The 72,089-nt window shown below is 33.5% G+C and overlaps 6 protein-coding genes across 19 annotated transcripts in view; all 6 read left to right on the plus strand.

The window, feature by feature from the left end:
• The first annotated feature begins 3,508 nt into the window (after window positions 1-3,508).
• On the plus strand, window positions 3,509-11,933 carry LOC113111389 (Usher syndrome type-1G protein homolog). Its single transcript, XM_026276049.1, has 4 exons — window positions 3,509-3,848; window positions 6,979-7,429; window positions 8,238-8,813; window positions 9,552-11,933. The coding sequence occupies exons 1-4, from the start codon at window positions 3,685-3,687 to the stop codon at window positions 9,834-9,836; spliced, it is 1,476 nt and encodes a 491-aa protein (XP_026131834.1). The 5' UTR covers window positions 3,509-3,684; the 3' UTR covers window positions 9,837-11,933.
• Window positions 11,934-13,173: 1,240 nt separating this feature from the next.
• LOC113111396 (fatty acid desaturase 6) lies at window positions 13,174-21,878 on the plus strand. The gene is made up of 6 exons (XM_026276059.1): window positions 13,174-13,530; window positions 15,640-15,806; window positions 17,065-17,245; window positions 17,426-17,610; window positions 19,834-20,013; window positions 20,981-21,878. The coding sequence occupies exons 1-6, from the start codon at window positions 13,341-13,343 to the stop codon at window positions 21,128-21,130; spliced, it is 1,053 nt and encodes a 350-aa protein (XP_026131844.1). The 5' UTR covers window positions 13,174-13,340; the 3' UTR covers window positions 21,131-21,878.
• A 2,154-nt stretch (window positions 21,879-24,032) lies between these two features.
• On the plus strand, window positions 24,033-32,213 carry LOC113111387 (tripartite motif-containing protein 16-like protein). Its single transcript, XM_026276046.1, has 6 exons — window positions 24,033-24,666; window positions 27,727-27,822; window positions 28,339-28,572; window positions 29,308-29,479; window positions 29,615-29,710; window positions 31,012-32,213. Exons 1-6 carry the CDS (start codon window positions 24,121-24,123, stop codon window positions 31,581-31,583), a joined length of 1,716 nt encoding a protein of 571 aa, XP_026131831.1. The 5' UTR covers window positions 24,033-24,120; the 3' UTR covers window positions 31,584-32,213.
• Window positions 32,214-33,071: 858 nt separating this feature from the next.
• Window positions 33,072-37,257, plus strand: tvp23b (trans-golgi network vesicle protein 23 homolog B (S. cerevisiae)). Its single transcript, XM_026276070.1, has 7 exons — window positions 33,072-33,184; window positions 33,439-33,512; window positions 34,760-34,904; window positions 35,007-35,096; window positions 36,036-36,173; window positions 36,257-36,385; window positions 36,485-37,257. The coding sequence occupies exons 1-7, from the start codon at window positions 33,176-33,178 to the stop codon at window positions 36,509-36,511; spliced, it is 612 nt and encodes a 203-aa protein (XP_026131855.1). The 5' UTR covers window positions 33,072-33,175; the 3' UTR covers window positions 36,512-37,257.
• A 499-nt stretch (window positions 37,258-37,756) lies between these two features.
• exoc7 (exocyst complex component 7) lies at window positions 37,757-54,347 on the plus strand. 13 transcript variants are annotated; one of them, XM_026276026.1, is made up of 22 exons: window positions 37,757-37,919; window positions 38,186-38,251; window positions 38,722-38,906; window positions 39,767-39,872; window positions 39,947-40,169; window positions 41,574-41,738; window positions 41,950-41,961; window positions 45,165-45,254; window positions 46,732-46,794; window positions 48,095-48,240; window positions 48,323-48,475; window positions 48,561-48,659; window positions 49,474-49,536; window positions 49,609-49,675; window positions 50,876-50,914; window positions 52,075-52,140; window positions 52,272-52,392; window positions 52,573-52,668; window positions 52,756-52,819; window positions 53,653-53,694; window positions 53,807-53,940; window positions 54,017-54,347. In XM_026276026.1, exons 1-22 carry the CDS (start codon window positions 37,860-37,862, stop codon window positions 54,117-54,119), a joined length of 2,163 nt encoding a protein of 720 aa, XP_026131811.1. In that variant the 5' UTR covers window positions 37,757-37,859; the 3' UTR covers window positions 54,120-54,347. The 13 variants fall into 13 exon arrangements, with proteins under 13 accessions (XP_026131811.1, XP_026131813.1, XP_026131816.1 ...); XM_026276028.1 differs by lacking the exon at window positions 50,876-50,914; XM_026276031.1 differs by lacking the exon at window positions 46,732-46,794.
• A 3,822-nt stretch (window positions 54,348-58,169) lies between these two features.
• Window positions 58,170-72,089, plus strand: part of LOC113111381 (vinculin) — a 31,694-nt gene continuing 17,774 nt past the window's right edge. Inside the window, exons 1-4 of one of the 2 annotated variants that reach the window (XM_026276019.1) lie at window positions 58,170-58,463; window positions 68,909-68,979; window positions 71,538-71,688; window positions 71,786-71,894. In XM_026276019.1, the coding sequence (XP_026131804.1) occupies window positions 58,197-58,463; window positions 68,909-68,979; window positions 71,538-71,688; window positions 71,786-71,894 (598 nt within the window). In that variant the 5' untranslated portion in view covers window positions 58,170-58,196. The remainder of the gene's footprint in view (window positions 58,464-68,908; window positions 68,980-71,537; window positions 71,689-71,785; window positions 71,895-72,089) is intronic. The other variant, XM_026276021.1, reaches the window with a different exon arrangement.

Below are 72,089 nucleotides of genomic sequence, written 5' to 3' on the forward strand. Positions count from 1 at the left end.
CTGATGGATTTTTCTCTTTTGGACATTTAAAATGTCTTTTAATATGTTTTTTTAGGTTTTATTCATCATTTAATGTCAAAGCATTCAGATATTTGGAAAAACACTAGAGAGAATCAAAACTTTCTGACAGCTTTGCAGTCATGCTGTTTGTGTTTTGATTACATCCAGTCTGCTTTTACTAGTTTCTTACTGTTTTACAGGGGATGAGAATTTAAGTTTTAATTCTCAATAATCACCATAATTGTGTCGAGGATAAAAATCAAGGAAAAATGTTACGTTGTATTTTATTAGAAAATTAGGCATTTAGGGCCATTGACATGTTTTACAGTTTTCCTAAATTTGTGAATTAGATGACAAGATGCACTTAATGTAATGCAAAGAAGATACAGGGGAAAATGTCAATGGGATTGCAGCCCCTGTATGACTGTCTGCTCACTATTATAGTCAATGTTTAGCAAGGTTAAAATGTACATATGTTTTGAGAGATTGTTTTCACTTACTGATGAATCAGTTCTGATGTTTTTTCAGTGTCTTCTTTCCTGAAAAGTCTGTCTATGGTAGCAGCTGACAAACTACTACACCTGCTGGAGGTTTTCTCAACAGCGTGGTTCCTGTTCTTCTCACTTGTTGACCATCACCAGGTTTTCTTTTTTCCTTGACGTACGTAACCCACTTCAGCATACACACTTGCACCATTCCATCTCAGTATGTTGACTATTATACAGTCCAGTAGCTGTTTGCATCTACGTTAATGCAAGTTTTGAGACGTGCTAAAAAAGCTGGATGGAAATGTATTAAGTGCATAAAATCATCAAATATGCACTAAATATAAAACATATGCATGCAATCGAGGCGGATGATTTCTTTATCCAAAAGAAAATATTTGCATAAACTACAGTGAAAATGCATTTACTGAATAAATTATTTGAGATGCAACAAAAAAACTTGTGACTTTAACATATCATACCTGAACTAAACATCTCTAATATTGTTTTAGTCATTCTTAAATGTTTGTCATCAAAATTATTTGCTATAATTACCCTCCCAGAACTGTCACATGATTGCTTTTCCAAACACAAGACAGCATTACAGTGTTTGTTACAGTATTCCATCTGCACATTTTGAGGAACAGTGTTTTTTTTAGAAAAACAGTCACAGCTTCCCCAGTTTTAGTCATTACGAACGTAGTCGTTTTCCAGGAAGTCGTAATTTTATGCTCTTGAACACATGGGCTGGAAATGGTTTTATTTGGAAATACGCAATATTCTGATTTTTAATTATTTCCAACTTTGCATGCAAACAAATTGTTTGTGGAATTTTAAATGTAACACTCAGTTTGTCGGCTTATTAAAATTCTCTACAAATGTTTTTATTCTGAGATGCTTAACTGATGTATTATTTGAAAGTATCAACTAAATGGATTTTATATTTTCTTGTAGATTTTGTCAGTGTTTAATTGACACACTGTGTTCTCGCCATAAAAATGGCCTTGCTGCTGACGTTAAAAACATATCGCATTAAAAATATATAAAATGTTGGTTTATATTGTAGGCATTGATAAACTAACAGAAACATCACAAGTTTCTGAGGATGGAGCGACACTGTTACTGCAGCAGAGTGACTCGACCCTCAGCCAATCAGATCACAGCTCTGAGACACACGTCATGTGCAGGTACTGAGCAGGTACTGCATCACTGATGACCCTGACATTTAATCTGTCTTACTTTGTTCTGTCCATATCAGTAAAAAAAAAAAAAAAAAAAAAAAAAAAATTTAATTCCGTAGAAGTCTGAAATAGAGGATTGTGATGGAAGTCCGAAACACGTGTCGTCTTCATTGGACTGGGCTCCTACTCCAGACTGAGTCAGTCATAAAACCCTTCAATTTTAAACTAAAGTTTGTGAGGACCTTATAAACATTTCTCTCTATTTCTTTCTTTATTTCTTTTTTTTTTTCAGAAAAAAAGCATCTAATCTTTGCTTGCTCTCTTTCAGGTCCTCTCCTGGAAGAGTAAACTCCCTCTGTAGACTATAATGAGACTCCTGCAGGTTCTGCTGCCTCAGGTGGAGAAAATCTGCATTGACAAGTGAGACACACACATACAACATCATTCACACACTGAAAGAGTTCATCAGGAACACTTTACATAAACATCCCATTTGTTAACATTAGTTTCATTAACTGTGTTAACTAACATAAACAAATAATCTAATAATTATACTTCTGAAGCATTTATTAATCTTAGTTGATGCTAATTTCACCATTTACAAATACAGTAAGTCAATCAGAAAACATTATATCTGGTAAGATTATTTAGTGGACCTTAGCTATCAATTAATAATTGCTTTTATTTACTGATGTTAACAAAGATTAATAAATACTATAACAAATGTATTGCCCACTGTTTCAGTAGTTAATATTCGTTTTCTTTTTCATAAAATATCCAGTTTAATGTTGGATCATTAGAAATCATGCAACATTCTGTCATGTTGGTTTTAACAGATTTCTGTTTAACATGTTTTAATTTCATTTTAATTTTAATCTCGGACTTTGGGTGTGGTTTTGAACCCTGTACTTGTGTTGTTTCTGATACATTATGCTTCATTTTCTTCCAAATCCAAATCCGTGAGGATGGACACATGACCCTCAGGTCTCTGACCTCGTGAGCAGTGAGATGAGTGTGTTGATTTATATATAGTAATAGTGTTCTGTGTGGAGGGTGTATAGAAATGCTACAAAAACTCTTGAATGCCATTTTGTCTACTTTTTTGTATCCAAGATAATGGCAATATATGTCAGAAGCCTGTTAAAATCAACATGAAGTGCTGCATAATCTGAATAGGCAATATTTTATCTCTGAATAAAACAGGATATTTACGTAATTTGTTTAATGTATCATACATTGATTAAATTATAAAAGTGTTTCTAGTTATGCTTGCGCTTAGAACAGAGGAAATTGAGAAATAAGTAAGTAATCCTCAAATTACAAAATTTATAACATTAAATTAATGAAGTTAGAATAGCATGCACTTTCAATAGACCTTTAATAGTCTTAGAAGTGAGAATGACATGTCCAGGCTTCCCATGACTAACAGCCGAGTATTTGATCAGATGTGCTGGGATGAGGTTATGCTGAGGTCACAGAAGGGTTTGGCTATGTTTAGACTGGATTAGTTTAATGTTTGTGTATTCAGTTTCTCAGCTACAGGGAGGAGAAAGTAAGACACCTCAAATGAGAATAATAGAAGTTTAAAGGCTGGATAAAATATAAATAATCTATTTTATATTTATATTGATTTTATTGAAGAAATACAGGAAGTACCTACAGTATCTTCAACACTGCAACATATAACTAGCCATTTACAATGCTTTAATCGTTTTGTTTGTTTTTATCTAAATATAATTGCCATTCAAGTCAAATCATTACATCAAACCCTGCATCAATGTTATGATTATAATAATGTACTTGTAACAGAGTGTGATTTTACCTGAATGTGTCACCGAGTTCTCATCTGTCAGGTATGCGCTGACCGAAAGTGGGCGTGGTCAGTATGGGGCTCCTCCCATAGCAACCGCGTGAGCGTGCTTGCAGTCCCTCGAGTGGAGACGCCAGGAGCGCACGTGAAATCACGCCAAATGAGCGTCCGTGAGCCGGGATAAGAGGGCTTAGCCGCCACCGCCGCCATGAACGACAAATACCACCGGGCGGCTCGAGACGGTCACCTGCACCTGCTGAAAGACGCGACGCGCAAAGATCTGAACGCGCCGGATGAGGATGGGATGACGCCGACGCTCTGGGCCGCGCACCACGGCAACCTGGACGCGCTCAGACTGCTGGTGGCGCGAGGGTGAGTGATGCATTCATTATTCATGAGCTATATATATATATATATATAAAATAATTATTCATGCATTAATTTTCTAAACCAAATGACTCGTGAAAATAATATAATTTATTACATTTTTCATCATAAGGGTCAGGTTTTTAAATTAATACATTATATGAAAGCTGAATATATAAGATTTCCATTGATGTATGGTTTGTTAGGATAGGGCAATATGTGTCTGAGATGCAACTATTTTAAAATCTGGAATCTGAGGGTGCAAAAAAAAAAAAAAAACATTGAGAAAATCGCCTTTAAAGCTGTTCAATTGAAGTTCTTAGCAATGCATATTACTAATAAAACATTAAGTTCTGATATATTTACAGGAAAAAATTTCAAAAGAAATAAAAGAAAGATTGATAGTTTTGACCCATACAGTGCATTGTTGGCTATTGCCACAAACATACCTGTGCTACTTATTATGACTGCTTTTGTGCCCCAGGGACACATACTTGCGAAGTCAAATTCCAGAAGACAGTTGTTATTGAGATTCTAGCGATGTTCATTTCAAAAATATCTAGTGTAGTAACATCTGTAAAGCTTGTGTTGGGTCTGACTGACTCCTCCAAAAACACAGTATTATTTTGCCGACAATGTACCATCTGAAAATCTTAGTATGTGAAAATTTCTTTCATTCTGGATTTTTAATGCATGGGGTCTCTGAGACCTCAGCATTGAAGTATTTTTCAGAGAAGATTTGTGATGCATATACTGCACACTTCATATGTCCATATGTACTTCTTTATTGCATTAGTCTGTAAAACACCTTTTCTATTTTGTTCTACTTGAAGCATGTCAAGAGTTTCTCCATTTTTAAAACAATAAATATAATATATGATGCTCTCAGGTCTTGTTATGTCTTGGCATATGCAGTTTCATTAACAGGATGGCAGTTCTGTGTTCTCCTGTATCAGATCACATCTGCACTGAGATAATTCAGCCCTCCACCCAGCCGCTCTCTCGGATGGATATCTGGACTGTTTTATTTGCATATTTACTGTCCTGGGCTAGTTAAAATAAAGGTCACATGAGAGAACGATGATAGTTTTCTTTTGAGAGTCACTTCTGTTATAACTGCTTAAAAGTACTACGTCTATATTCAATTATAAATTAAGAACTCTGCAAGCAGGAGGGTTGCAGATAAATACTGTAATAATCTGTTATGCCACAGATATCTGAAGCATTCAGCTCAAACTAGCTGGAACAATTTTCTCTTTTTTTTCTTTTTTTTTTTGCACACTCATGTTTTTCCAAAACCATATGCAGTTTTTCTTTCTTTTTTTTTTACATAAAGAACAAGCTGCATCAAGTTCCTTCAAAAACATATCATTCTGTGCTCCATTGAAAATATGATCTTGTAGGTTTGAAACATGATGGAATTAATATTTGCACAGTTTTCTATTCCTTTTTATAACTGGCTTTAGGAGAGAGCAGTGGTGTTTAATTTTGATTAGGTAATTAGATCTAAATAACTTGGCTCTTATCTCATGACCAGGTTAATAACAGAAGCTAATTGTTCTGCTTTGTGAACACCTTCACTGTTCTCTAATTAGTGTTCTACATCAGTCCCTCCAGACCTCCAAATGAACCAGATCTGTTACTGAAAACACGTTCACAAAGAGAGACTACTGCGGTTTGAGTTATAACAACTCAGCATTTCACAAAGTATGTGTCTAGTACAGAGAATCACTTTGATTTTTATTTATATGTCATGGATTGATCCCATGGAATTGACAATGTTTTTGCCTTTCCTTATATTTTCACATCATTCTATAGAACTGATTTTTACTTTGGTAAATCATGTTTAACTTGACACATTTAAAAAAAAAATTATCCATTTTCCGAGTAAAACAAAACATTTAGCAAGAAAAATGAATGGCAGCTGCTTGATTTTATCCATCAGGAGTTGGTTATGGATTATGAAACATGGGCATTAGATTTATTAATGGAGTCAGATGGCTGGAGAGGAGAGGTATGTAGATCCATCCAAGAATGAAAATTGCTGAAACAATGCTTTTTAAAGACACTTCAGGGCCACATGCACATTCATGGAGAGGTATTTTACACATGGCCAGACAGAGAGAAAGATGTTAATGTTGACAGTGAAAGGTCAACATAATGAGTTAGGGCTATTCCTCTTCCGCCTGCGTGTTTCCTTGGCTGTTGGCATTTTGCTAACATTAATGTCAGCACCATTATAAACCTCATGCTTTCACGTTTTGCTTTCTGTAGTATTTTAATTTTGTTACCCTACATTGTCCCATAAAACCTCACATAATTTCTGCTGGTCCTTGCTAATGGGTGGTTGCCATTCATACCTATTAAGCACCGAGGTTATACTGGATTATGGACTTTAGTGAGGGCAGACATCTTATTAAATATGCAGAGTATATATACAGCATGTTTTAAATGCATTTGTCTTAACTAAGGTTCAGTTTGTTGACGGGCCATTGAAAGCATACATCTTTACACCATGATTGCTGGTTAACATGCCTTCCATGTGATACTAACATACAATAAACAGGGTTATGTAATAAATTATCAACATGGTGCCTAATGAATGAAGCGCAAACAATCAATTATATGCAAAGTACGTTTGGTAATGAATACTGCAGGTCTCTTTCAATGCAGATGATGAATGCATTACATGGTGCACAGTTTTTAATGACTTTGAGAGGTGAGTCACGAAGGCAGTGTGCATAGTGTGTGTGTACATGTGTGTTACAGTGGGTAAGTGGAGCTCCAAAGCATCATGTTACGTTTTCAGATCAACACCTTGTCACATAACCGAATGTGAAGACATCCACTCATGCACCGACACGCACACGTGCACATACAAATGTATTCACACCCCCTATATATATTAGTTTATTGGGTTGGCCAATTAATCAGACAATATTTGGCCATCTTGAGATCATCAGATAACCATTGTGCATAAATATTTTGTATTTATCATTAAATTGTATTTTATATTGGCCATCAGTCACCCTGCTCTCTAAATATCATTACTAGTATCAGTCACTCACAAACCCATAAACTATGTAAACTATAGAGTTAAATGTAAACGATCTGCTGTTCCTTTGTTGGTCCACAGAGGAGATCCCGATAAATGTGATATTTGGGGAAACACTCCTCTTCACCTGGCAGCAGCTAATGGCCATCTCAACTGTCTGTCCTTTCTGGTGTCATTTGGTGCCAATGTGTGGTGCTTGGACAATGACTACCACACGCCACTGGACATGGCGGCCTCTAGGAGCCGGATGGACTGTGTGCGATATCTGGACACTATCGCCGCCAAGCAGACTACCATCAATCCCAAACTGGTGAGCAAACTGAAGGACCGCGCCTTCCGTAATGCCGAGAAACGTATTAAGAACTGTAAAAAGCTTCAGCACAAGCATCACAAACGCATGGAGAAGCGTTTCTTGAGAGAGAGTGCTGCAATGGACATGTCGGATACAATGAGTTACAGCAGTTTCAGCAGCACCCTCAGTCGAAGGATCCCTCAGTTCAACACCCTCGACTCCAACATGACATGCTCACAGGTACTGTACCTAAAAATAGAACATAGAACCAGAAAAACTCATCATAAAACCTTTAATTCTTGGACCTAATCATTAGGTCAATATAGATGAGCAAGTTATAAAGCCTTGTTTCAAAACCTTTTCCTGGAGGGCCTCAAGTCTTAATCAAACACTAGAAACCGGCTAATCAAGTTCTAGAAATTCAAGATCACTAGAAACTTCTAGGCTAGTGTGTTTGGGTAGGTTGAAGGACATTGGCCCTCCAGGACTGGACAACCCCGAATAAGAGTGTAGCATGTTTCCGATAAGACTCTGCATTTTCAATGTATCCCAGAGGTGTTCATTGGGGTTAAGGTGGTAGGTTTTCTTTATTGACCTTTTTGCACATGGGCATCATCGTAGTGCAATGGAGAAGTGTCCTATCTTAGTAAAAATGATTGCCTATGGTGATTGCATGACTTAACTTTATGCTCATTAATAAAAGGTGTAGCTAAAATATGCAAACCTGTAATTTAGAAGAAGGTGTCCATATACTTGAACTCTGTTAAACACTTAGCAGTAAATTGTAGCAGTTGCTGATTCAGTCCCCACGTGATTTATCACCATTATTTTCTTGTTTAAAGCCTGGGATATTGCTTTAGAAAGCATTTGTTAAATGAAAACCATACTTCTTAATTAGAGTAGCATAATGCATCTGTGGACATCAGTGCATGCTAGTTCACTAAGAGTAGTCAGTCTTCAATCGCGTGCCTAAATGTGTATGAGGCAAAGTTTGTATACAGTGTGAAATATTACAAAGAATATGACCATTATGAACTTCCTTTTAAAGGCAACGCTTCAGTCCACAACAAGAGGCAGGACCAAGATCCAGCGGCGACTTGAGAAGAAAAAGCAAGGCGACGGAACATTCAAGATTTCCGAAGACGGGCGAAGGAGCATTCGCTCGCTCTCTGGTCTTCAGCTGGGCAATGACGTCGTGTTCTTGAAGCAGGGAACATATGTGGACCGACGCCAGCAGTCCAGCCCTCGGCTTAACATCCGCAACATGTTTTCTGGTAAACAGGACATCAGGTCAGACGATGATGATGATGATGATGAGGTAGACACTGTTTCAAGGGCACTCAGTGATCCGGGTCTGTTTGAGGCTGCATACTCGGAAATAAGTACAGACTCGGGTAGAGACTCTTTGTTCAACCGCCCAGGACTCGGTACTATGGTATTCCGTCGGAATTATGTGACTGATGGGCTGTTCCGAATGGGACAGAATGAGGGCAGTGTAGTAGGGAGTGAACCAGTGGGAAAGGTCCCAAATGTCCGCTTACAGGGAAGATTGCCGATCCAGTCACCAAGTCTTGATGAAGTCAGCATTGGCAGCTCATTGAGTCTTCATGAGAAGAACTTACAGGTACAAACAAGAATCACCAGATACCAAACCAATTCCATTTGTCTCCAGGTGTGTTTAATTCGAGTTGGGGCTACACTCTCCAGGATGGCCCTCAAGGAGAAGGGTTGGCTACCCCTGAACTAGATTCTTGTCTTGAACTTGCAACACATAAAGGATAGGCAACTCTGGTCCCGGAGGATAACTGACCTGCTGAGTTTAGCTTCATCCCCAATTTAACAAAAAAAAAAAGTCTTCAGGATTACTGGAAATTTATAGGCAGTTGTGTTTAATTTGGGATAGAGCTGAACTCTACAGGACAATGGTGGTAATCCAGGCCTGTCGTTGTCCATCCCTGCACTACACTGCTTTTGATTTAAATGGCTGATTAGTATTCACTTGAGCATTTTGCAGTGCACTTTCAGAGTTCCTGACCTTCCCCAGCTCCACCTGTACAGATCTGCTACAGGATATTTTATATGCTATTTGTGTACAGCATCATAGTGATGTATGCATCGGCAGTAGCAATTTCCTGGAGCACCAGTAATCTACAACTACTGTAATATCGAATGCATTAACAATTTCATATCCATTACCATGCTAAAATCTTCGGAGAGTTGTCATGATAGAAATGTGGTAATCTGAATCAGTAAGTGTCAATGTGTTGATCTAATCAGTTTATGAGAAGGCACTGCATCTACATCTGGAAGAGGGGCTTTGTGATAATTATATTGATTGTTCATATGTGGCAATATCCTGTAGGATTTGCCGTGGGAGGAAGGAGAACTGGGCTTGGAGGAGGAGGATGACGAGTTTCAGCCATCTTCGGCTCCTTTAGAAGTGTTCCTGGCATCTCAGGGACTGAGTGACTTCCTCTCCATCTTCCATCGAGAGCAGATGGACCTGGAAGCGTTGCTGTTGTGCTCTGAGCAGGACCTTATTAGCATCCACATTCCACTCGGACCTCGTAAAAAACTACTTGATGCATGCAGCAGACGCAACAGTGTTCTGGACGAAGCTGATGGCATGCAGGACACTGTACTGTAGAGTGTGTATGTCTGTTATTAACTCTGCTCCAAAAATCTAGTGTACTTTCTTGTTGCCTGCAAAAGCAGTTGTTTTTAAAGTAGCATCCTTGAACTAGTTGAACTGTATCTTCTTAAGCAACACAACACGCCACAAAAAACATAAAAATACAAATAAAATATGTATCTGAGATTTGGCATGAACAAGTCTCCCATGCATTTCTCCCCCATGTTAATTCTCTCATATAGAATCAATAACTCAATAACTAGTTGCTTATTAGCGTGCATATTCTTAACATGCTATTTAATAGCACTTATAAAGCACATACTGATGCATGACCATATTCTAAATCCCTTAATCCACCCAACCCAATAGCTAAAGATAACGACTACAACAACAACAACTACTTTACAATCTAGATAGAGACAATGTGTTCGCTAATCTACCATATAGTAACTTGCTTTTCCTGTGGAATGACTTTGCTTTTCTGCTGCAGGCGATTGAATAATATTAATCATAGCCAAATAGCTTCATTAAACACTCATTAATTTTGACTGCACTCTGGAATGCAACACTCATCTGATCAATACCAGATTGACAAAATTAAGTGCCAGCCTGTTTGTTTTGCTAATAAAATATCCTGTTTCGCTTTGAAATGCTTGACAATGTGGTAGAACAGGATTCACAGTGCAGTTCACATTCTTTAAATGCTTCCTATACCTGCATCTGGAGCTGAGCCATTGTGTGTGTCTGTGCATGAGTGAGTGAAATGCCTGCCTCCTTGTGGTTGGGAGGGAAAATACAGCTCTTCTATGGTATACCTCACTCTCTAGAAGTTCTGCTTGGAAAATTAAGTCTACAGTATATGCTGATTGTTGCTGTTATGAATGCACATGCACACACATTTTTAATCTGACCTGCTATTTTCCATATTGAGGTTCATTAAAGATATCGTGGTTCCTGGTACACCCTGTGAATTATTGCCTTGCATATTGATGCAGTCTTTTAGGACTAAAATTTGCAGAGATAATTAGCATTTTCAGCTTTGCAATGATTTTCAACTCTAACAATTCAGACCAATTGAAAAAGCCTTTGTTATTGCATGATGACCCATCTTGATAATTGATATATTTATCAGTGGAGCAAAAATCTATCAGCGTTTCTGTTTCCCAGATTTCTCTAATTCTCTTTTTTATTAATTTTTTGTTTTAAGTAAGTAGAATCGTTTAGATCCAAAAGTCTGTAAGATCATACATTAAGGACAGATGTGTCCAAACTTAGCTCATCGCTTACTGTAAGTGCAAGCATTGTCTAATTTTTGTGTTTAGTTGTACATATGCTTTGGACAGCATCAATATCCAGCCAAAAGACATTTCAGTTGTATAAAAAGTTATGTGGGTGATTAGCAGTTTTCATCTGTGAAATTCTGATGATTGTATGCTGTAATAACGGACTCCAGCTGAGAGGTGGTTGGAGTTTGGGTGTGTGAAATCCCTTTATTGGCCACCTGATGTTTGTACAGTTTTACTGATGTACGATTCTGTTGATCGACTGCGGTCAAAGCTTCTCACTCAGTGGGTGAGATGTTTGTTCTGGAGCCGTGTTCCTCTGCTGTCTGCTCATTTATGGGTGTGCGGCAGGTTTTAGAGGCTGATGCTGAAAGCTGATATAATGCTTGTTATTTAATCTGTCCATCCATCACACTCCATCTCCAGACAATTCAACTACACACGGCTAGCCCTTCTTACATGACAGTATGTGTGTTCAGCACCTGTCTGGATACAAAATTATGCTTCTGTGTGTTTTACTGGCTCTTAGCTCAGATTGGTCCTCATTTGTTCACTAATTTCTATGTAAATATTTTGTAAAGTCATTGTCAAACATGAAACTTACATTTTTCTTTTGTAAATTGTATAATTGTTTTTAAATACAGACATTTCTGTGTAAATCATTCATAAGTTCACTCTTAATTATTCATAAGAAATTTATTCTGCTTATGTCGCTTTTGTTTTGTATCGTTTCATAAAGCACATTGTTTTGTTTTCCATTCTGTGCTCTTCCCTCTTTTCTTTTGTAGTCTTGCATGAAACTCAAAATATTGTCTTTATATTTTACGAATGTCCCTGACTATGTCATGTCATATTTCACCCAAAAAAATGGATATTTAATTTTGATTTGAAGGTAAAATATGACCCAAGACTCATTTTCAGGGTAGCCAAATGCCAATGTTTTCAGTGACAAATTGTGGATAGTTTTTTTTTTTTAATGTTGATTAAATAAACTGGTCATTATTACTGGCCTGTATTTGATGTTTCTTTTTATTTTAAATAGTCTGCATTCTGTGTATTGTATAGTATTGGAATGTACTTCCTGCCTTTTTTTTTTTTTTTTTTTTTTTGCTGCAACCTTTCTTTTGTCTTCTGCCAAGTAGATTAAAAGAGACAGAATGAATACATGGGCGAGACATTAGATTAGAGAGAGTAAATATTTTCTGTGGCTGTAGGAAGTGTGTGTGTGTGTGTGTGAGAGAGAGAGAGAGAGAGAGAGAGAGATTTACTGTGTTGTTCTTGTGATAAAAGACTCCTCATGGGACCTGCCTGTGGATCAAAAGCATCATTGTAGGAAAAAGAAAGATCAAAACGTACAGATTTTTACGTAAAAACTTCTACACAAATTGTTGCATGATTTTGCTTATTTTTTTTGTTTGTTTGTTTCTTCAACAAAATGCATGTGCCAATTGTATCCTAAACCCTTGAATTTTAGATTTTAGATTTTTGTTAAATGATTTTATGAATTTTGCAACTTTTTTTCTGCTGAATTGAACTATCCTTGCATAAATTGTTGATTTTGTGGTTTGACATGTTTTTTATTATTACTTGTCTACAGAAATTGCAGAATTCCTGTGTAAATTTTGCAATTATTATGTCATTTTATTATTCTATTTATATATATATATTTATGGTCTTATACAGAAATGTGTTCGATTTATGTATTTTTGTGTAAAATTGTTCAGTTGGGTGCAAAATTAATTTTTGTGGAATTCATTCACAAAAATGTGTTGTTAATGCAAAACGGTTTTACATTTTAGTGGTTTTGAAATTCACATTGTGTGTGTGTGTGTGTGTGACATTTTTCGGTCCCCTTGAGGAAACAAGCTTATAAATAATACAAAATTAAGTTTTTTCAAAATCTAAAATTCTGAAATTTCTCTTTTGACTAGGTTTAGGTTTTGGACGATAGAATAAACCGTTTGTACAGAATGGAGAGTCCACATAAAACGTGTGTGTAAGTGTGTGTGTGTGTGTGTGTGTGTGTGTTCTTGTGATAGGAGATGACGCAGGACTCTTACAGCATTGAGGACACTCCTGCCAACAGCATCGCCGTGGGAACGAGAAAGAAACAGAGAGATAGAGAGAGAGAGATCCGTTTCTAGCGCAGTCAGCACTAAAGTCTCTCAGTGTCTTGTTTCGCTTGCGGGACGATGGTTTGCGCGTGAGCCATGCGTTTCTGAGCTCCAGCGCAAGCATGCAGAGCAATCCAGAGAAGAGGAGAGACACCGCGTCCCGGGACGAAGCGCAGGCGGACGCGGAGCGCGAGACGCTGATGATGGAGCTCACGCGCCTGGTGCAGAAGAGTGTGAGAGAGAGCAGCTGGTGGGAGAGGAGAGGAATAGACTGCAGCATCCTCACCGCAGCCTTCATCAGTTTACCAGCAGGTACAAACTTTCACAACTTTATATTTTAGACACACAGGCTCTGTGGGAGAATCTCCAAACAAACAAAAGAAATCAAAATAACAACTAATGAACAACCATGAAAATTAGCCACATTTCCACTTTCAATTCTCATTACTGTAAAGCAAAAAAAAAATAAAAAAAAATAAATTATAAAATAAACAAACAAATTATGTATTATTATTATGTATTATTATATATATTATTATATATAATATTATTATTTATTATTAAATATATAGTATAGTAATTATATATATTTACTGATTTAATGAGAATAATTAAAGGAATTACAAAAACATTTAAAAAGTAAAATATAGCTATTAGAATAGTTCGAATTTTCCTGAATGAAAATGTCACAACTATGCATATAATGCATGCATAATTTCCCAAAATATAATTTCCTTTTTTATTGAATATTCACCCATTCATATCTGGAAACAGACTTTACTTTGAAACAGTTTTCACTCATAATTTGTAGAAATGTACAAATAATTACAAAGAAATGTGAGGTACAGTATTTTAAGTATCCACTGTTTGCGTAGCCTAAAAATATTTGAATTTTGATTTAAGTTGCTCAGAGTCTAGGGAGCATTCAGAGTGTGTTTTTAAGCTGTGGTTGTTTTCATTTCAACATGTCATTGTGTTTACAACGGCCTGTAGGAGTTAAGGTGTGTAATGTCATCAGTAGGGAGTATTTAGGATTCTGTGCGTTAAAATCTAATTGTTGACTAGTTTAGACGTGCCGTCCCAGCCGGTTATTGGATTAAAATTTTCTTTAACACTGACACAGAAAACAAAACTTCAGTTTCGTGCCAAACGTTCTTTGACTTTCAATCCGAACAACTTCTTTATATCATAAGCTTTTAAGCTTTGGTGATGGTTTAAGGGATAGTTCAGGTTCAGGTAGTCTTCATTTACTCACTTGTCCCAAACCTGTATGAATTTCTTTCTTCTGCTGAACGCAAAGGAATGAAGACCATCAGTTGCTGGTCCCCATTGACTTCCATAATAAGGAGAAAGGGGGTAGACACTGTTTGCTTACCATCTTTCTTAAAAATCTCTTCCTTTACCGTTCAACAGAAGAAAGAAACATATATTTTAACACTATGCAATCTCTTGTTGTTTTGGCTTGTATAATAATTTAATTAACAGCATCATATTTTTTTTATTTAGTGGCGGTCTTTGGATTTTGCCAAAACAAATATAAAATATGACACCAAAAAGTAAAAAAAAATAAAAATAATAATGCATGATCTACATGATACTTTTTTAAATAATAATGCCTAGAAACATAAAAATAAATATAACGATTGCTTGATTAAATAATTAAAATCAGATATTTCTTCAAACATACCAATCATAATACATAATTTAATTTAAAAAGTTACAAAATGAAATGTGAATTCAAAATTATTTATGAGTATTCACTGCCAGAGATTATATGTTCAGTGTATTCACCTTATTCCTAATAAACCTACTGCATTTAAAATTATGGGAGACACTTCCGGTTTTGGGGAAGTTCTGCTCAAAAAGACTGCAACAAATCATTTCAAATCATGATTGTGCTACCAATAATCCTTATTGTAACTGCTTTTCCTCTTATCAGTGTGAAGTTACTCCCATAGTTTGTGCAAAGCATCATGGGGCTTAAGAAAAAAGTACAGTAGATAAAAAATGCATATTACATGTTTGCATAATGTTTTTTTTTACAAAGTGAGATCGCCATCTACTGGCCTGGCATGCTTAATACAGTGGTTTTAGTTGTGTTTGTTTGTTTACGTTTGTTGTCAACCTTAACCAACTATTAGAGCATGTTTTACAAGAAAAAATACTTCTGCTTCAAAATTCTGTTACTTGCTATTTATTTGTAACTCATTGAGAAATTTACTAGAAACTTTAGATTGAAAATTGTCTCTACTTCAGTGTTTTCTCAGTAACTCATTTTTAAACCTGTTAGAAGTTCCATAATGCAAGCTTTTTGTGCCAAAGCTTTGATTATGTAGATGTCCCTGGGATCTGTTTGTGCTCATATGTTTGTGTTGATTCGCTCTCCACGCCGCTGCAGTGATGTTGTTCTTGTGTCTGCAGGGTTCCTGTTGTTGGGTTCGTCTCAGACGCTGTACTTCCTGTCAGGTGTCCTGATGATGGGCGTGGCTCACGCTGTCATCACTGTTAAAGGCACACACCTGGCCAGTCACGGCGCGCTCAGCGAGTCTCCGGCTTGGACACACTTCTGGGCCGTCTTCTTCATCGAAGTGAGACTTGCTGCCCATGTGAAAATATTAAACATTGTTAATATAGGAAAATCTATCATTACAAAGAAAAAGGCATGCTTTTCCATTTTCACCTTAATTCCATGTGTTTTTGGTCATCAGTGTGTAAGTGAAGTGTGTTGCACATGGAGCTAATTCTCTGCAACACAAAAATGCAAAAGTATGGAAAGAATTTCTCCGATTAATTCTTCATGAATTAACTTCATAGATTAAGAGGATTTAGATTAATTTACAGTTTCCATCCTCTCAAGAATGTAAAAGAGTTATAATGTTGGTCATATTCCATGGAAGCAGTCTGTGCTCATGTATATACAGTGGGGCCGAAAAATTATTTGATTTTATAGTTTTATATGCAGTATGAACAACAATATGAATGTAATCAGATTTCCGAATCAAATGTTCAGTTTTTAATGACACGAGCACTGGAGAATGTTCCAAAAAGTATCTTGAGCTTCATTTGAACCAAGAAAAACTGACCTATATTTAGTTTAAAATGTAAATTATTATTATTTTTTAAATTATTTAATATATTAAATATTTACATAATTTAGATATTTAAATGTTTGCTAATTATTTAATTAAAACAGTAAATTAAAGTATTAAAAATTTAACTATTATTTAAAATATTTTATCATTTTAATGAAATTAAATTATATAATCAGTTAAAATGGCACTTTATAATAAAAGTAAAAATTACGTAATACAAAAAAAAGTAACTTTTGAAGTAATATATAAATTACTGATGTCAAATGATTAATCGGGGTTAATCACATCCAAAATAAAAGTTTTTGTTTGCACAATATATGTGTGTGTTCTGTGTATATTTATTATGTATATAAATACACGTTTTGCAAATATATGTAAAAAATTTTACGATTTAAATTAATGATACATTTACAATTTAAATATGTCCTAATCTAAATTTAATTCCGAAAATTAAATTATTAAATCATCACATTAAATTAAAATCTCGCATGATTTGAGATGTTCCAAAAAGCATCTTGAGCTTCAGTAAAAGCAGGTATATTTGACCATCTGTACAAAGAGTTACTTGATCAGTGACACTTATGTACTTACATCTGGTAGAAATGGTCATCTGGAAATGGTGCATGATTCTTCATTTACATATCTTTTCTGTTTTAAATGCTGCAAATACTCTTAAATGAGAAGAGATTTTGATGAGCTGTGGTCTCTTCTGTAGTCTTCTGCATGCATCATGTGAATCTCTGCGGTCTCTCAGGTGTGCGGCTCGTTCTCAGCGCGGGCCGGCGTTCAGGCTCACGTCAAGATGCATCACGCTCACACTAATGTGATCCCTTTGGGAGACTCCAGCACCTGGAAAATCCCCTTCCTGCCTCGATCCGTCTATCTGTTCATCGCGCCGCTGGCCGTCCCCATCATCACGCCCCTCGTCGCCATCAGTGAGGACTTTCAGCCCTTACAGACACAGCGTTTCAATGCACCCTAACCAGTTAATATGTGATAAAGAGATAAACCATGTGTGATCATTTTGTGCCGTACTTTTCCTTTAGACATCAGAAATGTTCTGAGGATATAAATAACTTTTTGAAACCTCCAGCATATTCTGTCATGTGTTTCAGATCAGATGAAGGGTCAGACTCCGCTCCTGATCCTGCGCACCGTCCTGTGTGTGTGTCTGGGCTTTTTTTCTCAGTATTATCTGCTCAGGTGTGTGTCGGGTCTGTCGTGCAGCTCCGCTCTGCTGGTCATGCTTCTGTGCAGAGCCATGTTCTCCCTGCCGTACATACATGTCAACATATTTCAGGTGAGATCAAATGCAAAAAGACAGCAAGCTAAATTTTTTATATGACTATTATATATTTGGTGGTGCATCAATATTATTGATTTCCATGCTTTCTACAGCTGTTTGAGATACAACCATAGTATCAATTATTTACACCAATTATCTTCAATAGAATATGAAAAATAGTTGTTTTTGCATGCTCAGAAAATCCTAATTAAATTATTTACCCTACTTATCTTCGGAAAAATTGCATGCTGTAGTTGTTTGACATGCTCAGAAAATATATCAAACTATTTATATCACTTCTCTTTAGAAAAAAATTATTGCTATTAAATAATATATAATAAGAGCAAAGAATACAAATATATTAGTTTTTGCATGTTAAGTGAATAATAGTTACATTATTTACACTTCTTCAGAAAATATCAAATATAGCAGTTTGTGCATGCTCAGAAAATATAAATTATAAGCATTTATACCATTTATGTTTTCACGGTTGCTTGGGCTGAACACATGGCTACAAAGATCTTGTAATTTAAAAGGTGTGAATTTCATCAACAACTATCTTTTCTGGGGCCATAGACAACTGTTTAAACCGGATGGCCTCCACCCAAACAAACTTGGTGCTTGAGTGCTCAAGGACAATATCTACTTCTCCCTTCATCATCCTTCAGCAGAGTGTGTCAATCCATTCAACACACACACACCGTGTCCGAGTCATCATGTGGTTGACATATCCCACAAGGACACTGATAACACCATGCAGCCAAAACAAGCACCGCTCAGGGACATCTGAGCATATCACACCAGTCCTCAGGTCCTTACACTGGGTTACAGTTACATTTAGGATTGATTTTAAAGTACTTTTACTCGTCTATAAATCACTAAATGACCAAGGACCGAAATATATTGCAGATATGTTCACTGAATATAAACCTAACAGAGCACTCAGATCACTAGCATTGAGTCAGTTAGAAATACCAAGGGTTCACACAAAACAAGGGGAGTCCTCCTTTAGTTACTATGCTGCTCGCAGTTGGAATCAGCTTCCAGAAGAGATCAGATGTGCTAAAACACTAGTCACGTTTAAATCTAGACTCAAAACGCATCTTTTTAGCTGTGCATTTATTGAATGAGCACTGTGCGATGTCCGAACTGATTGCACAGTATTTTACTGTATTTTACATATTTACTGTATTTTATGTAAAATAATTTTCTATTTTTAATTGTTTAAAAATCATTTTACAGTTTTAATCCATTTTCAGAGTTTTAAAATTGCTTGTTTAATTTTTGTTATTATTTGCCTTCATGATTATTTTACTTTTTTTGTTTAAAGCAGTTTGAATTACCATTGTGTATGAAATGTGCTGTATAAATAAACTTGCCTTGTCTTGCCTAGTATAATTCTGGCCTTGAGCTTTATCCAGACAGCACAAGACCCACTATCATCATAACTCTCTGGTCATACAGTAACACTTCAGCACTACACTATTCTGTCGTCTCTCTCAGGCTCATAAGAGAAATCGTTCTGAGTGTGAACTTTCCATGCTATTCAGCTGAAGTCTGCTTCAATCCATCCCTGTCTTTGTGTGCTTCTCTATCCTTTCCCGCGAGACCCGCTCAATATGGCTTTGTTCTCCTGCTCACGAGGTTCACAGGGTTCAACTACAGAAAAAAAGTCAAACGGCAGAGAACAATTCACGCATGATTTTCCCAGGCACAGCAAAGGGAGATTGTACTTTTGCATTGTGCTGATCCTTTGAGGTATTTTTGCTGTTTTAAAGCTGAGACGCACAACGATGTGTGAGATCTTTGTTTAGGAGTGAACGCTGTGCTGCTGGTTCATATCAGCAGTGTTTTACAGTATGTGTGTGTGTGTGTGTGTGTGTGTGTGTCAGTGTGTGTGTCTCAGTGTGTGGGTGTGTGTATGATAAACAGTGGTGGGGTAAAGCATTACAAGTAACGTGAGTTACGTAATCAGATTACTTTTTTCAAGTAACTAGTAAAGTAACACATTACTTTTTATTTTACAAGAAAATATCAGAGTTACTTTTTTTACTTTTACTTTTTAAGGGAGTGACGCAATATTGTAATGCATTAATTTTAAATGTTACTTTCCCCGACACTGGTGATAAATGCATGTCGGTGCTATTCTCATGTGTTTAAGCCCCACTTAGAGATCAAACACGCTGTTTTTTTGTTTTTGTTTTTTTTGAGCTGGTTTCTGTGTCTCTGCTTTCGCAGCACATCGGCCTGCCAATGTTTTCTGCCACTAACCGGCCCAAACGCATCTACCAGATGACACACGGAGTCCTGAACCTTCCCCGAAACCCGCTGCTGGACTGGACCTTCGGCCATTCCCTCATCAGCTGCCACGTGGAGCATCACCTCTTCCCTTTCCTGTCTGACAACATGTGCCTGAAGGTGTGCGCTCCAACCACACACCCCTCCAAATATATAATAATGTAAAAATTATTTTTATATAACTTTTTACTAATAACTTTTAAATTAAATCATTACATGAATTAATTTTAGTTATTAAATTAATTTATAATTTTTTATAGAATTTTCATATTTTTCTGCATTTTAATTGAATCGTTAAAAAATTATATTAAATTATGATATATTATTAATTGAATTTGAATTTGAATTTAACTTTTTATAATATTTTAATATTTTATAATTATAATATTTTATCATATATATTTATCATAATTTTTAATTATTCATGTTTATTCATTATATTTATATTATTATTTATTCACATAATTTAAAGAAATAAATATTACAAATAAACATTACATTCTTTAGTATAGTAAATTAAATGTAAAAAAAAAATTTAAACTGATTAATATGATAAACAGGATATTTTAAAAAATTACCTTAATATTTAAATCAATTAAAATGCAGCCTTCACAAAAGGGAATAATTTAATTAATAATAAATACTAATTCTATTTAATTAATCTCAGTGAAACAAGATGAAATATAAAATATAAAATATTCATGGGTAAGGATGATATGCCAGCTAAATATATACATTACAAATAAACAATTCAATAGATTAAATTGTAATATATATGTAATATATAAGTAATTTATTCAATTAAAATCAAGCACAAATACATTTACAGTAATTAAGAGAAACAATACAATTCACAAAACGGAATAAAGTAATGAACTAAAATTACCCAAGATCCATTTAAAAAATAAAATAGTAATAGATAAGGATAATACGGCAAATGTTAAACAGTAACAATACTTTCACTGAAATTATTAAACTAATCAAGCAACATTATTCAAACTAGACTAAAACGGATAAATCAAGCAATAAAGACAATATGGCAGATAAATAGACCTAATAGTGAATGTGCATGTGTTGATTGTGTCAGGTGAAGCCGCTCGTGTCTCAGTATCTGAAGGAGAAGAAGCTGCCGTATCAAGAGGACGCTTACATCTCTCGTCTGAGTCTGTTCTTCCACAGATATCAGGAGCTGATGGTGTTCACACCACACATCACTGAACTGGTGGGAATCCAGTGATGACGGGATGAAGAGAGAAGACGGACACGGACATGACCCACGTCCAGATTTTATACACTTTCAACTGGTGCATAAAGGCATTAGAATTAAAGTCCACGTGAAACTTGACTCACAACCTGCTTTACTTGCAGAACGTGATTTAATTATGAAAGAATCAGGGTATTTGACAAGAAAAAACACGCTAGATGAGACTCAAATAATTGCATGAGCTGGAAAAGAAAGTGCTTTTAGAGATTGATGGATTATGGAGATAAATATTTGTTCGTTCAGAATAATTTGCACAGATGAATCGTGAATAGACCAGGATAATGCAATAAGAAAGTACAAAGGATGGTGTTGACTTTGTAAAAAGCAACGCTGTGCAAAGAGAGCCTCTTTTCATTAACGACTGTGCTTCCTGTTCGCTTCGCTAAATGACATTATTGAATGAAAGGATCATTGTTGTATGTGCGGATGTCAGATCAGTGGTAATAAAGCACTGCTGTTTTTATCACACATGACCTCTGACCCCAGATCAGCTCTCAGGCTTAATATGCATCTGTATGAACACTAAAAAGATGCATGAAACTTCACCCGATCTGTGCAGGACACACTTTAGCTTTGGTTCAAGGTTTAGTGAGCTGCCTTTGCTGTCTCTTAAAGGGAAAGTACACCTAAAAATTACAATTCTGTCATTTACTCACCCTCAGGTTGATCCAAACCTGTATGAATGTCTTTCAGCTGTTGAACACAAAAGAAAATATTTTAAAGAATGTTGTTAACCAAACAACTGACGGTAGCCATTGACTTCCATTGCATTTTTTTTTTCTTTTTATGTAAGTCAATGGCTACCGTCAACTGTTTGGTTACCAACATTCTTTAAAATAGTTTATTTTGTGTTCAGCAGAAAAAAAGAAACTCAGTCAGGTCTGGAACACGACAACATTTTTGGGTTACTATCCCTTTAAGAAACTATTTTGATAAACTGCAAATCTGTGTGAAACACACTGGAGACTGCTGATTTCAATACAGTTTGCAATGCATCATGGGATTGTTTTCTCAGCCATGGTTAGGTGTGATGCTGCTTTTAAAATGTTGGCCAAACGAAGGTGTCTTTATGGTAGTGATGTCATCAAATGCTGTCTAGGCTGCTCACTAGAATTTGAAACAGTTTTTGTGTAGATTAAAGCAAATGTAGGAGACAGAAATTAAGACTTTCTTTTTTTTTATTATAGTTGTAGATAACATTTTCTAACAACAATACCACTGTATAATCTCTATCACACAGTAGATATGAGTACTTTTAACTGGAATGAATATGTAGGAAATGCAGTTTTATGACCTAAACACATAATAATCATATTCACAGTTGTATGCACTGATAAATGGGGTGCGTTTTGTTTATAATTCAGTGATTTTAATCAAAATCCTTCACCTTTGACTTGCTTTCACTGAATGCTCGTGAATGTAAGTGTGTGATACTGAGATGTGTGTGTGAGTGAATGTTGCTCTCCTCTTTAATTTGAAAATAAAGTTTATACATTTATATAATAAACTGAAATAGATATTCAACTGTTTTGATGTAGCCCTATATTGATTCTGCAAGATTTTCTGACAATACAAGGCTATTTTTATGACTTCAGAAGACTTGGAATGGGGCACACAGTTCATATAGATGACTTTCATCTTGCTTTTATTGTTTTTTATCATCTTTCCCATTTGAACTTGCATTGTATGTAAATGGCAGCATGTTTTCCTTTGAACCATGGAAAATAGAAAGTCAGAAGGGACTGGAAAAACGTGAGTAAAAACAGTATTATTATAATGAAAACATATTTCAAGTAAATTATCAAATTAAAATAACATATATATATATATATATATATATATATATATATATATATATATATATATATATATATATATATACACACACACACACACACACATAATATTAATATATACTTTTAATATTAAAAAAACTTGCTACGTGTGCTGTGTTAGACTAAACTGCTAAATCTGCTAAATGACTAAATGTAAATGTAAATAAAAATAAATTAATATGTATAGAAATTGTTAAAATAATTATTAAAACAACATTTAATTATGTATATATATATATATATATATATATATATATATATATATATATATATATATATATATATATATATATATATATATTACACACACACGCACATTCCCATTATATTTACATTTTTATTTACTGTTTATTTATTTAAGCTTGACATCACTATAGAAACTGCTAATGTCTAGAAAAACACGTTTCTTATGTTCTTTTTAAGAAAAGAAATGGCTCTGTGGCTCTGGGTCATGTGTCAGTTCTCTTTGTCCAGCAGGTGGCAGCACTGACCTTTATCTCGGAGAAGTTTCCTAAAAACCTTATTCTCCTGTTAGACTGAAGAGCCACAACACCAATCTTTACATGCGACTCATTTGAAGAAACATTACAGGAAGAGTCACCAGGGTACTTAATACCAAAATGAACACCTATTTTGAATATAGGCCTATAGAAGCATGCATGAGTTTAAAAGCTATAGGCCAAGATTTTCATTGTATAAAGCTATTAATTGACTCGTTTTAACACAGCATCTTAAAAACACAAATTCAACCCTGAACAAAATAAATAAATAAAAAGACCGCAAGAACAGTTGGAAGTTTCTAGGTCTGACTCATTTGTACATTGTAAACTGGTTCGCTGATGAGTAATGAACTATAACCACCAAACCACAGAAGATTCTGTCAGTCTGTAACAAAAGTTACATCATAATTACTGTACATGAAGCCATGCCTTTCTGATCTGCATACGAGCCCCGCCCACATTTCAGTGTAGCCCCGCCCTCCTCTTCTAATTGTATCAGTATGAGAAGAATATGAGGAAATAGTTGCGTTTCAGGAGGCGTGGCTTAGATTCAACTAACTTCTCATAAGTTAGGGCTTGGCTTCAACTTTAAACTGAAGTCAAAGCTCAAGACTGAAGGAGAGAAACCATGTGCGACGTGGTGCTGCCAGCAGATCTACCCACGAGCAGCTTGAGTTCAGAAAAACTTCAGAAGAACCCAGAGCAGAACAATCTGAAGTCCACAGAGGAGATTACCAATGGATCTCCAGAGCCAGAAATCCAGACCAATGGAGAGAAAGACTGCAAGACTATTGAAGAAAGCAAGATTCAGGAGGACCTGAAGGAGTCAGAGGACCCTCAGAAGCCTCAGGATGAAGAGGAGGTTCTGGGGCCGAACGATGTCACCTGTGACTCGTGCATCGACCGGCCGTGCCGCGCCACGAAGTCGTGCTTGACCTGCCTGGTGTCGTACTGCGAGGCTCACCTGAGGCCACACCTGGAGAACGTCAAGTTCCAGAGCCACCGGCTGGTGGAGCCGCTGCGGGACATCGAGAGACGCACCTGTGAGACGCACCGCTGCGCGCTGGAGCTGTTCTGCTGCGCCGACGCGTGCTGCGTGTGTCAGGAGTGCGTGACGGAGGACCACCGCGGACACAGCGCCGTGCCCATCACCGAGGCGCGCACGAGGATAGAGGTACGCCTTTCAGTGTCCCCAAATGCTGCGTAATATTTTTAATGAGAATCTACGCTTTAAATATTGTGGTTTTTGTTTCTTATGCTCGCCAGAGCTGCATTTAATCAATCAAAAATACTGTAAAATTGTGAAATATTATTATAATTTATAAGTTATGCTTTCTATTGTAATGTGTTTTAAAATATAATTTATTTCTGAGATGCAAAGCTGAATTTTCCCTAACATTGCTCCTGTCTTCAGTGTCACATGATCCTTCAGAAAGCGTTCCAAGATGCTCATTTACTGTTCGAGAAACATTTTTTATTGTTTTCAGTATTGATATATTTATTTTTAGGATTCTTTGATGATTTGACGTTGAAAAGAGTACCGTTTAGTTTAAATTAGATATCTTTTGTAATATCTTTAATGTCACTTTTGATCAATTTAATGCATCCTTGCTGATTAAAGTATTTAAAAAACAAAATTTAATTGACTACAATCTTTTGAACAGTAGTGCATGACAAATGATCAGTTTTAATTAAAGTGATTAAAATGCCAAAGTTTCTGTGAAATAATCTGTTGCTTTGAAATGAGAATGAAAATGATTTGGGGGAATGTATATATTTGGGGCAAAAGGCTCCATGTTGCACAGCCGTTTTGATCGTCATATATTTGGAAGCAAAAAAAAAAGTGAAATATGCAATTTTTGCATTCGATGCAAAAAAATAAATTAATAAATTCCCAAACACTTCTCTGTCTGCCACTGATCAGTCAAACAGATAGTCCAGCTCCAAAATCATACCACTAGGCCAATGTTGCTGTTTCAAGATGCTCAGACTGGCATGCAGAAGATACTTTATTATAAGGTACTAAAATATAAGGCAGAATTAATAAGAGTAGGATGCTGCGCCGAATTCAGCCACATTTGCACTCAACTTACTTATTTAGACTTTAACAACTTACACTTTACCTTAAAAGGGTGATGATTTTAGCCACAAACATGCAAACTGCTCCTTAAATCTAGTGAATCCTTTCAGTGAAATAAGGAACAGAATGTTGATGCTCTGACTATTGTTAGATCATACAGCACAGTCTCTGTGTTTGATGCAGAGATCTCATTCATCTCATCAGATCAAGTTCATTCATCATGCGATCAGGTCACACATGCTGTAACAGAGACCTGTGCTCATGACCAGAACCAGATCGTTAACACTCTGTCAGTAACATGACATGTTTTCAAGATGATGCAGCACTTCAACGGTGGTTTAATGTGTTTGTAACATGCTAAAATCATTCCTTGATCTTGTCTTTTCTTGATGGTTTTTGGCTGTGGCCGCATGTGAAAACTGGTTTTTTTACGGTCAAATTCTCTGGCAAATTTGCATGCTACACAAATAAAGCTGGTTACATCCGGCTGTGCATGAGCATTCGCGTCACAGGCAACTAGGAAAACAAGATTTACTCCAAAATTAACATATTTGTCATGATTTGCTCACCTTTATGCAATTCCAAACCTTTATGACTTTCTTTCCTCAGAAAAGAAAGTTCATGATTAACTTTTTCAAGTCAAAAATGGTGTAATGCACAAAACATTATTACATTTTAAAATGAATGTAACAATTTATTTCTGATCAAAGCAGTATTTTCAGCATCAGTCTTCAGCGTCACATAATCTTCAGAAATCCTTCTAATATGCTGAATCGCCGCTCAAGAAACATTTCTGGTTATTATCAGTGTTGAGCAGCTTCATATGTTTGTTAAAACTAGCATTTTATTTCATTTATTTGAAATGGAAATGTTTTGTAGCGTTATATAAGGCTCAAAATATGGCAAAGCACCATAAAACAAAAACATTTGGCCATATGATTGTATTTCAAGTCTTCTGAAGGCGTGCAGTTTGGTTTAATAATACATTAACAGTCCATGCAATGTGCATTTTTTTTGGAACTTGACAACTATGCTTTCAAATGGAAAAACAGGGTTAATTTCCTGCAAAATGTCACTGTTTTGTGAACTAGGTTGAATACCTAAACTATTCAGGACATCAGAACTGTTAGGAAAACTGTTTTACTAAAAATGCAATGGTTTAAAACAATCCACCCTGCTTGTTAGGGTGTTCCCTGTCAAGGGAATGAGTCTGATGTATTGTCCTCTAGCACAGAGCAGGGAGTGTCCAGGTCTCTTCGAGGATCTGAGGCATTCCCAGTGATGTTTTGGCATGAGCATTAGATTACACAACATACAGAACACAAATCCTGTGTTGTTAGACGGAGCTAACCGTTCAGTCCAGCTACCTTGAGACAAACTTCCTCTCCGCTGATTAACAGAGAAGCTATGACACATGCATATCTCTTTAACATATCCAGTTTAACCACTACACTGAGCTCGTGACATTATTGACTAGTGTGGATATGCATGAAAAGTCAAGCCTTTAATATGCACTGTCAGTGAAGTTAAATACTTGAGTAGCATTCATAACATCAAATGGCTTTAATGTTAATACACCCCTTTTATTTCAAATGCTGAGCTCGCTAACTCAGGATGAGTAAACAGACTCTCACGTGTGTGTATCTGAGCATGTTTTAACTGGAGACGGGTTCTCATGGACATCAGTGACACACGTCCGCTTCAGGTTTCACTGCACCTATTGTGTGTGGGGTTATCGGGTGGAGAGAAAACATACTCTTTTTGCTTTAATGTGAGAGTCAAAGCACTATTGTTTGAGATGTCCCATTTAGCAAACCTACACACTGAATAACAGTGACTTCTGCTGAACATGAGCTGTGTGCTCGCTGGAGGACGTTTTTGTCTGAACTTGTCTGTGGAATGCAAAGCAAAACTGAACAAATAGACTTATACGCAAAAGCATGCTAGTTTTGGTTACATGAACTTTTATAATGTACAATATTAATCAGAATGTTTTTTTTTTTTTTTACATTTTATTTTAAGTATTTAAGTAAGTTATTGCATATTTTACAAGTATCCTATATATATATATATATATATATATATATATATATATATATTTTTTTTTTTTTTTTTTTTTTTTTTTTTAATACACAGTATTGTATGTGTTAACAGAGAGAGCTCCAGGACAAACAGACAGACATGGTGAAGACGGTCACAGCAGCAGAAAACGCCATTAACAAGTTACAGGCCAACACAGTGAATATAGAGGTAAAACACCACATTCAAAGACCTAAAGACTTGACTAAACACTCTTTAATCCCCATTTTACTTCTGTTACCAGGGTGTGTTGTGTATAGTCAGCCACTTTGGCTATTCAAGATCATAAACCTGAGTGTTTAATAGTTCACATATTAACTAGAAACTGGTAATGAAGGTCATTCCTTCTTTGAATTCAGGTTTAGGTACACTGTAAAAAATGCTGGGTCAAAGATGGAGTAATCCAGCTGTTGGGTTACATTGGGTTAATCCATATTTGACCCAAAGTTGGGTTAAAACAGCCCAGCATTTTTAAAATGTAAGAGCTATCCGTATATTATATGTTTTATTAATGTCAGCATGTATTTGATAGGTCATCACTGACATCCTTAAGAGGAGATATGAAAGAAATGACTAAATGTTTGGAGCTACAGATGAAGATGATGGATGTCATTAAAAGGCATTTCCCTCCAGTTTTGCTCTGGCGGTGACTTTTTCAGTTGTCTCTGTCTGTCTGTTTGGCCGCAGGCGTCTGTGAAGGAGGTGCGTGGAGTGATCGAGGAGCAGTTTAACATACTTCTGGCGGCCGTGGAGCAGGCGGAGAAAGAAGTGAGCGAGATCTTAGAGGTGGAGGAGCGACAGGCGCTGCACCAGGCCGAAGGAATCCGGGTTCATCTGGAGCAACGCTGCACTGAACTCAAGAAAACACAGAGTCAGGTCGAGAAAATCACCAAGAACAAAAATGACATCGACTTCCTGCAGGTAAGGAGGTTACTTCCTGTTTCCTGATGGGTTGATCATGACATTGAAGCATCTCTGAACCTGTCAGTTAAAGTTAAAAAGTTGCAGTGCATTGGCTTACTGTTAACTAAAACTATTAAAAATACTGTTGTAAACTGAAACGGAAAAATAAGCTTAATTAGAAGCACTACAATTACTCACTTAAAAAAAAAATATATAAAATAAAATATCAAATCTGAATAGTAACATAAAACACTAATAAAGTAACAAAACAAAACATAACATGGTTACAAAAAATTCAACTAAAATTAAAATGAAAACTGAAATGATAAAAATAAACACCAAATTTAATAGTGTATAAATCTACAAATAAATTATTTCTCTAACAATATTAGTATTTAAATAAAAAAGGCAACATTTATAATTTTCATTTAGTATAGTTTGATATACTAAAATAACTAAAAGTAAAACTGCAATAACAATTAATGAACACAATATAGACATATTTTAAAACAAAGATCGAAACACACATTTAATAAACCTAAACTAAAATGAAAATAATAAGACATAAACACAAAGTATCTCAATGATACTAAGATTTTATATATAATAATAAATACATTTTATACAAGGATATAAATAATACTGAAATAACAGTGGTTGGCCAAGCATTTGCAAAATGTGTTTGTGAACTTTAAATCTTTAATTGTTTTTCTAATTGTTTCCGGTATTAATTATATGAGTATTGTTTTCCAGGAGTATTCCCAGTGGAAAAAGGAAGCTGTTGATGTGTCTTTACCTGGTGTTTATATCGGCCTCATGGATCGACTGCAGTCATTCAGTCGCATTATCACACAGTCCACGAAAGAGATGTGCGACAACCTGCTGACCTCATACACCAACAAACTCAAAGACACCTGTAAAAACGGTCAGTGTGCACAACAACAAACATCTCCACACACAAGTGACACATCTTGCTACGAATTTGAGCAATTCAAAAAATCGAACATTTGTGTTCTATGACGTTTGCTATGTTACTCAAATATCTTGTTTCATTTCACAGATAATGTAGGCATAAAGACGACGGTTTATGCCGTGATGGCGTCAAAAAAGAACATGTCACTTCCGAACCCAGAGACCAGAGACGACTTTCTTAAATGTGAGTGTTTGTGGTGACATCCCCACACTTCCCTAGTTAATTGATTGCATTTATATTTAAGCACTTAGCAGATGCTTTTATCTAAAGAATCGTACAAATTAGGATAATCAAATCAGCAAAAGAGCAACAATTATGAATTCCCAAAAAAAAAAAAAAAATAATTAATTTGCATACATTTCCAGAAAAAATATACTGTATAAACACTGGTTAAAACCAGGTTCACAAAGAGGATTTTGGAAATCTGTTTTTATCTCTCCATAAATCATGAAATACAGTAAACATCCAGAAACAAACAATAGACTTTCGCCATTTTTCAAGAATTAAACTTTTAATTATAAATCGGGGGAATTATATATGAACAAACCCCAACCTTCAAAATATAGTGAGGAAGAAAACTTTTACATTTGGTGTATGTTAGTGCAGCTGAAGTGGAGAGAAAACTTTTAAAGATTTGTATTGTAATTGAAATATACAGACGCAAATAGATAAAGTGCAAAAAGAAAATCAGGTGGATTGATATACTGTGTTAACAAAACCCTCAGTAAAAAACTTCAGGATCTAGATTGGAATACAACTGTTGAGTTTGGTGTACCGAATTTTCCGGACTTTAAGTCGCACTTTTTTTATAGTTTGGCTGGTCCTGCGACTTATAGTCAGGTGCGACTTATTTATCAAAATTAATTTGACATGAACTGAGAGAAATGAACTAAGAGACATGAACCAAGAGAAAACATTACCGTCTCCAGCCGCCAGAGGGCGCTCTATGCTGCTCAGTTCTCCTGTAGTCTACACTGAACACATAGAGCGCCCTCTCGTGGCTGGAGACGGTAATGTTTTCTTTTGGTTCTTGGTTCTAAATAAATGCGACTTATAGTCCAGTGCGACTGATGCGACTCATACTAAGGTGCGACTTGTAGTCCGAAAAAAATGATGCTGAAGTGGGGAAAAAGTTATTTTGAGGAAACAGTACTTAAAAAATGTATTGTAATTGAAATCTGCAAATGCAAAAACTGTAAGTGTAATAAAATAAACACTTAAATGTTGAAAGTTTTCTTTCCACTAGTGTGAAACAACACATTTTATAGCCCACAATCTCAAATTTATTTCAGTGCCTTAAAATGAAGAATGGAAAATATAAACATTAAAAGTAAAATAGTGCATTATGATATTGAAATGAAAGTGGCGATTATAATACAGAAACAGAGTCTAGCTTCCCAGATGTAACCGTTCTGCTCAACTTTTTTTTTTTTTTTTGTATTACATTACTGTAGACTTGACTTTTCACCCATATTCTCCCACAGATGTCACGCCTCTGAGCTTTGATGCAGATACGGCTCATCAATATCTGCGTCTGACAGAAGAACGGAAGAAGGTGACAAACACCACGCCGTGGCAGCAGAGCTATCCCGAGCTCCCCGAGCGCTTCCAGCACTTCAAGCAGGTGATGACGGTCGAGAGCTTCTACATGGGACGCCACTATTTCGAGGTGGACATGAGAGGAGAAGGCACTCACATCGGCCTGACGTACAAAAGCATCGACCGCAAGGGATCGGAGAGCAACAGCTGCATCACGGGAAACAGCTTCTCCTGGTGTGTGCAGTGGAACGGACGCAGCTTCTCCGCGTGGCACAGCGATGTGGAGACGCCGCTCAGTGTCCCCAAAGCCACGCGGATCGGCGTCTACGTGGATTATTCCGCCGGCGTGCTGGCTTTCTACGACGTGGAGAATGGCATGGCGCTCATCCACAAGTACCAGGCTGAGTTTCTGGAGCCGCTTTACCCGGCCTTCTGGCTTCCCAAGAAGGAGTGCGTCGTGCTTTTGGAGCCAGGAGCTTCCCTGACAACCCCTTCTCCTGTTACCTCTCCTAAATAAAGTGTTTCTGCTTCTCCTATCCACATCCTTTTCCTTCTTATAGGGCCCTGTTTACACCTGGTTTTGTCCACCTTACACAGATACAGATGCAATGGTGTAAACAGATCTTCTGTAACCTCTGACTGATATTACATTTTGTGACTACAACAGTGCATTTATACAAGATGCCAATTAAACATGTTTTGTGCATTGATCACATATCACAAAAAATATCCTAAAGTATAACTTTTCAAACATGCATGAAACTATAAATATTTATATATATATATATATATTATATGGTGAGATAAAATATAAAAATATAATATATACATTACATAGATACATATTTGTGCATACGTATATGTGGGGTTTATTTAATATTGTTTCATTCATCTTAAAATAATGTTGCAATAATAATATTGCACAAGTGACAGAACCCATTTGCCGTAGTTGGATATTGACGTTTCACTAGGTTTGGGTTAACGGGACAGATGTGGCTCTTTAATGACTTTGTAGTCTGTACACTATATGCTGCTTTTTTTCCCTTATATTTCACATTTTATGTTACATTCTGTGCCTAGGATCAAACGTGACAACAATAAAACGTTGTCTGTCTATGCAAATAAAACATTTCTACAGTAAAGTGCTGATATTTGTCCTCGTGTTTAATTGCAGTGAGACCGGTTGCACCATTCTAGGATGTCACAAAGCCTAAGGGAGTACAGGGATCATGTTTGACTGAGGATAATTATTACATAACTGCTTTTTATTTGACCTACTGTAAGTTCTATATTCAGAATTATTGTGGGAAAAAAGCAAGAAAGTCAAATATTAGAAAAAAAGCAAGAAAGTCAAATATTAGAAAAAAAGAAAGAAAGTCAAATATTACTGCATGAAGAAAATGGCACATAGTGGCTAATGTAAGAGACACTTATCCAAGCAATCAATCATATACATTTTAAATTTAATATACTTTAGTGACATAAGTATCATTAAATAGTTTTATATATATATATATATATATATATATATATATATATATATATATATATATATATAATTGTAAAGAATAATCCTGACATCAGAGTTTAAATTAAAAAAATAACCACAATGGACCGGTGTATAAAAACATTAAAATATCGAATCAAATGTATATATGATTTTGGCAAATATAGAAATTATTAATAATCATATGTATTTTATAACTTTTATTTTTTATATAATATTATATATTAAATATTATAATATCATATATATCTACAAACATATGCTATTTACAAAAAGAAGTGGAAAAAAAGAGAGTATACAAGAAATATATATATATATATATATATATATATATATATATATATATATATATATATATATATATATATATACATATATATATAAATTGCGAATGGGATTATGCACCTAATAAATTTTTTTTTTTTTTTTACTAATTAATTAATAAATACAATTCATTAAATAAAAAATATATATATATTTCTCTGTTTCTGTTGCTTTGGGGAAAAAAAGTTTTCTGTTCAGGCGCGCTGTAGTGAGTCCTCACAGACCCGGAAGTGACGTGTCGTGTAACGTCAGTAGCACCAGGAACAACAGCAGTCGAAATGAAGCTGGTAAGTAAAAAATATGCTATTTTATTCCATTATCAATTCTTCTCAAACACTGAAGACATGATTTATGTGTACAGTGTGCTTACGTTCCTCTAAAATGACGTTGAAGATAAGGAATAAAGCGGGTTTAGCTTAGCCAGTCCTCTGACAGTAAACAGCTCACTGCCTCAGATTGAGTTTTCCTACCTTTAGGTTTAATTAAATGTTTAATTAGTCGTTATAATTCGTGTTTCTGAGCCATTTTGTCTCGCTTCCAGGACTCAAACGACGATGAAGATGTGGCTTTATTTGATGCTGAGGAAGATTCAGCCGCGAGAAAGAACAAGATCAAGTGTGTTTGTTGTCGTCGTTAACTTTAACTAGTTTTGTGATATGCTTCTGTTTAAATCATGGTTTAGTACATTTTAGGGAAGTCCTCATGTGAAAAATGAGAAAAAAGACGAATTATTAATTAAAATAATATTATTTATTATTAATATAGGATTTGAGTAAATTAATGCATTATTATAAATAAGTAAATGCATTATTGATATTTTAAAAGTATGTTGGCCTTTTAGTAGGATTTTATTAAATGTATAGTAAAATATTATAATATAATAACTACATTTTGTAATAATGAAATATTTAAATAGATTATTGTTATTTATTAAATTTGTTACAAAAAATGTGATGTGTTTAGGGTTAGTTTATAGTAATTATATAATATTGTGATAATTATTTATACCTTTTTTTAAATAGTACAAATATAAAATATAATATTATTAATAGTAATAACAATTATCATTATTATTTAAATATTTTTGTTATTAATTAAATATATTAAATTATTATTATTATAAATAAGTAAATGCATTATTACAATAAAGTTAAAGTTAAGTTAGTTATTATTGATATTTTAAAAGTATGTAGGGCTTTAAGTACAATTTTATTAAATGTGTTAAAATATCTTAATATTATAATATCACTACATTTTTTAATAATGAAATATTTAAGTGCATTATTGTTATTAATTAAATTGGCCAATTAATATGTTAAGGGTTAGTTTATAGTAATTAAATGTGATAATTATACCTTTTTTTAATTAGTACAAATATAAAATGTATTATTATTAATAATAATAATATTATTATTTACATATTTTTGTTATTAATTAAATGTATTATTATTATAAATAAGTGCATTATTGCATTATTACATTAAAGTTAAAGTTAAGTTAGTTATTGATATTTTAAAAGTATGTAGGCCTTTAAGTACTTTAAATACATTATTGTTGCTTATTAAATTTATGAAAAAAAAATGTAATATGTTAAGGGTTAGTTTTAAAGTAATTATATAATATTGTGATAATTATTTATACCTTTATTTTGTAAGTACAAATATAAAATGTATTATTATTATTATTATTAAAAAAAATTATCTTATTAATTAAATCTATTTGTAATCGATTATTTTTCACTCTAATAATGCTGTGAGTTTAGAGTATGGCTTTGGGTTTGTTTATAGTAATTATTGCACATGAGGTGTGTGGGATGTCCTCATGTGGACGAATGAGCTGAATAAACGAGTGTGTGATTCCAGGCATCCGGTGGCATCATTCTTCCACCTGTTCTTCCGGGTCACTGCTATCCTGGTTTACCTGCTGTGTGGTTCAGTCGGTGGATCCTTCATCGCCTGCATGGTCACCATCATCCTCCTCCTGTCATGTGACTTCTGGACGGTGAAGGTATGTGTTTAGAATAACTGATCAGGTGTTCATAAATCATTACAGTTACTGGAGTTAAATCGAGCATTGCTATAACTCATATTTTTATTTGTCTTGTTGTAGAATATAACCGGCCGACTGATGGTGGGTTTGCGCTGGTGGAATCAAGTGGATGATGATGGAAAAAACCATTGGGTGTTTGAATCCAGAAAGGTACACACACACACACACACACAGTCCTCCATAGAGTGGCATAAAAATATATTGAATATTTTTGTTGTTATTTACAGAATTATTTACTATTATTTACTGACCAAGCCACATTATTTGTTTATTAAATGTATTAAAATATCTTAATATTATTATAATATCACTAAATTTATTTTACATTATTGTTATGAATTAAATTGGTTAATAAAATGTTATATGTTAAGGGTTAGTTTCTAGAAATTATATAATGCTATGATAATTATTTATTTAAAAAATGTATTAGTACAAATATAAAATGTATTATTATTAATAATAATTATTATTATTTAAATACATTTTAGTTAATTAAATATATATATATATATATATATATATATATATAATGAAATAATGAAATATTTAAATAAATTATTGTTATTCAATTTGTTATTGTTGTTATTATTGTTATTCAATAAAATTCTAATATGTTTATGGTTAGTTTATATTAATTATATAATGTAATTTGTGATAATTATCTAATTATAATCATTATTACACATAATTATAATTATTAATTATCTGCATTTATTTAAAAAAATAACAATATTGTAAAATATTATTACAATTCAAAATAAGTGTTTTCTATGTGAATATATTATAAAATGTAATTTATTCCTCTAATATAATGCAGAATATTCATCCTCTCTACTCCAGTGTCACATGATCTTCACAAATCATGTGATGCTCAAGAAACATTTCTGAGTGTTTATTTGAAATGGAAAACTTTTGTGTATTATAAATCTCTTTCCTGTCACATTTAATCAATTGAATGTATCCTTGATGAATAATTCTATTAATTAAACACCCATCTTTAGAATGCGAGTGCATGTATATGACATACAGTGAATGTGAATTTGCATTTCTCCATTTGTTGTGTTACATTGACATCCTGTCTCTATGCAGGCCGGAGGGAATCAGTCTTCAGCGTCGCGTTCCTCAAACGCAGAGTCTCGTATCTTCTGGCTGGGTCTGATCATCTGTCCCGTCGTCTGGGTCATCTTTGCTTTCTTTACGCTCGTCTCCTTTAAGATCAAATGGCTGGTGAGTTGTGAGCAGCTCTTCGTCTGTCGCTCTTTATTTGAAAGACGATGGTGATCTGTGAGTGATGTTGTCTTGTCTCTCAGGCCGTGGTGATTTTGGGAGTGGTGTTACAGGGAGCCAATCTCTACGGATATGTGCGCTGTAAAGTAGGAGCCAGAACAAACCTGAAGAACATGGCCACAAATTATTTCGGACGGCAGTTTCTCAAACAGGTGTGTTATTGTAATTCAAGAACATCGTCTTAATCGTATCCTTATTTCATTATCATCGTGTGATGGTACAGTATCTAACTCCATTTGATTGTCTTCTAGGCTTTCACGAAACAAGAGGAGTCTTAGGAAGGAGCGTCTGCGTCTGTTTTCATTGATGAACTTTTAATGTTATGCTTTTTTAAAGATGGAAATGAAGCAAAGGTTGCTTTAGAAGTTGTTACTAATTTGTTTTTGCTTTTTTGTCAACCACGAGCTGTTTAATAATGTGTTTGACATTTAAAATACGTTTAACTTCTTTATAGTTTTTGTTTAATATCTAAGTATTCAGGGTATGTTTTATTATAATATTGCATGACATCATGCATTATGCTTCTGTTTTGCAGACAGTGATAAAAACAGATGTATATATTTATATACTGCTGTAAATTGCTGTATACTCTCTGTAGTTAATTGAATGAAAGTTTGATTGATTGATTGATTGTATCTCATGTTCAGTGAATTAATGGAAATGGAAATAAATGGAGTTTTGCCCAGTGAAGTCAGCTACAGACACCACATAATTAAACATTGTCAAAATCAAAGTGGCTTCTAATACCATTAGAAATTCCTTTTAACTTTAAATTTTAAATCAGTTTCTTTCTTTTTTTCTTGCCAGACATGTAAATGTCCCCTATAAATATTAATACAATTAAATAATTTAATTTAATGATAAATGAATATCATTATTCTCACATATATTTCAAGATATCTGCACTCATAAAGAGCTTTAAATGCTTTTTTCTTCCCTCTAAATTGTTATTTTGAACTATTTTATATATAATTACGGTGATTTTTAAATCATAAAATCTTATGCATTGCAAAAAAAAAAAAAAGCAATCAAAAATACATTCTGTGGAGGTTCATTTTGATGATTGACCCACTTGGTGAAAATGTTCTGAATGCCGTATTTATTCATTTATATATATTAGTGCTGTCAAACGATTAATCATATCTAAAATAAAAGTTTTTGTTTACATAATATATGTGTGTGCTGTATTTATTTTTTATGTATATATAAATACACAAACTGTATATATTTTGGAAATATTTACACACATATACATTTCTATATATTATATTTTATATTATAAATGTAATACATAAAAAAAGAAATTCTTAAATATGTACACGCATGTGTGTGTATTTATATATGTATTTATATATACATAATAAATCTACACTGCACAATTATATAAACAAAAAGTGTATTTGGGATTTTGACAGCACTAATATATATATGAATAGTTCTTTATTGGTACATGTTTGGATTTTCGAAGAAAAAAAACCAAGGACTTTTATTTTGTACATACAATCGACTTCACTTCCGTTTTTTGCTGTATAGTTTCCGCTGTCTTCACTTTAAACGTTATAATATTATTGTGTATTTTGCACTGATCCTGACGGAGCCATTTCTGTCACATTTCTGCCTCTCAGGATGATCCCAACCGAAGACGCGTCCGCTCGGAAGCGGGAGATCGAGGACAAACTCCAGCAGGTTCGTTAAAAATAGACAAAACAGGAAGAATGAAGAATTACCCGAGAGTCCCGTGATCAGGCGGCGGATGTTATTAATGTTATTACTGTCACTCGCGATCAACTAAAATGAGAATCTGAGTATTGTCATTAAAAATAATGCCACAGAGCATTTTAGAAGCTTTATGATGGACAACAAATAATAAAAAATAACTGCTGTTGATGGGGTGTGTTCACTTGAGAGGTCATAACACGTATAAAGTTACGTCACCTGTATGTTTTCTACAGGAGCAAGAAACTCTGTCTTTTATTCGTGAAAGCCTGGAGAAGAGTGATCAGCTCACTAAAGGAATGGTGAGAAATGAGCAGTAAAAAATATTGGTGGAAGTGTGTGTGTGTGTGTGTGTGTGTGTGTGGTTTATGAGGACACATGTGTATAATGACATGGGCACTACAACATGAACATGGTTTATGAGGTCATTTCCTGTGTCCATGTAAAACAAAATGCTTTAAAAACATACAAAACGGTGATTTATGAAATCTTAATTGCCAGTAGTTTTCAGTACACAGATTGTACAGTATAAAAAACATTATGAAGACCACAAGTGCAAGTGTGTGTGTGTGTGTGTGTGTGTGTGTGTGTGTGTGTGTGTGTGTGTGTGTCTGTGTCTGTGTCTGTGTCTGTGTGATCCTAGTTTTAAGTTCAGACTAAAATAACAGCAGTGTTGTACAATGATATCTGCTGTTCATATGCCATTGTCTGAAGTTACTTTATTATTGTGTAGTTTATTTTCTGAATGAAAGCATGTTTTGTGTCCTGTGAGGTGTCCATCCTGTCCTCGTTCGAGAGCCGTCTGATGCAGCTGGAGAACTCCATCATCCCGGTCCATAAGCAGACGGAGAACCTGCAGCGACTGCAGGAGAACGTGGATAAAACCCTCTCCTGCATGGATCACGTCATCAGTTATTATCACGTGGCCAAAGACACCGACAAGATCATCCGGGAAGGGTGAGAGTGACCTGAGACTGTTCTTCAGTGATCGACCGATATTTTTTACAGATATAATATTTCAGCTATTTTTAGGACATTTCTAATTAATTCATTATATAATTTTATTTAAAAATTAATCATTTTAATAGTTATAATAATTTAATTATTTTATTTTATGATTTAATAATTATTGAATTATTATACTCCCCAAGGCTGAATAATACACTATAATTATAATATAGTATATTGTATATAAAATTGATTTTATAATTCTATAATACTAATGTATAAGAATGTATAACTTAATTGCAGGTAGATAGATAGAGAGAGATGTGTGTGTATATATATTTAATTTTGTATACATATTTTTTATTTTATTAAATAATAATTGTTACATAATATTTAATTATTAAGATTATATAAACAAATAAAATAGTTTAAGTAAATTAAATATAATTATTTTGAAATCTCTTAGACTCATAAAGACTGCATATAATTGATCAAAAATACAGTGAAAACTAATTTTGTGAAATATTATTAGTTTTAAATAACAGATCAAAAATAGACGGATGGATAGATGGATAGATGGATGGATGGATGGACAGATAGATGTATGTTAATAGATTATAAACTAACAATAGCCATGTTTCCATCCCAAAAAAATATTTGCAAGAAAATTTTTTATTTAATTGCATAAATTCCATGAGGCATTCAATATTGCAAAAACTAGTTTGGAGACGGTTTATGTCAAGAAAATGGGTTTTAAAGGGATAGTTCACCCTATAACTACGGTTTTAAATAACAGATCAGATTTAGACAGACAGATAGATAGAGAGGTGTGTGGACAGACTCTGATTGGTCATTCACTGATGTTGCAGGCCTGCAGGTCGTCTGGATGAGTATCTGGCCTGCATCGCAAAGATCCAGAAAGCCGTGGAGTATTTTCAGGACAACAATCCCGACAGTCCCGAGCTCAACACAGTGGTACGTACAGTTTGTCACGCTCTCAAGCTTCTTCAGTCCGTATGAAGCTCCTCAGCGAGGCTGTCCTGTTGCAGAAAGCACGCTTCGAGAAGGGGAAGGAGCTGCTGGAGGCGGAGTTTCGCAGCCTTCTGACCCGCTACAGCAAGCCAGTGCCGCCCGTCCTCATCCTGGACGCCATCGGAGGAGACGAGGACATGGAGGTGCAGGAGGACGTGACCCTGGAGCACCTGCCCGAAGCCGTCCTGCAGGACATCATCTGCATCTCTGCCTGGCTGCTGGAGTACGGACGCAACCAAGGTGCACACAACACACATGTGCCATTATCTGTGCCATTAATGTCAAGTGTCATTAGTGTTGGTTCTCGAAGTATTTTTTCCGTTCATTTTTCCATTCCATTCCCATTCATTTTTCCCAACGGGTTTTAAAAAACTGGACCAAACCAACCAGTTACGAGCAGATGCACAAAGCTACAAACTAAAACTGAAAAACAATGAATCGTGATTAATCACATTCAAAATAAAAGTCTCTGTTTACACATGTGTGTGTACTCTGTATACATTTATTATGTATATATAAATACACACACACACAGATATGTATATATTACTTTTAATATTATTTAAATATTATATATTTATACTTGTATATTTGCATTTATCTGGTGCATTTATATAAACATAATAAATATACACAGTACACACACATATATAAACATACTTTTATTTTGAATGCGATTAATCATTTTTCAGCCCTGCTACAAACATTTATTAAAAATATTTGAAGATCACTACAATCCCATGAGGCATTGCAAATGACATATCGAATTTAAAATGAGCGTGAAATATAACTATTCATGTTTTTTAAAGAAATAAATGCTTCGGTGCCTTGGTGAGCGGAAAAGAGAGAAATTTAATTTAAATGTAATTATTTAATCAATTTAATTATTTAATTGTTGATTTAAAACACCTAATTAAATAACATAAAATAATTTATTAGTTGAATATATATGGGTCAAAGATAAAAAATATTTTGATGTCAAGATGAAATTACATTTTTATAAGTTATTTTATATGCATATAAAGCGGATTAAATGCAAGTGAACTGTCTATTTTAATGTTTTAAATTAATTTTGTGGGAGAAAAAGAAAGTTTTTCATCATCATTCAGCAAAACAGATATATTTGATTAATAAAAATTAATACAATAAAATTTGTGTAAAAAGTAAATGACTCTTATTCTGACCTTTACATAAAATATATGAAAAAAAATGTAAACTTATCGAAAATTTGAAACTTAAAATAGTCTTTTAATGAAATCTATTAATCTATCAAATCTTGCATCTCTGACATGTTTTCTGTAAATTGAGGTAAAAAAAGTTAAATATAGTATATAATCTCAGAAAAAAAAATAATGTAAAAAAGTTAACTTAAAATGTACAAAAAAGTGAAATGTATTATATAAATACATATTATTTGTTGATTGAATCTGTGGATGCAATGTTTATTTAAAGTTTATACACACAATTATTGTTGTATGAAAACTGTTCTGCACAGCATCATGGGTAATGCAGTTTTCCACCACGAGTTCTGCTATTAATTCACTTGATTATATAATAATAATGTGAACAGATGGCTTTACCAAAAGCATGTATCATTGATAAAGGGTGTTTAAAATCTGATGTCGTGTGTTTGTTTTCCTGCAGACTTCATGAACGTGTATTTCCAGGTCCGGTCCAGTCAGCTGGATCGCTCCATTAAGGGTCTAAAGGAGCATTTCCGTAAGAACAGCGCCAGCTCTGCCATCCACTCGCCCGCCGTTCAGACCAAACGCAAGGAGACGCCCACCAAGAAGCCTCCCAAACGACCAGGTCAGTGACCTTTAACCCTTCACCCCACTAGAGCGGGTCTCTTTGGGTTTCTGCTGGTGCTGATGGATCACGATCAGGTGTATCTGACCTCCATGACCTCGCTTCCTGTCGAAGTTCTCCTCTTTTCCCGTTCCTAGTGTGTGTGTGTTCATACTAACCGTCTCCTCTCCCCATTTCTCTTCTCTGTCTCACTGGTTTCTGATGATGTCAGTCTACATCCCAGGTAAAGTCACAGCTGTGTTTGTGACGCGTCCATCGCTTGCTTCTGTTTGCAGAGCCAGAGCCACACACACACACTCACACACACGTATATGTAACAGAACATGCTATGATAGGACTATTTACATGCATTGCAAACATGTTTCACTTGTAAAATTTGCTGGTGAAACGCACAGAAGATTATTCATGCAGAACGTGAGACAAATGTGTACTTTTGAGGAAAAAATTGACCAAAAGAAAACTACCACTCAAAGGTCCAGGGTCATTTAAGAGTTTAATTAATAATGAAAATGAAAAAATAAATGATAATAATATATATATATTTATGTTTTTTAAACATAATGTAAATAATTTTAATTAGTTGATAATTAAATTCATTTGAGCTAAGCATTTTAAATTAACATTTAAAATTGTTTATAAATTACATTTATATTTAAATTGAATTATTATTTTTTTGCTCACCAGGGCAGCATTTATTTGATAAAAAAAAAACAGCAATATTGTGAAATATTATTGTTAAAAACTGTAAAATTGTTAAATATTATTACAATTTTAAATTACTGTGTGAATCTGTGTTAAAGTGAAATGTATTTCTCTGATGCACCGCTGTATTTCCAGCATCATTCCTCCAGTCTTCAGTGTCACATGATCTTCAGAAATCAGAATAATATGATGATTTACTGCTCAAGAAACATTTCTGATTATCATCAATGCTGAAAACTTTAGTGCTGTGCTATATTTTTGTGTAAAGTGATGCATTTAATTTTTCAGGATTCGCAGATGAACAGAAAGTACAGAATTTATTTGAAACAGAAATCATTTCTAACATTATAAATGTTCACTATCACTTTTGATCAATTGAATGCATCCTTGCAGAATAAAAGCATTAATTTCTTCAAAAAGAAATGACCGACCCCAGACATTTGAATGGTAGTGTTTTATGAACCATTTGTTTTTCTTGAATGTGAGAAAGCCTTAATACACACACATATACACCACATCAGATGCATCCATCCAGACACACACACACAACTTATATCTCATCCAGACCAATTAATTGTTATTAATCAGGATAACTAGTATATTGAGCTAGTTTCTTAAGACATTCTCCTGTTACTGTATTTTTTTTATCAGCGTGGAGGGCACATTTTGTTGGCTAACAGCTCTGTATTGTGTACGGAGAGTTTAATATTGAAAAAGATAGTTCTTTGTTTTCTACTAACACTATTAACACTGACTGCATGCTCACTCCTCACCACACGGGGCGCTGTGACTGATCTGCCCTCACTAACACACTGACTCTGTCTTGGTCATGTGATGCTTATATTGCCTAAGAAAACATTTACTGCATATTAACTGCTTAATAAAGGGGTCATGTCACGATAAATAATTTTTTTTATTTTTTATCATTGCACTATTTATTGCTATTTGTACGATTTAGTTAATTGTACTATGAAAAGATTGTAATGTTTGCTACCCAAAAGATGAATGTAAACTATTTTATTTTTATTTTTATTTTAATTAATGAATATACATAAGTCTAGAATAACAACCTGTTCCAGGGCCATTGAGAATTAAAAATACACTAGATAACTAGAAACCTGATCTGATATAAAATGATGATATGATCCCTTTAAGACACGTGCCTTTAGTTTTAGCGGCACAATGACTGTCTGATGTGTTTGTGCTGTGATGTGAAACATGTTTTAGATGAATAGTGTGGCTAATGCATTGGAACAGCACTTCTCTTAATGACTGTATTAACATCACTGTTTGTGACACAGTGCTGTGGTTTAATAGCTGTGATAGATTAACCGGTTGTATTTTCTCCTCAGTGTGTGTGTGTGTGACGTGTTCTTCAGTCTGTTTAGCTGTAGATATTGTGATGTGATGATGTAATGTTTGTGCACCGCATGTGTTTGTGAGTGTGTGTGTGTGTGTGTGTGTGTGTGTGTGTATGTGTATGCAAGGTCCAAAATGAACTTTCTGCCACCGATGAGTCAACTGTGAAAATGTACTGGCAATCAATCATTATATATATAATCATAGACACCAAACTCTGTACATAAATTGTTCTTATCAAGACAGACAACTTTCTAATTCACATTCATTAGCTACGACCAACAGGAAGTCGGATATTTTGATTTGAATATGGATTTTGGGAAAAATATAGCTATGAATTAATGCATACTCCTCAGAGGAGAATTATACTATACACACCAAAACCTGTTTACATGATGCCAAAACATTGAGGAACTTAATTATATATGTATATATATATATATATATATATATATATATATATATATATATATATATATATATATATATATATATATATATACTTTTTTTTTTTTACAGACCAATTACATTTAATTCATTAATATACTTGTATCATAAAGTGTGATATAATTATTTGCCATACTACATTTTTTCTTCCAAAATGAACAAATACTAACTAAATTGAAAGTAGATTATATTAACTATTAATCCCAGAGTAAAGTCACTTCCTAAATTAAAAAAAAACTGTAAATAACAACTTATTTATTTTACAGTAGAAAGAAAACATTTAATTCATCAAAAAGGCTTACTAATTTCATCCATTTATTTAAAACAAATAGAAATGTTTCAGATACACTTTGAATGCAAGTAAATTCAAATCTTTGTTTATATTTTATTTTATTTTTTAAAGTTATTATTTTTAGTTTAAAGATTTTAGGCTTCCAAGATCAATGTTTGATGGTGAATTTTAAAAGATTCAAAATGTTAAAAAATATAATTTTTGGGGTGTTTATGTTTGTAAACTTACTTTTTACTGCATCACAATCTTAACTCACTTAATTCACTAAAATCAGTTCTTTCAGTTTGACCTTATAATGTTGGTAATGTTGCGGTTCCTAATATACTAAGCCAGTTTATTGACTTTTATCAGTGTAACTCAGAGGTTCATGTTGGACCGTGTGTGTGTGTGTGTGTGTGTGTGTGTGAGATAGCTGTGGTGTCGGCTGTAGTCTCGGAGGGATCTGGATTTCTCTCAGTTGTTGCTCTGGTGTCGGTGGACAGGGTTTGAGAAGCCCTTCCTCTTCCTCTTCCTCACGGTGTCTTCCTCTGTTTTCCTCCTGCATCCCTGCGTCTCTCTCTCTCTCTCTCTCTCTCTCTCTCTCTCTGTTCCTCTCTGTTTCTCTGTTTGGGTGTTGATGGGCGCAGGCACGATCCGTAAGGCTCAGAATCTGCTCAAACAGTACTCTCAGCATGGCCTGGATGGAAAAAAGGGTTCTAACCTCACTCCTCTAGAAGGTAAAGCACGCTGTCTTTCTGGTTTCCTTCCTCTTCTCAAGCTCTGTCTCTGGGTTTTATTTCTCACTTTTGCTGTTTTTGAACTGTTGCGTTTCCGAAAGCAGCAGTCGGACAACACAGAAACCTATGGGTCACAGCAGTTTCACCCTCAGCGAGGGGAAAACATCCTCCAATTGTCCTGAGAGAGCCACTGTCTTATCTGTGCAATATATGTTTATAAAAAATAATAAAATACAAATATTTTTAAGTTATACATTAATAATTCAAAATATTTTTGTATTCAGTTAAATAATAAATAATAATTTTGTAATTAATAGTATTAATAATTGTTATTTAATAATAAAAAAACAATGAGGATTTGAAATGTGACATTGTGAAAACACTTAATTTACACATTAAATTACAGTTTAAGTTAGAGGCAATGAACAGCAGCATTTAACTAAATATTTTGCCACATTGCCATAATATTTAGTAGACTATGTAAAAAATTATGCAAAAGCTAAGTTTGCTATGCATGACATCATACTATCAGTATAGCTATTGTTAACTAAAATGTCATAATGTGAAATAAAGCTGAAATGTAATGTAAACATTAGTTCTGTCAAGCAAATGAACGCGATTAATCGCATCTAAAATGCAAAAAAAGTTTTTGTTTACAGAATATATGTGTGTACTGTGTATATTTATTAAGTATATATAAATACATACACATACATGTATATATTTCACAAAATTTTTACATCTATCTACATGTATTTTTATGATTTATATTATATATGAATATTTTTAATACATAAACATAAAGATTTTCTGAAATGTATGCTGGCATATATAATGAATATACACAGTACACATAATAATGTAAACAACAAAATATTTTGGATACAATGAATCGTGATTAATTTAGTTTGACCGCACTAGTAAATATTATTGAAAAACGTAAACATAAAAATTAAAAATCTTACTATGGCAACTCATTGAAATAAAATAAGTGCTAAAATGACTAAAACTAAATTAAAAAATGAATAAAAACGAAAAACAATGCAGTTAAAACAAAAATGTAAAATATAAATATTACTAAAGAATTTAAATGAACACTGAAACGATACAAATCTAAATAAAAAAACATATTAAAATAGTGTATAATAATAACGCTGCATCCACATTTTAAATCCGGCTTCATTCTGTTGACGATTTCAAGTAAAAAGTAGATTTTTTTTTGAGCTGAGTGTGGCAGCAGGAAGATCGTGGTCATTGTTTTCTCTCTCAAACTGAGGACAAACTGTGGTGACGTCAGTGTTTCCCATAAGTCTCTGTGCTTTGCTGGGTCCATCGGTGCACTTAGAAGCCCACTAACACCCAGCAGTCGGTCGAGCCGCGTCAGTGTTTGCTTTGTGGGTGGGTGAGCTTGTTCAGCACTCCCTCTGTAGCCCAGGGTGAGTGACCCGGGTCATGTGACTATATCCTAACCAATCAGGTTTCGATCATGACCTGCGAGGGGTTAAGCACCTGTCTGACGACAAGCATGGCGCGGCTGCAGGTGAGTCTGAGCTCAAAGATTATGAAAAAACACATTCATTCTGACTCATTCCTCAGTTTATAAAGAACAAATGATGCAATGTGTTACATAAGCCTCAAGTGAACACACATTTTGTGTAAATCGTATTGTTGTGTGTTTAAGATAAAGTGAATTTTAATGTTAATACTGTTACAGTGACCCAGCTAAAGATCACCTGTAAACATGTGTTTGGAGTTCAAGCTGTTATCGGTATTTCAAAGATGCTGTTGTTTTAATTTAAGAGAGTTTATCAATACAATTTCAACAGTAATATTCAGTTCAGTTCAGAGAGTGAGTGATTCATCCTTAAAAATTACATTCTACATTTGATTGTGTTAATTTTAATTTAAAACTAAAAATTAAATAAATTGTATTATAATTAATATATATATATATATATATATATATATATATATATATATATATATATATATATATATATATATATATATATATATATATATATATATTTTTTTTTATTATTATAATTAATACTATGTAATTTGTTAGAGCTTTATTTTAAAGTATTATTAAAAATTATTGAACATTTTAAATTAGTATTAGTATTTCTATTAACCTTTAAAATTCAAAAGGTATATCCTACATTTAATTTTATTATTTTTAAATGTTATTAATTTTAAACATTAATTTTGTTAATTTTATTTGTTTATTTTTAGAATTTTTAATTAAATAAAAAAGTAATTTATTAATATAAATGTATTTTTAATAATTATTATTGTCATTGTTATTATTATTATTATTATTAAATCTAATTAGTAATTAATTGTATTATTAATTTAATATAATTATAATTAAAAATATTTATTTTAGTTCAAAGAGTCAGTGATTCTGTCAGTTCATTCAAGTCTTTTGATTAAAATATTCATATTCAATGTCCAGTTTGACCGTCCGGTAACATGGATATTATTTATATGCTTAGAGAGAGTGATTAAATATAAAGGGAAATTGTTCTGTTTGTCATTAATTTGTAATTAAATAAATTGTATTTATTACAAGTTCTACAACACACTTTGAAAAAGTAAAAATTCAATTTTGGCAGCACACATATGATTGATCCTTATTTCTCATTCATAGCTATTTGGTGTTAGATATATTTAAAGCTGCAGTATTTATTTACTGCATCACTAGAAGCAAACATCAAGCCGATTTTAATTCTGCTTTAATCATGTTAAGATACAATATATCACCCTTGGTCCACACTGGTCATGTCTGAATGTAGTTTTCTTGAGCTCTGACAGGTGTGTGTGTGTGTGTGTCTCAGGGAAGGATGACGTGTTGGACATCGAGATCGATTCGTACATCCACTGCATCAGTGCGTTTGTGAAGCTGGCTCAGAGCGAATACGCTTTACTGACCGAGATCATCCCAGAACATCACCAGAAGAAGACCTTCGACTCACTCATCCAGGTGAGAGCCGTGTGTGTTCAGTGTGTGTGTTCAGTGTGTGTGTGTGTGTGTGTGTGTGTGATCACAGTGTTTGTCTCTGCAGGAAGCGCTGGATAATCTGATGCTGGAGGGTGATAACATCGTCTCTGCGGCGCGGCGAGCCATCATGAGACACGATTACTCCGCTGTGCTGACCATCTTCCCCATCCTGCGCCATCTCAAGCAGACCAAGCCAGACTTTGACGCCACGCTACAGGTAGAGACAGAGCCAGTGAAAAACAGTCATGTGTGCACACTGGAGTGTGGCAGCCGATGATGTCATATCCTGTGTTGTGGTGCAGGGAACGGCTGCCAGCACCAAGAACAAGCTCCCAGCTCTCATCACTTCTATGGAGAGCATCGGAGCCAAAGCGCTGGAGGAGTTCGCCGACAGCATTAAGGTAATCACACACAACCATGACATCAGCTACAGAACTGTATTCTTTTATTATAATTATTATTATTTAATTTATTGTTTTATTTAATTTTAAATTATTACATTTTAATATATGTAATAAAAAATCATAATAAATGTTATTAATTATTTCAAATAATTATTTACTATTTAATTTGTATAAAAAAATAAAAAAGTGTGTGTGTGTGTGTGTGTGTGTGTGTGTGTGTATATATATATATATTATTTATATATTATTTATATAATTTTATAGTTTTATATTAAATTACTAAAAAATAAAAACGGATTTAATTATTTGTAATATTTAAAAGTTAAAGTTATAGTTAATAAAATGTATTATATGTAGTAGTAGTATTATTATTAATAATAATATATAATTAATTATGTATTTATTTAGAAAGTATTGAGATAATTATTAAATAATATAATTTATTAAATATTAATAAAAAAATAATAATATACAGTCATTTTTAATCATTTTATTTATTTAGATTAAATTAAATTGTAAGGAACGTTTTTAGATTTTTTTTACATAATTTGCTTTTTAAAATCATATGTATTTATATATCCTTTAATTGAATTATTTTTACTAAATGTTAATATTTTATAATATTAATAATTGTTATTACTTATTTATTTTAATAATAATAACGGTAATAATTATAACTGAAAATGAAATATGTTTTATATATGCATTTTTGTTATATTTCAAATACAACACATTTATTATATTATAAAATATAAATTGCATTCCTTGTTGCGCTTATTAATATTAATGATTATTGTGATGTACACAACAGAACGATCCAGATAAAGAGTACAACATGCCGAAAGACGGAACCGTCCACGAGCTCACCAGCAATGTAAGATGGCATCACTGTGGTAGTTTAGTAGTGATGTGTTATAAAAGCAGACTAAGAGGCTCTTTTCCTCAGGCAATCCTGTTCCTGCAGCAGCTGCTGGACTTCCAGGAAACAGCCGGAGCGATGCTGGCCTCTCAGGGTAAAGCGAACGAGAAACAGACACAAACAGACCGATCCAGTAGATGTACCCCCTGTATAGCATTTATACATCTCTCAGTAATTCAGTAATTCTTCGAAATAATTCAGACGCAGATATAAGCTCTGTTTTTATCACATTCATGTTCATGACGCACAGATCGCCGTCCTCACCCTCCTGTCTCCTTATTTGTCACCTGTTCATATTCCCTTCGTGGTCTGCATTTCCTTTTCCTTTGAAGTCTCTCGAGAATGAGAGCAAATTCAACTGTTTTCTGCTTCTCTGCTGTTGTTGTTTCTTCCTCCTTCCTGCAGAGGGGGCTCTAAATAACAATATACTGCTCAAATGATCATTTCTGGGATTATTTATTGATCAGATGTTATTTTTATAGGTTCTATATTTTCATTTAATTTTAATTATTATTATTATTATTATTTTTTTTTTAAAGCAATATTATTATTATTTAATATAATTAATAAACATTTAAATATTATTAAATAATAATAAATTAGAATGTAAACTTATATTTTGCAAATTCATTAATTAATGTAGTTTTGTTATATTTAATATTTAATTTATTATTTTGAAATTTAAAAACATTATTGTTTTTATTATTATTGCTTAAAATAATGAATAATTAATTCAAAATATTACTTATTAAAATATTGTTTGTTCGTTATGGTCTGTATATTAAAAAATGCATATGCATTTATTCTAATTAATATTTTATTTATTATTTTATTTCAAAACATTATTTTTGTTGCTGTTGTTGTTAAAAAGGTCTGTGAAAATTATCAGAAAGTAACATTATATATTCTCTGTTCATTTATATAATTTAATTATAATTAATATTATATAATTTATTTAAATTTTTTTAAATTAAAATGAATACTAATTAATTATGCTATCATTAATTCAAATATTTAATCAGAAAGTAATGTTATGTTCTGTATGGTTATTAATTTATAAAGCATTGTTATTATTCTTATGTTGTGTATACTCAGCAGTGCATGAGACTCTGAAGCTCCTCCCACTGTGTTCTCAGCCCCACCCACTCATCGCTGCTTCTCTGTCATTGGCTGGCTCTTAGTGGTGAAGCTCTTCACTAACAGAACTGTTTTAACTTCTCGCCCTCTGCTTCTCTCTCTTGTTCTCTCTCTCTCTCTCTCTCTCTCTCTGTTCTGCTTTGCTTCTGTCCTGTAGTACTCGGGGACACTTACAATATTCCTTTAGACCCCCGAGGTAAGCGCTCGAGCGGACGAGTAGAGCACATGAAACCACTGACTCCGTTTACTGTCTTCATACGTGTCGTGAATGACTCCTCGATGCACATTATACTAAGAATAACGTTTACAGCCGTGTTTCATTGTTATCATTTATTCATTTATAACATTGAATTATAGTTAATATTTAATTTGTAATATATGTTTTATGCTTAACTGTATAATAATAATAATTATTATTATTATTGTTATAGAATATTATTTTTAAAATCCTCACGTAATATCAATGTAAATATATGTTTTTTGATATTACATAAAAATTTGTTTTGAATAATATTCTCATATATATATATATATATATATATATATATATATATATATATATATATATATATATATATATATATATATATATATATATATATATATATAAAATAGGATATTATAAAAAATTATGTAACATTAAAATAAATTATATATATATATATATATATATATATATATATATATATATATATAAAATTTGACATTTTAAATTATTTTATTAGAATTACTGTTATTTAATTTGATGTTCTATGCATTACTACTAAATAATTTTTACAATATTTATTTTTTCCAATGAATATAAACTTAAATTATTTTATATATATATATATATATATATATATATATATATATATATATATATATATATATATATATATATATATATATATATATATATATATATATATATATATATATATTACATTTTTACGTACATTTTTTTGGACAATTTTTTCCTTAACACTATCATTTAGTAATATTGAAGAATATTAAAATGTAGATGTAGTTAAATCAACCGAACATAAACAATGTAAAATTAATAAAAGAGATACACTCATTCATTCACAGTAAGATTTATTCTGAAAGTGAACGAGGTTGGTTTGATTTGGTGTTGACTTCAGCTCTTGAGCCGTCTCTCTGAATCGCTCATGTTCTTGCTTGATGTACAGCTTTAAATACGATGTTTCCAGGACGCTTTTCTTGTGCTGATTCAAATATTCTGTCATGTTAGACCGCAGGATATGAAACGATCCTCTCTAAGATCTGTAGGATATTGTAGCTTCGTACAGGAGCTGTATAATTATAGAAGAATACATGTATTTGTGTGTTGAAACGTGTCTCTTCTGGTTTCAGAGAGCAGCTCGTCCGCCAGCAGCTACAGTTCAGAGTTCAGCAGGAGACTCCTGAGCACATACATCTGTAAGACACACACACACACACACACACACACACACTTAAGAGTGCCACATAACATGCATTTTATATAAGCTTTTTCCCTTCTCTCCTATTCATTTTTCTGGGTTAAATCAGTGTTATTTTGTGTTTCACAGATAAAGTCCTGGGTAACCTGCAGCTGAATCTGTCAAACAAAGCTAAAGTGTATGAAGATCCGGCCCTGCGCGCCGTCTTCCTTCACAACAACTACAACTACATCCTCAAATCCCTGGAGAAGTGAGTGCATTACACTCTTTATACAGATTCACTGACCAATCAGAGAGCAGAGCACACCTACACACTCAGTGCTGGCCAATCAGAAGACAGCATGGATAGAACTACTCCTCTTCCTTATTGGTTCTTTAGATTATGATAAAATAAGTGGTAACGGTCAAATGCTGCGTGTGTGTTGTTGAGGTCGGAGCTGATTCAGCTGGTCGCTGTGACACATAAGAAGGTGGAGAGTTCGTACAGAGAGCTGATCGAGCAGGAGATCCAGAATTACCAGCGCAGGTGAGATCACATGATCCAAACACAAGAACCGTCCTGTGATCAATCAGTGAGTGACCTTCTGACCTTCTGACCTTCACTCACCTACAGCTGGCTGAGGGTCACCGAGCATCTGACAGAGAGAAACATCCCAGCATTCCAGCCTGGAACCAAAGTGAGATCGTCTCACACACACACACACACACACACACACACACACACATAGACAGACACAGATACACACAGACACAGACACAGACACACACACACAAACACAGAGACACACACAGAGACACACACACACACACATACACACACAGACAGACACACACACACAGACAGACACACACACACGCACAAACACAGACAGACAGACACAAACAGACACACGCACACAGACAGACACACACACACACACACACTGTTTTTTGATGATACACTTTATTATTTTTTATAATATTTTAAATGAGATTTTAATAAAAGTTTTACTAATTGTGTTGTGTTTTTGTCAGTTTTATTTGTTTTTTTGTGTGTAAATAGTTTTTGTTAATATTTAATGATTTATTTTCATTTTAGTAAAATTTTTAATTAGATTTATTTTTTATCTTTTCTGTTTTAACTTTAGAATTTATAATTTTTTATAATATTTTAACTTTAATTAAGACATTAGTTTTGAGTAAATTTTTATTATTTATTTAATTTTAAATGTTTATTGTGTTGTCATTTTTATTATTTTTTTTCTTTTTTTTCATTTGTCTAAATAGGTTTTATAATATAATTTTTAATGTGTGTTTTATTTTCAGTTAACATTTTATTTCAAGAGGCTTTTTTTTTTTTTAGTTTAATAATAATCTTGCACAAATGCAGTTGTAAATCCTTGGCCCCAGTGCATTACAAGCATCGAGTATTAATGAAGTCAGTGCTTTATAATGCAGTCGTTCTGATGCAGTGTTTTGTTGAAAAGGATCTCAGTTTAATCCTGCTCTCTGAATCTTTTCACATGAGCAGCTCAAAGACAAGGAGCGACAGATCATCAAGGACAAGTTCAAGGTGAGAAGCGCCTCTGATGCTCTAGTCTTGCTCAGCAGTTTTTCCTTTAAATCCTGATGCACATGCTGCTCAGTGTAAGCACATGCGTGTGTGTGTGTGTGTGTGTGTGCAGGGTTTTAATGACGGTCTGGAGGAGCTGTGTAAGATCCAGCAGGGCTGGGCGGTTCCTGATAAAGAGCAGCGGGATGCCATCCGTCAGGCTGAGAAGAGAGTGGTTTCAGAGGCGTACAGAGCCTTCCTTCACCGGTGAGTCCTTCACACACACTTACCAGCCAATCAGAACACAGCTGAACACTGAGCTCATGATTACATGCTTTTACAGATGCGCAAACATCTCCTTCACCAAGAACCCAGAGAAGTACCACCGCTACTCTCCGGAGCAGGTGGAGGACATGATTGACAGGCTCTTTGACACCTCAGCTTAGGCCACGCCCACTCCGTCACCTCAGCTTAGGCCACGCCCACTCCGTCACTATATCAATGGAGTCTCAGCTTCCCCTGGCCACAGACATGCTGCTTTCTGCTTCATAACACACTACACAACTGGAACGGCTTTGTTCGGTTTTTTGCTTGCTTTTTGTATAAATGTCTGTATGTATATGTTTTGTGGAGGTTAACTGCAGTAAATAAAGATAATTCACTCCTGAAACCTATGCTGCAGATTTCTTCAGTTTCTTCAATTAGGTTTTGAACACAAAAACAAACACACACTACACACACACACAGGTGTAATGTGCATTATAATCATCATAAACTGCACAATGATTATTAATAATAATGCATTTATAACGATTAAATGATTTATTGTAATTAGTGTTTGTTTGTAATAATTAGAAATATGATCTATTTTAATTCTTATTTAATTTATATAATATATTTTATGTGTTTGTTTTTATGATTTCTGTAATTACTTTTGAATTCTTTACATTTTTGTTCTACTTTAGTTTAATAAAATGTTTGGTTTTATTATATATAAATTTATAGAGAGAAAGAGATCATTATTTTCATTCTTTTTTCTTTTTTCCCCCCTTTATTTATACAGAGCTTTAAGCAACCAAAGATTGTGTCAAAGCAACCGAACAACATTAATTAGGAAAACAGTGTGTCAATAATGCAAAATGAGGATTCCTATACATCTGTTGTTATATAAAATGTATATTACACATTTTAGTTTAGTTTTGAAGTATTTAATCATATTTCGTCATTTAGATAAATAGATTCCATTAAAATAAATGACCACATATTATATTATAAAAATTTAATTGAATAATATATATATATATATATATATATATATATATATATATATATATATATATATATATATATATATATATATGTTGTCTTAGCATCGGTTTTGGTCACCGTTTATAACATCAGAGCTTCTTTTTGTGTTGGAATAACTTTTCTCTTGTGTTTTGGTTTTAGAAATCAACTGACTGCAACAATAGAGCTTGAAAGAACAAAGACAATTTTTTATATAACTCTGACTGCATTTGTCCGAAAGATAAAGGTCATATACATCTATGATGCCTCCAGGGTGAGTTAAACGCAGCTTAATTTTCATTTTTGGGTGAACTAACCCTTTAAAGTAGGCCTGGCTGTTTTTCTGGGAGTGTATCTTTAGCCGCTAGTTTCTTATTCAGCCACTAGATGGCAGACTAAACACACTGAAGTACATGCACGTGCGAGACTGACGTCAACACTATCTGTGAAGAGATGAACGAAAAACTGGTGCATTTATTTTGGTCTTGCCCACATACCAAGAAACTTTGGAGCAAAGTGTCTCAATTTATTTTATTTTTTTTTCCATATGTGATATATGTAATTATTATTTTAACCAAATTGTAGTTGCACAAGTCAAAAAAAAAAAAAAAAAAAAAAAAAACAAGCTTTCTGGAGCTTGCTGCTAATATTATAAGAACTATGTTCTCTCAATATCTGAGTGTACAAATAGAAAAGCTGTTAGATCATATAACCTCTGTAAATTTTACAAGATATTTATTTATTTTTCTTCTTTTGCCTTTGTTTTTGTTATACTTTGTTCTTGATAACCTTTGACCTCCCTGGCTTATTTGTAATTTGTCCAAAGACTTTATCGATGTGCAGAAAATGTTGTTTTCCTGCTGTAGGCCCTATTTTTAAATGTATTTTTTTTTTTTTTTTTTTAAGTTTGTGTGCTCAAGGTAATGAGTAATGGCTTCATAATGTTAAAAAAATAGTGCTTCATGTAGTAATAAAATATAAGTAAACTGGTTCAAATATATTATGTAATACTGCTGAAACAATGCTGCATTCATGTGTCATTTAATAGATGAGATCAAAGCAGAATCTGCTGTTTGATATTGAGTTGAGCTGCATAAACACACACACACACACACACACAAACACGTGTGTTTACTCTGTGCTCCCTAAAGGGACTTCCTTAATTCTTTCCTTTCGGACTCTTCCATATTGGGTCATGCTGCCCGTTGAGGGTCTCTGGACACATTCTTGGGCTGTTTGAGGCGTCTGCAGGGTTGGAACAGCTGGAGATCCTGTTATTTTGTTATTTCCGTGATCAGAGGAAGGCTCAAACCTGCTCGGATCTGGAATGTGCAACAAGAACAAGATAAACAACAATTATATAATGACATAACATTCGTTTTCAACCGACTAACTTCATACTCATTATATGAGTTTTCAAGAGTTTCGACAAAACACAAGTTTGTGCATCAGTAAATAATAATGTGTAATTCATGTTAAAACTTTAAAGCAGTAGCTGTCCCAGTACAATGCAATGACTAACAAAAATATAAAGAATAGGCCTACAGCAAAAAGTGTACATAATTTTATAAGCATAGTTATATTTTACATAGTTTTTATCAGATTCATCAGTGAATAAATAGGCCTATGTATTTTCCGTCTTACCTAAAAACCATATATTTTGTAAAATTAGATGAATTATATTGTATTGTTTCATTATTGTATGCAAAAATAAAGATGAAAATAGATCCTGAACAGTGCTTTGGTGGACTATGGCACTCAGAATTCCTCTTCCAGAACAGTAGAATCAAGTTCCCTTTTTAGGCCATGGGAATGTATTACGTAATTTGCGAAAAACTCACGTCTCTAGCAAACGCTAAAAAAGGTTATGGGCGGAGCCAACCAGGAAGAATGACGTTTGCGTGAACCTATCGCTTTCATGGACGCGCCGGCGTTTGCTCTCTGATTGGTGGATGGAGAGTTTGCGTCATCGGGGAGGTTTAGGTTGAGTGTAACGTGGGAAGCCGCGAATCGATTCTTTTGAACGGTTCAATTCAACGAGTCAGTTCAAAGAAAGAATTCGTCATCACACGTACTCCAAAAGGTTTTAACAGGTTTTAATTAAATAAATGTGTATGTAGATAAACAGAGTTCATTGACAAAAAAAAAAAAAAAAAAAATGTTACAATAGAATAGCTGCCATAGCGATTAATAGAAATTGATTGAGTGGCCTATGTTATTAATCAAATTCTAGACAATTAAATAGGCTACTATTTATATTTTGTTATATGTGAGCCTGAACCACAAAACCAGTCATAAGGGTCATTTTTATTATTATTATTGAAATGTATACATTATCTGAGACCTGAAATAGAAAAAAAAAAAGTTTTCCATTGATGTAGGCTATGGGTTGTTAGGAGATACAACTGTTTGAAAATCAAAATACTGAGAAAATCATCTTTAAAGTTGTAAAGTTTTTAGCAATGCATATTATAAATAAAATATCTTCATGAGACATGATCTTTACTAGATAGCATAAAATAAAAATGTAAGAATTAAGAAAAATTTAAATTTGACCCATACAGTGCATTTTTAGCTATTGCAAAAAATATTCCCCAGAGACTTAAGACTGGTTTTGTGCTTCAGAGTCACATATATATATATATATATATATATATATATATATATATATATATATATATATATATATATATATATACACACACAGGCCTGTATATATATATATATATATATATATATATATATATATATATATATATATATATATATATATATATGCATCATTTATAAGGGCTTTGGATAGAAACGTCTGCTAAATGACTAAAATGTAAAAAATGTAAATGTATTAGAATGTTATGAATAAGTAGGCCTTTAGCCTTTACATAGTAAACCTAATACTTTAACTACTGTGCTTTGGTAATATTGTAAATGCTGACAAATTTTATCTGACTCTAGAATCGCATGAATATGAGGTTTGAATAATTTCAACTAACATTAAAAATATATTATTGCAGTTGGATTATTTGCTATTATTTAAAATAAATGGTAATAAAACACACACACACACACACACACACACACACACAATAGTCTAGTTTTAGTGAATAAATTCAGTGAGTTGTTGACTCGTAAAGCGCGATGCGCAAACGAATCGTTTTGCGAACTGGAAAGAACCGACTCCAACGAGCGATTCATTCTCTAGACGAGTCGCTTCCACAGAGAGTGAGTTTAGTTGTATGAAGGAGAGTCAGTGTGTTCTTGAGCGCTCGTTTACTGAGAGGGGAGTCTGGATTACACACTTGGACACAGAGTTTGCGTTCTCTGAAGTGCTCATCATGCCGGTTTTTCACACGAAGACGATCGAGAGTATCCTGGAGCCGGTGGCCCAGCAGATCTCTCATCTGGTCATCATGCACGAGGAGGGAGAGGTGGACGGGAAAGCCATCCCGGATCTGACCGCTCCGGTGGCCGCTGTGCAGGCAGCTGTCAGTAACCTGGTCCGGGTAAGAGCTCGGGGTTTCTCTCTTTATTAGCGCGAATGCACGGGTTAAACTCTCAGGTGGATGTGAAGTATCGTTGTTTGGTGAAAGTTTCCTAAAGTTCTCTCTCTGGCTTTGATCCAAGCCGAATTCCGCCTTTTCCTCTCGGATGTCGCTCTTCCCACTGAAACACCGCTGCGCCACGACACGCACTTCAGTGCATCTGATATCTGAACAAAAAAAATGAAACTAGTCTTTTAGCTGATGATTTTTATGCCAACATTGCATGTTCACTCCCCTTCAGGAACATGAGGTGAACAGCTCAAGGTTACACACGAATCAGTGCTTCACTCTTAAACATAAAGGTTTTTACTGGCATCATATTCTATATAGAGTTTAAATGTTTGATGCATCAAGAAAAAATGGTTCACTTTAAGGTTCTTTGGGGTCTTGTATGGCATTGTTTGGAAACTTTGAGTGTTGTGTGGTCTGAACCACATTCTTTCATGTAGGGTCTTTCATTTTAGATGCAGAGCGTTCATTTGACTGATTCTTCTCACGAGCATCTGACTAACCTCAGAGAACCTCAGAGAACCTCAGAGAACCTCAAAGAAGGGTCTACAGCGGTTCAGAGAGATCCACATCAAACCATGATTCTTTAACCTCTGTAGACCAAACCAGAGTCAGAACAATAGCACGTTTTTCGGATCATAGAAAAGACTCACGTTTTGTGCATTTATGATAAATTAATCAGTTAAGTAGATCCTGCAAATTTAAGTACAATATACATAATGCATAAGATATCCCAACACAATAGAATAAAACAAAATCATGGTGTTTAGTTATATAATTCTATACTGTATACAGCCACCAATGTCTGTTTTTCTTTTTTCTGACTTCTTTCCGTTTTAATTTTTATACATGAAAAGAATAATTTCATTTTATATATACATATATGTGTATATATATATGTGTATATATATATATATACAGTCTTGTTCAAAATAATAGCAGTACAATGTGACTAACCAGAATAATCAAGGTTTTTCGTATATTTTTTTATTGCTACGTGGCAAACAAGTTACCAGTAGGTTCAGTAGATTCTCAGAAAACAAATGAGACCCAGCATTCATGATATGCACGCTCTTAAGGCTGTGCAATTGGGCAATTAGTTGAATTAGTTGAAAGGGGTGTGTTCAAAAAAATAGCAGTGTGGCATTCAGTCACTGAGGTCATCAATTTTGTGAAGAAACAGGTGTGAATCAGGTGGCCCCTATTTAAGGATGAAGCCAACACTTGTTGAACATGCATTTGAAAGCTGAGGAAAATGGGTCGTTCAAGACATTGTTCAGAAGAACAGCGTACTTTGATTAAAAAGTTGATTACAGATGGGAAAACCTATAAAGAGGTGCAAAAAATGATAGGCTGTTCAGCTAAAATGATCTCCAATGCCTTAAAATGGAGAGCAAAACCAGAGAGACGTGGAAGAAAACGGAAGACAACCATCAAAATGGATAGAAGAATAACCAGACTGGCAAAGGCTCAGCCAATGATCACCTCCAGGATGATCAAAGACAGTCTGGAGTTACCTGTAAGTACTGTGACAGTTAGAAGACGTCTGTGTGAAGCTAATCTATTTTCAAGAATCCCCCGCAAAGTCCCTCTGTTAAAAAAAAGGCATGTGCAGAAGAGGTTACAATTTGCCAAAGAACACATCAACTGGCCTAAAGAGAAATGGAGGAACATTTTGTGGACTGATGAGAGTAAAATTGTTCTTTTTGGGTCCAAGGGCCACAGGCAGTTTGTGAGACGACCCCCAAACTCTGAATTCAAGCCACAGTACACAGTGAAGACAGTGAAGCATGGAGGTGCAAGCATCATGATATGGGCATGTTTCTCCTACTATGGTGTTGGGCCTATTTATCGCATACCAGGGATCATGGATCAGTTTGCATATGTTAAAATACTTGAAGAGGTCATGTTGCCCTATGCTGAAGAGGACATGCCCTTGAAATGGTTGTTTCAACAAGACAATGACCCAAAACACACTAGTAAACGGGCAAAGTCTTGGTTCCAAACCAACAAAATTAATGTTATGGAGTGGCCAGCCCAATCTCCAGACCTTAATCCAATTGAGAACTTGTGGGGTGATATCAAAAATGCTGTTTCTGAAGCAAAACCAAGAAATGTGAATGAATTGTGGAATGTTGTTAAAGAATCATGGAGTGGAATAACAGCTGAGAGGTGCCACAAGTTGGTTGACTCCATGCCACACAGATGTCAAGCAGTTTTAAAAAACTGTGGTCATACAACTAAATATTAGTTTAGTGATTCACAGGATTGCTAAATCCCAGAAAAAAAAATGTTTGTACAAAATAGTTTTGAGTTTGTACAGTCAAAGGTAGACACTGCTATTTTTTTGAACACACCCCTTTCAACTAATTGCCCAATTGCACAGCCTTAAGAGCGTGCATATCATGAATGCTGGGTCTTGTTTGTTTTCTGACAATCTACTGAACCTACTGGTAACTTGTTTGCCACGTAGCAATAAAAAATATACTAAAAACCTTGATTATTCTGGTTAGTCACATTGTACTGCTATTATTTTGAACAAGACTGTATATATATATATATATATATATATATATATATATATATATATATATATATATATATATATATATATATATATATATGTGTGTGTGTATGTATATATATATATATATATATATAATATATATATGTGTGTGTGTATGTATATATATATATATATATGTATATATATATATGTATATATATATATATATATATGTATATGCTTTTTAAATATAAAATAAAAAAAAAGTATATAAATAATTATCATAAAGATAGGATACAAATAAAAACGTTATTTTGAATTATATATATATATAATGTATATATATATATAGTAAAAATTATTTAAAAATAAAAATATTTATAAAACTAAATGTATAATATGAATAATTTAAATATTACAATTTTAATTAATTAACGTGCAATTATATTTACAAATAGTACATTCATTATTTTTAGCCTTAAGTACAATAATAAAATAAAAATGTATACATAAAATGTAATTGTTTAAAAACATAATTATAAAATGATAATAATAATAATAATAATTTTAAATTATTTAAAAATAATTTTTTATATAAACATTTTTGTAGTTATAGTATTTATATAAAATAATACATTTAAATAAGAATAAATGACACATCTGTAATTAACTTATTATGACCTATATATATATTTGACTTCAAGCTCTAGTTAATTTTTGGCGCTGGATCTCACATTATGACAGATCTGATCTGCTGTCAGTCTCACGTGTTTAAACAGAGGAAGGGAAGTCTGTCCTGCAGCTGTGTGTGTGTGTGTGTGTGTGTGTGTGTGTGTGTGTGGTTACCTAAAACCGAAACAAAGCCTTCAGAAGCCTTTAAATTCATCGACACACTGCTGCTCTTCAGTTATTCTTAGCCGCTGTCCAGAGTTAACTTCAGACTCCTGAAATAACACGGACAGTGGTTTGTCCTCTTTGAATCTGACTTGAGTCTGTCTCACAGTAACTCCATCTCTGCTAAAGCTGAGAAGCTGAGGTTTGAGTTAGATGAGCTCATGAGTTGTTCAGGCGTCTAAAGGTGTTTCAGTCTGAATGTGTAAGTGTGACCCCACCCTCTTAAACACTTCCTGTCTGTGCAGCTTTAGAGGGTGTTGTTTTCTCAAATATTTCACACCGTTGTGGTTTCCAAATATCACTTCAACTCCAGTTCATCTGAGATTTTCTGAGCACTTTACAGCACGAGGCTCAATATTATATATAGTATAGAACAATATTAAAGCTTTATTTGTGTAATTTGGTTTGTAAGTGGTGTTTAGTGTAGTTTGCTTTAGTTGAAGTTGAAATAAAAATTATGTCTAGTGAATATCTATATCAAGTGATAATTATATCTGTTGAATTATTCACTGAATAAAAAATAAACAGTCAACAATGATAAAATAAAATAAAAAATATATACATATATTAAAACGTAATTATTTAAAAACATTTATTAAAAATATTAATTATATTATTTCAAATGATTTTAATGTAAAATATATTTTAAAAAGTAAATATATAATACTAATAATTCTTAAATCTAAAAATATTAATTAATATGCAATTCAAATCTGCTATTATAGAAGTAAAATACAAAAAAGTAAACAAACTAATTGTTTTAAAACATTATTTAAAAATAAAAAATAATTGTTTTAAAAATCAATCATGTGATATAAACATATTTTATATTTATATAATATATTTATGCTTATATAAAATATATATTTTATAAAAAAAATAGCAATTACATTTACAAATATTACATAATGAATTCAATAAAACAATAATAAATAAAAATGTATACATATAATAAAATGTGATTTGTTTCAAAACATTCATTTCAAATTCATACTTGTATTATTTAAAATAATTAAGAATATAATTTTTATTTTTAAAGTAATGATACAATATTATTTTTTTCAAAATATTAATATTTGCACCCATCTGAGAAAAATAATAAAATCTGTAAAATGTATTTGTTTAAAAACATGAATTAAAAAAATATATATAAAACGACTTAAAATCAAAAGATTAAAAGTAATTATACAGTTATTAAATATTAAAATCTACATTATATTTTGCAATTATATTTGCATTAATACTGAATGCATTTCTCTTGTGTTGCCATCTCTAGATTCAAAGATTTTTTTCGTAGATCTTGTAGTCAGAAGTCAGTGAGTTTGGATGCCTCCCATGATTTGTCACCGATCTAAAAATAATATTTTCACGTTGTTCCTCAGTGTTTTGCGTAGCAGCACATATTTTGTGGTCAGTGCTGGGAATGTGCTCCGTGTCTTCTTTAGGATCTGTGTTGAGTTGTTCACATTTCTCAAAACCTCCTCCCTGCACTGCAAGAGAAGCGCTTGTCATCTGAAGTCAGAGAAATACGGCTGGATTAGGCAACACTACTGAACTCCTTCACTTCTGGTTTTAGGAGATTTCTTTGAGAAGAAAGGCACCGAAGGAGAAGAGTTGTGACCTTAAACAGAAGCTGCATTCATCACGCACAAATCAGTTTTTCAATTATTACAATTTGATTGAATCATTTAAAGAGAATACAGCAAAATTTTAAGCTGGAAACAACAATTTTGGGAAAGAAATTGCATTGATTTCATAGGTCCCTAAAATTTTTATTTTTGTTGAATTTTTTTAATCAGTTGCTGTTAAATCGTATATCGTTTCATGACTTTGGTTAATTAAACAGGTGTTTTGATTAATAAAATGTATTTTGACTAAACTAAAATGTAAAAATAAAATGTAAAATAAAAAACAATTCCGAAAATGTACAATTCTAGATAAATAAATAAACCTCAAAACAAATAGAATCAAATTTTTATAAAAAATAAATAAATAATAATAATAATAATAAATATATATATATATATATATATATATATATATATATATATATATACATTTTATAGGGCTCTAAAAATTACATATTTTATTGTTGACCTTTATAAATTGTATAAGTTTAAATTATTAGTTTGAATTAATTAGACATGGCTTTTGATTTCTAAAACTTTATTTAATGTAAAAATTCAAATGGAAAAAGAATTGGGAAAAATTTACAGAATTTGTAAAAAAAAAAAAAAATACATAGGCTTAAAACTTTTAATAAATTGTTGTCAGATTGTATAAACTTAAATTATACATCCTTTATTATTAATCAAATGTTATTTAACTTAATTCAAATGAAAAAAATAAAAATAAAATAAATTTAGGGAATTTAGGGAAAATAAAACAAATTTAAATTCATTACACGTGTGTCTTTTGATGAATATTATTTAGTTTGACTATTAAAACAGATTCCAGAAATGAAAATAAATGAATAAAACAGAAATTGTAAAAGCTAAAATAATAATAATAGATTTTTAAGGCCTTTAAAATGTATAAAATGTGAAATGTTTATCATATATGACTATATAACGGACAAAATGTGATTCTGTAGAAGGCAGACGTCACAAGTTTACAATCCTAGAGAAGTTGATGTTATCTTGGAAGTGGAAATTGTTGCAATGAACAGAACGTTGTTTTCAGTGAAGCATTCATCACATACTTACACTGCATGCGTGTTTATGTACGATGCATTTAAAAAACATTAGGTAACAGCTGAGAGACTCGAATGAAAATTAGCTGAAAATCTACTCAAGTGGTCTAGTTTCAAGAGGGTCCATTACTGTTGTTCAAATGTGAAGAATGCTTCTTTGGTTTCTTTTTTTGCCCAGTTTTGTTATTGAACTTCAAATATTCCTCCTGGAGCTTTCTGGATGGATTCTGGAAGCGCTGCTCTCTGCAGATTGTGTTTTGAGTGATCTGAAGAAGTCTCTCTGGCTTATGTCCTCTAGAACAGAAACTCTGGCTTGGACTCGGGGTTAAAATATTCCAGCAGATGTTGAAGAGCTAAGAGAGAAGAGAGGAGAGGGTTTTAGTCTCTGAACATGACTAAATCATGTTTAGTCTCTAAATCTCTCCTTTCAAAGCGTTTATCATCAGCTGATTACACGCTGAGATGATGTGTCCTCGGTCGGGTTTGGAAACGAGAGCAGAGCTTCATTCATGCAGTTGTTTGGGTGCCAGATATTTATAGCTTTTGTATTTGGAAAGGAATGGATTACGTTCTGGTTAGTGAGGTTAATTGAAAGGGTTTAAAAACCTGTCGAGATTGGCGTTTACAAACCTAGAGAAGTTGATGTTATCTTGGAAGCGGAAATTGTTGCAATGAACAGAACGTTGTTTTCCGTGAAGGATTGCGTCACATACTTACACTGCATGCGTGTTTATGTACGATGCATTCAGGATGAGTTTGTTTCTTCATCAGGTTTGTAGAAATGTAGCACTGCATCAGTGTCTCATCAATGGATGCTCTGTAGTGAATGGGTGCCGTCAGAATGAGAGTCTGATAAAAACATCACAATAATCCACAGCACTCCAGTCCATCAGTGAACATCTGGAGAAGACAATTTTTTTACAGTCAACAATGATAAAATAAAAAATATATACATATATTAAAACGTAATTATTTAAAAACATTTATTAAAAATATTAATTATATTATTTCAAATTATTTTAATGTAAAAATATATTTAAAAAAGTAAATATATAATACTAATAATTCTTAAATATAAAAATATTAATTAATATGCAATTAAAATCTGCTATTATAGAAGTAAAATACAAAAAAGTAAACAAACTAATTGTTTTAAAACATTATTTAAAAATAAAAAATAATTGTTTTAAAAATCAATCATGTGATATAAACATATTTTATATTTATATAATATATTTATGCTTATATAAAATATATATTTTATAAAAAAATTTGCAATAACATTTACAGATATTACATGATGAATTCAATAAAACAATAATAAATAAAAATGTATACATATAATAAAATGTGATTTGTTTCAAAACATTCATTTCAAATTCATACTTGTATTATTTAAAATAATTAAGAATATAATTTTTATTTTTAAAGTAATGATACAATATACATTTTTTCAAAATATTAATTTTGCACCCATCTGAGAAAAATGTTTTTAACTCGCATTCTGACGGCACCCATTCACTACACAGGACAAGAAACAGAAACTCTAATCTAATCAAAGTGACATTTCTGCAATTTTCCACCATGACAGTTTTCTCTAGTCTCTTTTTACTCCAAATGCAAGTATTTTATGGTATTAGGTGCTATCACAACTCAATTTTAAACTATGAAAATGATTGTCTTATTCAATAGAGTCGAGCACAGGAGCTGTGTGTGTGTGTGTGTGTGTGTGTGTGCTCCGAGGGCTCTTCTCAGCGTGTGTGTAGAGCATTGTGAAGCGTGTATAAAGAGCCGTCTGTTAGCCGGACGCGAGCAGACTGTTCTCGACTCTGTGAAGTGTATAATGATGGTTACAGGAAGTGACTTCATCATTAGGTGATGTTTCAGCCTGAACTGTTCTTCACATCCATCCAAACCCGTGTGACTGTCTTTCTTCAGTGGAAATCAAAAGCGGATGTTTTACTGCCGTTGTGAGGTTGTTGAAGTAAAGTAGTTCACATTCCTCATGCACTATATTCTGGGATTGCTGTGTAGAAGAAACCAAGTCAACTTTAAGTGCTATTCACTGAAAATGATTCACTTTTGTTGTTGGATTTGAGTAACCAAAAGGATACATCATTTCAAATAATGCTTGAAATAATGGAATATAACATTAGTGCAAACAAGATTTATGAGATTCACTTAAGGGGAATATTTTAGGAAATAACTATTTTACATTTTGTTTAATGCACTTTATTTTACAGTCCTGTTCCCCATGTATAGTAATTATAGTAATTACAATAACTGTGTAATAACTAGGTATTAACCCTGAACCTACCCCTAAACCTAACCCTACCCCATGTAGTTACCTTGTATTACCAGAACTTTCTTAGATAAATACACTGTAAGTACACTATAAGTACACGTTAGTACACGTACTGTAAAATAAAGTGCAACCAAATTTTGTTTAATGCACTTTATAAGACGTGGAATATAGGAATATCATTCATTTATTAACATTTCTGGATTTGTATTTATTTTAATTATTTATTTTTGAATTAATTTAATTATTTAAAATGTATTTTTGTTTTATTGAATAGTCATATTTAAATAACTTTTATTTGAATTAGATTTTATTATTAATTATTAATTATTTGTAGGGATTTTGAGTCCTTTGGAATTATTTTTGGTGTATTTCAATTGATGTCAGTTATTTCAAATACATTTTATTTTAATTAATTATTAATTATAATAAATTTTTAATGATTTGGGTTGGGGTATAATTAAATTATTACAACTTTGTGTCTATTTTAAATATTTTTTTACATTTACTTTAATAAATGTAAATACAAATATGATTTATTTAAAATTATTTTGGATTTATTTTATAATAATTGTAGAAATAATAAGTGTGTAATAAGTTTCTTTTAATTATTTAGAATAATTACTTTAATTTATTTCAGTGAAGGGATGTATTTACTTTATGATCACAGTCTGTATTACGAAGAACATTTTTATAATTTATGCAATAAATCTCTTTTTGTGTTCCACACAAAATAGTGAAAGATTGAAAGGCAACACTTAGATTTTTGGGTGGACTTTCCCTTTAAAGCAGTGTAGGCTTTGACTAAACCTGTTCTTACCTGTCTGACAGGAACACTGTAACCTGACAGCAGTGTGTGTGTGTGTGTGTGTGTGTGTGTGTGTGTGTGTGTGTGTGTGTGTAACTGCCAGACACCCGTCATCATTTCTATTTCAGCTGAGCAGCTCATAAAGAAGAACATGCTGCTCTTTTCTGTGAGAAAAAGCAGTGAAAAATAGAGAAATGAACCAATGTCATACATCATACGATTTTAAGGGACTCGCGTCTTCTCTAGTGACCAGAATAACTCAGAGATGTGAAACTGGACTTATTTCTCATCACACTGCAGAAATAAACTAGACTTGAGAGTATACTGAGAACCACAGACTTGGGTTTTTGCATCGTGTTAGAATCCCATCAGTGAGCTAATTTTGGAAGAAACCGGTTAAACGTGGCCTTGAGTTTCCTCAGCGAGAGCATATTATCAAGCAGCAGATGCTGGAGAGCAACCAAACATGAAGTCATGGATGACAACAGAGCTGCTCGTGTGCTGATCTGATCTGGATTTAAACTCTGACTCACACACGAGGAAATGTTGACATGACTCTGAATGAAAGCCCAGTTTAGAAGCTCTTATTTTGTGCTTGGCTTGAGAGACTTAAATCAGCGTAATTACTGACTTAGAGCTAAAAATACTGATTCACAACCCTTTAGTTGCAATGGATGTTAATTTATGTAAAATATCATTGCAAATGTGTGCATTGTGGACAATATAGAGAAAAAATAAATGCAGAAGTGCTACTCTCACGACGGAAACGAATCATTGAATCTGAGCTGAATTGATTCCCTTAAAAGAAATCGAGCTTAGTAGGTTTAATTGGTTATTTATTTAATTGCATGATTATTTATTTGAAAAAACATCTTGTTTTGTGTTGCACTGAAGAAATAAAGTCACACACTCTGGAAATGAAACATACATTATTATGCATTAAAATATTTTAATATATGAATAATATATATTTATAATAAAATATATATAATATATATATATATATATATATATATATATATATATATATATATATATATATATAATATATTTAATATATAGCTTCTTACAATGCAATGAATCATTGAATCGGAATCTGAAAGTGTTTTATTTAAATAATTCAAATTTATATGATTGTGTGATTTTTACGTCTACTGTGTGTTTTGTGTGTGTGTGTGTGTGTGTGTGTGTGCAGGTGGGCAAAGAGACTGTTCAGACCACCGAGGATCCCATCATGAGGAGAGACATGCCGCCTGCCTTTATAAAGTAAGACACACACACACACACACACACACACACACACCTTCTGTTGAAGGGAAAGGTCATGGAAGGCATGTTAAGTGTGTGTGTTCCTATGTGAATAATGACACTCTGCAGCATCAGCCATGGCTTTGATTCACATTGAATGCATGAACTTCTATTTACATTTATAAATAAATGCATAAATGAATGCATTGTATATCAATTTAAATGCACATTATTTGAGCTAACTCTGTTGTCCCTGCGTGTGTGTGCGTGTGTGTGTGTTTGTTGAGGGAGGAAGTGCTCTAAAGCAGCTGTGTTGACTAATAAATCAGGTGTGGACATGCCGAAGCAAACACAGCTACACCTCCCGGGAGAATCACTAGAAATCATACCGAATCTCTGCTTTACTCGTGAATCCTGAATTATTATCCTGTTCAGATCATTCAGATTTCTCAGTGTTGTTCAGTATTATATGGGCTGTGCAGACTGAAGTTGATATGCGTTCGGAGACTTGAGGCCACATTATGGACATGTAACAGTGTATCAAATGTCTGCATTACATCACTACTCATTTGCATAAAAACTGAGCTCAACTTAAAGGGACAGTTCACCCATAAATGCCACATCGACTCGTCCTAAACCCGTATGACACAAAAAAGTCATTTTAAAAATGCGTTAGTCTTTTGCACTCTTACAATGGAGACAGTGCACTTTTAAGGTTCAGATATGTTCAGTTAAAAATACTGAAATACTGGAGCCAAATAATATTCGTGTCATTGAATCTTTTGTCATATTCATCATATTGTTTCTGATTTTGACCAGAGCTTGCATGCTTCAAAACCTACAAAAACACCATAAAATATCATAGCATTGTTTCAAGTCTTTTGAAATAAAGGGTAATACTAGTAATCGTCATCTCTTGTGGGATATTTAACAAATAGAGTCAGTGAGTTGAACTGAATCAGTTCGATTCATGAGGAAATCCTTCAAGATGAATCGCAGTAAAATCCCTTCAAATCACCGACTCTCATTGAAAATGAATGACTTCAGTTGATGTGTGACTGCAGATGTCTGTCAGTGTGCTGTTTAGGGAATAACTAAACAAAATAAAACCGGAACTAGCTGAAAATCTCCTGAAGCACACACCATCTCCGGCCCAGCAGAGGTTTATCTGTTGGAGTCTGAGCTGCTGATCTCAGAGCCCACAGACGTGTGCTGTCTCTGTGGATGTTTTCAGCTGTTGACTCAGACGTTGTGTTATTCTTATGGTTCATGTTAGACGCAGCTGCTTGGAGTCATTCCTGAGTTTATTCTGCGGCGCTCAGATCCTGACTCCGGAGGAACGGATGGATTACTGATAATACACAACCTCTGTCTCCCTCTAAATATAGTGTGTGTTCCTGTGTGGCCTGGAGCAGTGATGCTGATTTAAATTCATATGCATTACTGTCGCCTTCACACACACACACACACTGTCGTGACCTTGCTCTCCTGTCTCTCTCTCTCACACACACACACACACACACACACATCTGTGGTCTGTCCTGCCACAGAGAAATATGACACCATATAGTCTCCATTCTGCAACAACAACCAAACCCTCCTGACGACAGTCAGACTCTGATGAATAGGACGTGTGTGCGTGTGTGTGTTTGTGTGTGTGTGTGTTGCGGGAATCAGGGTTTAATATGCCACTCCTACGTGATTTAGAGATCCTGACGGGAAAAAAAGCATGCATGAGGGATTGACTGTGTTTGGGACTCACAAAATACATACTATACAGAAGCAGAACATGTGATGCATATGACCATTTTTACGCTTGTAAATGTAAACATTAGGTTTTCTGTGATGTTCTACATTGTGCTGTAGCAGTTTCTACTTTCTATCTGACATGGATAAGGTTTTATTAAATTTGCAAGAGTGATTTTTAATAATGGTTTGCATTGTCTGCCATTGTTTTCCTGTAAATAAGTTTCTGGATTTATCCTTTATAAGTGTATACTTTTCAGATTGATGATTATTATTTATTTTTAGTAAAAAAAAAAAAAAAAACATTTAAAATATTTACAATAAAATATTTCTAGGAAATATACATAACTACACTAAGTTTTTAAAATAAATTAATCATTTTATTTATCAAGGATGCATTAAATTGTTCAAAAATGACAGTAAAGACAATTATAATGTTGCAAAAGATTGCTTTTCTTTTGAAAGTACTGTTCATCTGTGAATCCTGAAAAATAAAATGCATCACAGTTTCCACAGAAATATTGAGCAGCACAACTGTGTTCAACATTGATAATAATCAGAAATGTTTCTTGAGCAGTAAATCATCATATTATTCTGATTTCTGAAGATCATGTGACACTGAAGACTGGAGGAATGATGCTGGAAATACAGCGGAGCATCACAGAAATACATTACACTTTAACACAGATTCACTCAGAAAACTGCTGATTTAAATTGTAATAATATTTCACAATTTTGTACTATTTTTTTGATCAAATAAATGCAGCCTGGGTGAGCAGAAGAGTCTTCTAAGATGCTGAGTGTTTATAGCTGTTATTATTTCTCTGTAGGGTTGAGACGGCGTGCACTAAATTGGTTCAGGCGGCTCAGATGCTGAAGGCCGACCCGTATTCAGTCCAAGCCAGAGATTATCTGATCGATGGTTCCCGCGGGATCCTGTCAGGAACCTCTGACCTGCTTCTGACCTTCGACGAGGCCGAGGTGCGATGCTTTTAAAACCCTTTCATGCCTTCATCCCTGTGCGTCTGAGCTCGTGCCTCCGTGCTGACAGAACATCTGCTCTTCTCGCTGACCTCAGGTTCGTAAGATCATCCGTGTGTGTAAAGGGATTCTGGAGTATCTGACCGTGGCTGAGGTGGTGGAGTCCATGGAGGACCTGGTCACTTACACCAAGAACCTGGGACCAGGTATCTGTGTCGTGTTTTATATGCAGTTATGTGGAGCAGGATTTGGACCAATAAGATTTCTCTGTGGGCGGGGCTTCACACTGTGATGATTATGTGGCTGATTAGGACAAAAACAGTGTTGAGTTATCGCCTTATGCATGTTATGTTGCTTTTTGATCATTATTATTACATTTTTTTTGTTCTTCTATAATTGTT

Source organism: Carassius auratus, chromosome 12 (genome assembly GCF_003368295.1).
Source record: "Carassius auratus strain Wakin chromosome 12, ASM336829v1, whole genome shotgun sequence".
Lineage (NCBI taxonomy): Eukaryota > Metazoa > Chordata > Actinopteri > Cypriniformes > Cyprinidae > Carassius > Carassius auratus.

Excerpts from the sequence above, each read along its gene's own strand:
- LOC113111389 (XM_026276049.1), top strand. The coding sequence starts at position 3,685 with ATGAACGACAAATACCACCGGGCGGCTCGAGACGGTCACCTGCACCTG. Across the intron at positions 3,849-6,978 it reads AGACTGCTGGTGGCGCGAGG|AGGAGATCCCGATAAATGTG; the intron begins GTGAGTGATGCA and ends GTTGGTCCACAG. Across the intron at positions 7,430-8,237 it reads CCAACATGACATGCTCACAG|GCAACGCTTCAGTCCACAAC; the intron begins GTACTGTACCTA and ends TTCCTTTTAAAG.
- LOC113111396 (XM_026276059.1), top strand. The coding sequence starts at position 13,341 with ATGCAGAGCAATCCAGAGAAGAGGAGAGACACCGCGTCCCGGGACGAA. Across the intron at positions 15,807-17,064 it reads GGGCCGTCTTCTTCATCGAA|GTGTGCGGCTCGTTCTCAGC; the intron begins GTGAGACTTGCT and ends GCGGTCTCTCAG. Across the intron at positions 17,246-17,425 it reads CACGCCCCTCGTCGCCATCA|ATCAGATGAAGGGTCAGACT; the intron begins GTGAGGACTTTC and ends CATGTGTTTCAG.
- LOC113111387 (XM_026276046.1), top strand. The coding sequence starts at position 24,121 with ATGTGCGACGTGGTGCTGCCAGCAGATCTACCCACGAGCAGCTTGAGT. Across the intron at positions 24,667-27,726 it reads AGGCGCGCACGAGGATAGAG|AGAGAGCTCCAGGACAAACA; the intron begins GTACGCCTTTCA and ends ATGTGTTAACAG. Across the intron at positions 28,573-29,307 it reads ATGACATCGACTTCCTGCAG|GAGTATTCCCAGTGGAAAAA; the intron begins GTAAGGAGGTTA and ends ATTGTTTTCCAG.
- tvp23b (XM_026276070.1), top strand. Across the intron at positions 33,513-34,759 it reads GCGAGAAAGAACAAGATCAA|GCATCCGGTGGCATCATTCT; the intron begins GTGTGTTTGTTG and ends GTGTGATTCCAG. Across the intron at positions 36,386-36,484 it reads GACGGCAGTTTCTCAAACAG|GCTTTCACGAAACAAGAGGA; the intron begins GTGTGTTATTGT and ends ATTGTCTTCTAG.
- exoc7 (XM_026276026.1), top strand. The coding sequence starts at position 37,860 with ATGATCCCAACCGAAGACGCGTCCGCTCGGAAGCGGGAGATCGAGGAC. Across the intron at positions 49,676-50,875 it reads AGCGATGCTGGCCTCTCAGG|TACTCGGGGACACTTACAAT; the intron begins GTAAAGCGAACG and ends TCTGTCCTGTAG. Across the intron at positions 53,941-54,016 it reads TACAGAGCCTTCCTTCACCG|ATGCGCAAACATCTCCTTCA; the intron begins GTGAGTCCTTCA and ends ATGCTTTTACAG.